This window comes from Eriocheir sinensis, chromosome 5, assembly GCF_024679095.1.
Source record: "Eriocheir sinensis breed Jianghai 21 chromosome 5, ASM2467909v1, whole genome shotgun sequence".
Lineage (NCBI taxonomy): Eukaryota > Metazoa > Arthropoda > Malacostraca > Decapoda > Varunidae > Eriocheir > Eriocheir sinensis.
In genome coordinates, this window is record NC_066513.1 from 13,191,588 (window position 1) to 13,255,209 (window position 63,622).

Sequence of the window (63,622 nt, forward strand, 5' to 3'; positions counted from 1 at the left end):
AATTTAATCTCCATAAGGTTTACACATAAATCATATGGGAGATATCCGCTGGAGAGAGAGAGAGAGAGAGAGAGAGAGTTTGTTTGTGTCTCTTACGTTTGTTAGATCCTTCCATAGACTGCGGTTCCATAAAAGTGAAGTTATTAAAATATGCAACCCCAACGTAGTAATAGTAGTGGTAGTAGTAGTGGTAATAGTAGTGGTAAAAGTAGTAATAGTTGCAGTAGTAGTAGTAATGCTCTGAAACTGATAATGGACGTGAATTCTGCTTATATTCTTCATTTCGTTTATCTTTTTTCTATCTTTTTTTTATGAAACGAATATAAAGAAGGAATTGTTAAGTGATATTGCAAAGGTATTGCTCTCTCTCTCTCTCTCTCTCTCTCTCTCTCTCTCTCTCTCTCTCTCTCTCTCTCTCTCCAGCGTCTGAGAACTCGGCAGGTGATCAAAGTACTTTTTTCTTTCTTTCTTTTCTTCGTCGCGAAATTTCTCTGTTCGTTAAAGAAAGGAGAGAAAATATCGAGTCAAAATGTAATGCCCTAATTAGATGTATATTTGCTCATGGAACTTCGATCCTTCCAAAAGCGGGAGAGGAAATGTTGTAGTACTTTGCCTGACTTTTATTTTCCTTTTTTTGTGTGTTATTTTTTTGTGTTAGCTTCGGTTTGGCTTTATTCCTCTTCCCATTCTCTGTGTTTTTCATATCATTTTCTTATGTGTTGAAGGCTTCACTTTGTCCGTCTGTGTTTCTCTCTCTCTCTCTCTCTCTCTCTCTCTCTCTCTCTCTCTCTCTCTCTCTCTCTCTCTCTCTCTCTCTCTCTCTCTCTCTCTCTCTCTCTCTCTCTCTCTCTCTCTCTCTCTCTCTCTCTCTCTCTCTCTCTCTCTCTCTCTCTCTCTCTCTCTCTCTCTCTCTCTCTCTCTCTCTCCTCCCTCACCTCGGCGTTACCTTGCCCACGTCCCTTCGCCCTCCCCTCGCTTCCTCCCCTCCCTTCCCCTCCCTTCCCCTCGCTGCTCCCCTCGTCGCCCGCATGCCCGTGAATAGAAGTAAGCGTCCGTGAATGGGTCCCATGAATTATCCCAAATCCAGGATGACTTGGACGGAAGGAGAGTCACGTCGGTAGTCTATGTGGATGAGATATTTTATTCTGGATCTTTATTACATTTGTTTTTATTATTATTATTATTTTTTTTTTTTTTTGGCGTGTGTTTAGCGACTCTCTTATCTGTCGGTCGTGTTCGTACGTCTGTTTGTTTTGTTAAGGTTTTGTTTGTGGTGGGTTCTTTCTTTTTTTCTTTTACCGTGTGTCTGTCTCTCTTGTGCTGTGTCTGTTGTTTGTTTGTTTGTGTTCTTTCGTCTGATCTCTTCGTCCGTTTGTATCTTTTTTATATTTTGATTTCTTTGCCTGTGTCTGCGAATAAGTATTTATTTTTGTTTGTATGTATGTCTATGTATGTATATGTATATGTGGTATGTCCAGCCGCCGGTGTCTAATTCTCTCTCTCTCTCTCTCTCTCTCTCTCTCTCTCTCTCTCTCTCTCTCTCTCTCTCTCTCTCTCTCTCTCTCTCTCTCTCTCTCTCTCTCGTTTATTATTTTATTTTCGTTTTGATTTGTATGTTTGGTCATCATCAGTTAATTCGCTTTATCATGCATAAAATTTAGCGAGTGTTTTAACGTGCGTTGGATAATTAATTACTGGCTTTGTGATTTTTTTATCTTATTCGTTATACTCATGGCATCGACAGCTTATATTTTTGTTGGTGGTGCAAAGAAATCTCACTATTGAAGAAACTGTGTGTGTGTGTGTGTGTGTGTGTGTGTAAGGCGTTTCCCGGCGTTCTCTACCTCCGTCGGATGTTAGTCTTCTCCATCCTGCTCCGCCCCATGCTCTAAGAATAGTCTAATTTATCTCTCCGCCTGATTCTGTCTCCCCTGCCTTTCCATACACCTTCTGGGCCACCACTCAGATACTTCGGTTTTCCATCAATGACCGCTCCAAGTTAGTTTTGTTACTCTTGATCATTAGAATATCAACTATCTACCCTTTTGTGTCCAAGTGATAATATTCTTTGCTCATCACTTCAGAGAATTTCGCTTTTACACGATGCTGAGACTATTCATAATGCAGAGGATAATGTTTTGTTTTTAGTAATGGAAATATTGGCCTCGCCGCCGGCCACCCCGGAGCGAGTGTCACGAAATTATTTGTTATCAGCGAACGTATTGCAACACAACATTTTTTTTTTCCGTGATGTATAAAAATGTATGAAAAAAAAATGTATCAAATCGGGCAGAGACTCCCTTGGTTTCATTTGGCATTTAGCAGGCCGGCGGCGGGGTATTGAAATACTCTCATTGCTCGACTCCTGTTATATTTTGGAATTCCTCTCCCCCCCTATATTTTTACAATTAGAAAAATAACACACTTTTAATATCTGCGCCTTTTTTATGGTTTAATTAATTTCGTGCATTGTAGCGAGTGCGTTGTAACTGTTTGTATTAAAATGTGTACCAGGCCGCCATATTTCACCACATGCTCATACTGTTTAATCTCTTCCCTTTTTATATTGTTGATTTCCCTGTGTGAGTTTTCCCCTTCATATGCAGTGCACGGCTATATTATTGAATGCGCTGCCCCACTCCATATACCGCGTGTGTGTATGTACGTATGTATGTATGTATATGTATGTATGTGTGTATGTAATGTATGTGGGAATATCACTAAAGTAATACATAAGTACGTTTTTAGGAATCACTTTGTTCTTTTTATAATGAGGTTTGTTATTATTATTATTATTATTATTATTATTATTATTATTATTATTATTATTATTATCATCATTATTATTATTATTATCATTCTCACTATTTTTGTTTATTGTTGTTTTTTTATGTTGCTGACGTTATTATTATCGTTGTTACCATCATTATTTGTTATTATTATTATTATTATTATTATTATTATTATTATCATTATTATTATTATTATTATTATTATTATTATTATTATTATTATTATTATTATTGTTATTATTATTATTTTCAGCAGTAGTAATAGTATCACTAATATAAGCATCGTCACCTTTTTCATCATCATTATTAAAGGCTGTGAGGAGGGTGACCAATTTGACGAACGTTCGGAGGTAAAATTGTCAAAGATTCCTTAATTTTGTTGAACGCCTGTGTTGTAGGAGTCGCTCCCTTGCCGGCCGCCTTCATGATGCGCAATAGAATAATGAGACTGTGATTTAGATACCAATGTCTTATGGATCAGCACGAAAGGAAATCAATAAATCATAAGAAAAATAACTGAAGGATGCAAGTTAGAAAATGATGGTGATGATGATAATAATAATAATAATAATAATAATAATAATAATAATAATAATAATAATAATAATAATAATAATAATAATAATAATTGAAGACGAAAACAATTTACACGTTAATAAACAAAATATTTTTATAGATAAAATATATAGATGGATATATAGATAGATCGATAGATAAATTGACAGATGGATAGATAGATTTGTGGGCGTAAGATACTGACATATCATGCATAAAATAAAGAGTAGTGAGAGTCTTCAGTATATAGTTGTAGAGTACGGAAATTATAATGCTGCTGCACTTCTACTAAGGACGTGACTTCATGGTCTGTCTGGCCAGTTCAGTGAGATTTTGTTTTCCACGTGGGAGAGAAAAGAATTACCAAACGTCTCCGAAAAAAAACGTAATATTACTAATTTAATGTTATGGATAAATATTTTGAAGCAATCAAAAATTATTGTCGCCGGGATCTTAGTGAAATAATGCAGAAACTTTTAAACATAAAGAGATAAAAATGTGTGTGTGTGTGAGAGAGAGAGAGAGAGAGAGAGAGAGAGAGAGAGAGAGAGAGAGAGAGAGAGAGAGAGAGATTTTATCTGCACGCTTTACGTCCGACTCCGGTATCTCTTGCAGTAAAATTAGTATTAGTAGTAGTGGTAGTAGTAGTAGTAATAGTAGTTGTAGTTGTAGTAGTAGTAGTAGTAGCAGTTGTTGTAGTAATTGTGATGGTAGCATTGTATTAAAACCATAATTAGCTCCATCCCTTAGTGGTAGGAAATCATATCGGTAATCCTCTTCATATCGTGGTCGTCATTATCGTTGCTCTACTTACTTATTAGCGTGGTGGCCGCCCAGCCGTCAACACCACCCATCACCACCATCACCGCCATCACCATCACCACTACTGCCGCCGCCGCCACAGACGACCACTGGCCTAAAACAGTTGACATCGTTCCGTTCTAATATACCGAAAGAAATTACTGCACTACGTTATCCCGTATAGCGAATGAGATCCCTTCATAGCGAATTAGACCGAGTCATCCGCTGGCGATTCTGCTAAATAGGCAGGTTTTTGGGCCGTGTTTTGTCCGTATCTCAAAAATATGGCGCCAACTTGACCAAGAAACGAGTGTGTGTGTGTGTGTGTGTGTGTGAGAGAGAGAGAGAGAGAGAGAGAGAGAGAGAGAGAGAGAGAGAGAGAGAGAGAGAGAGAGAGAGAGAGAGAGAGAGAGTGTGTGTGTATGTGTGTGTGTCTGATTCTGTGTGTGCGTGTGTGCATCAGCAAGTGCTTTGAAAGGTCGGAGTCGCCGCCACACCAACAGGTCCAAGAGGGAAGGGTGTGCACCGCCTAGCCCCGCCCTCACCATCGCCCCGCCCCCTCTCTCCTTCCCTTCTCCTTCTTCCCCTCCTCCCCACCCCCACCTCCCCAACCTTCCTCCACATCTCTCCCTCTCTCCCTACCCTGGCTCTGCCTGAGGTGTGATGCTAAACTCACTTACAAAGCATTTTCATCAATGGTCATGGAAACGGTTCCTTCTTAATTGTGTTTTCTAAGTCTCCTCGAAGCAGACGCATCATAATGTAATGTACTTTATATGTGAGAATATTTGTTAAATCTGGTAATGTAAGAGTAGGAAGCGCGGAAGCTGTCCTCGTACGCTTGGCACCGCGCGCCTTCCACAACTGACAGCGTGTTGTTGTCGTTATTGTCAAATTTCTGGGGCCACCAACCGCCTCGCTCTGTCATGGTGTTACTGTGTGCTCAGGGGCGTCAGGAGCATAGCCTTGGTGGTAAAGAGAGGGCATGTGCATCCTGCCATCCTGCGGTGGGCCTCACTCCTTCAAGTCGTAGGGATTATTTACCTGAAATGGAAGTAGGACAGTCTTAACCCATCGTTAGCTACATCTGAAGTTATATTATTGGGAAAATCAGTAACAACAAAATGATGAATATTTATTGACTCGTTAAGCAAATTTTTTTTTATGGCATGCACATATGGCAATGATAATGTTATAATTGTTTTAAAAATGACGGGCGTGTTGGCATTGTTTCCCTGGCCACACAAGCTGTCCCACCGGGCGGCCACCACCCACACCCTCGGGGCACCTGCTTAGCTGAGGTACAGTGGTCTTATAAATACCGACTTAGTTCAGTATATAAAGTGAAGGGCAAATTATGAATAATAGTAAAACAACAAGCTATCTATATTCTATAGCAATCATTAATGATAATAAACGCTATTAGTTTAATCTGCATTGCATAACATATATATATATATATATATATATATATATATATATATATATATATATATATATATATATATATATATATATATATATATATATTAATCGGACATTGCCGTCCGTGAGGTCGGAGACAAGAAATGCTCCCGCGCGGGGCGGCCGCTCACGTAACACTGACTCTGAGCCTGGAGCCACCGTCACCGTGCTCGCGGTGTTGTGTCCCCGGCGTGCATCACCTCCACCACACACTGCCTGCACCATGCACTCCGGCAGTGATGCACACGCACCTGTAATTTGCCCTGTTCCTGATGGCTGAAGTTTGTGTTTTGGGTAGATCCATTCACCGGTGCTTGGCTATGGTGTGGTGTCATAATGGAGTTCGTGCGGCGACGGTGTGTTGCATCAGGCGTGGGGGCGGGTCGTGTGGCGGCGGCGGCCAATGGCGCTGCCGCTGCCGCGTCCCCTACCTGAGGCTCTCCCAGCCTCCCCTCACTCCCTTAGTCATGTAGGAGACGCGAGTCTGAGAGCACGCACTTTTTCGCGCTCCTCATTTTGAAACCTCAAGGTGCTAACCTACTTAGTCACTAACATTACTTATGCTACGGTTAAGAGTAGATTTCGCCAACGGAGTCTTTTGTACTGCAGTTACTCACACGCCAACCGACAGCGACACTCCTTCGCTTCAAAGGATTTGGAATTTAACGGAGACGCTTGTGTGACTGTGATCAAGTGTAACAAGATTTTGTGTCAGTGTTGTTACCGCACCCAACAACGAACCTTCCGGACAACGGCCTCCTAGTGTTACGCCGCCAGACCGCAGAAGAAGCACACTCAGCCAGGACCACGCCGCCAGCCACCTCGTCAAAAGTGCCATATTGTTTAGCGTTGGACTTTACCCAGGACAGACCCCACCTTCCTAGGCCTTGAACCCGGCTTGTATTTCCACCTCCCGAGGACCTCAACCCGCCCTGTATTTCCACCTTCGGCCTTGAATTCGACTTGTACTTCCACCTTCCGAGGACTTGAACTCGGCCTGTATTTCCACCTTCCGAGGACTTGAACTGGGCCTGTATTTCCACCTTCCTGGGCCCTGAACTCGGCCTGTATATCCACCCACACAAGTCTCCGCGGCCCGACGGCAAGAAAGCACAAGCACACACACACATCAGCTCCGGCGGCGTGACCTGTAGTGTGTACGTAGCCTCGTGAGGGCCTGACTGGGCTGCGAGTTAAAGGTGTGGTGGCAAGAGAAAGAGAGGGACGAGGAGGAGAGCGCCGCAGGGACATGTGGTGTGTGCCCGGTAACGGTAGTGAGAAGCGGTGAGCCTGGCAAGTGGTGGTGGCAGTGGTTGGTGGTAACATCATGGCTGGCGTGAGCACCATGTATGCCCCTCCTTCCTACTCCGACTCCCTAAGAATGTGGAACTTCGCTGGTGTCTTCAACTACATGTGTGAGTCCATGGAGCTTTGTTATATTGAGCAGTAGTCCAGTTAGTGTAGCCAAATAATGTAGCCAGTAGTGAAGCCAGGTAGTATAGCCAGGTAGTGTAGCAAGGAGTGTAGCCAGGTTCCAATCGGCAGAGTTTAAATCATGGACAGGATGCGTTTGGGTTTTTGATTTGCGTATTAGCTTGTGATTGTAGTGGCTTGTATAACTCTTAACTCGTAAAACTATACTCTAATTATTAGGTTTGAATGTGTTGCCGGGTTAAGTCAGGCCTTTCACGGAAATAAATACCACAATGAATGGAGATAATGTCGCACAGGAGAGATGAATTATATACTTCGTCTTTACTGTGATGTCAAAGTATTCGTCCATGTGTTCCTTCATCTGTCAAAGGATTCGCACATAATAGTCTTGGGATGAAACTCTCCTGTAGTCATGAAAAATAGAGATCTATTTAGGGTTTCGCAATCTAGAATTCCTTCACTCTTCCTCTTGCTAACCACTGTTCATCCGAAGGCGATCACCACCAATGCTTTGAGAACGAATGAGCCGCACCTGTAAACCATCCGCTAAGGTGAAGAGCACGTATGTCAGGGTCTTGACCTTCCAGTAGAACTAGATGGAACTGGAAATGTCTGCATCGTGTGTGTGTGTGTGTGTGTGTGTATTGTATCAACGGAAACAAACAATTACAAAAAAGTCAGAACGTGATAATGTAAACAAGGCTGCATGACCTTTAAGACACCTGGCATGGATGTTTATTTTGTCAGGACTGATAACCAGCTGGGGGCGTCCAAGGCTTTGTCTGTGCTGTCGCTTGTAGGAGCCGCTCTTTCGAAGTTTTTTTGTTTGAATTTAATGTTTTGTGTATGTAGTATTATTTCTGGAAAGGCGTAGCTTAGGCAAATATATATTCTTGAAAAGGCTAGTGTATTTCGTTCTGTAGATCATCATACTTTATTGCTACAGATTAAAAGTATGCGGTACGTGAGAAATAAACTTCTCTACATCGAGACATGAAGACGAAGAGCAACTGTCTTGTTACCTAACCTCTAAACGCCTCCATTTTCATGCCACGCTCCATTACTATCACTAAATTAACACGCATTTCCTGAACAGCATCACGATGACACCTCACTCGTGGATATAAATAGCCACTCGTCGCCCGCATTAGGTAAACAACTCTTAAAGCAACATGGTTTCCAGCGCTTGGACTTGAGAGAGAGAGAGAGAGAGAGAGAGAGAGAGAGAGAGAGAGAAACACGTTGCTTTCGCCGAGGGAGCGGGCAATACAAGCACTTTAAGCCACTGGATTTGATTCTGTGCTTATTATGCTAATGCTGCATTGATTTTGGCCTAACCTGTCAACAATGCTCGTTACGGCGCCGGGCCCATGTGGTGCGGGCAAGCAGGCCGTGTTGGCGGTGGAGCTTGGAGGCGGGGAAGTTACAGCGAGGATAGGAAACTTGTAGGCTGAGGCTGTAGGCTGGCAGGTCTTGCTTTTCGGCCTGGAACTGTGTAGGGAATGGTGGGTAGTGGGTAGTAGTGTTGAGTGTGTACAGGATGTTTCATTAGATTTAGATACATGAACATTACTAGTTTTTTTCAAGATGTGATTTAACGTTGATGCAATTATTTATATTATTCTGTAACAGCTAATATTAAATTCTTATTTTTATTTAGTATTCACTTTTGATACTTTTTTTTTTTTTTTTATTCCCACCACAGTTCATTGAAGCTTCAGTTCGTAGTAATAGCATTGACGAAACACTGCTTCATGCCATTCGTCATTGCCCTACGGTGGGCAAGACATGCAAATGGCTTGAGAGCGACAGTTTGCATTTATGGATGCCTTGAACTCACGGGCGGCGGCGCTTGGCACTGGCGCCGGGATATAAAGGACGTTATGGGGGGATAGAAGAGAGGGGAAGGTCAGTCAGTGATTCCTCTGTAGTACGGTAACGTTCACTGAACTGAGCGGTGCCTGGAATGCGAGAATGCCACGCCATAGATGTTCTTTCGCAACTTTCCTGTCGAGAATTCTCCATTTTCAAGCAGACCTGTCCAACCATATTAGGAAATTGCCATGTCGAAACGGCTGACTTTTTTTTTTTTTAAAGTTTTCGACCAGTCATCTACGTAAGCATGTTATCACCGTCTAGAAATGTTTGACTTAAATTTTAGATTTAACGGCGTTTTCGACACATTCAGGACATCAGAAATAGTGCACGATGATCGGCAGAAGATGCGGCACTTTTGACAAGGTAATGGGAGGGAGTCCTGGCTGAGTGACGTGAGGTTTGAAATAGCAAAGGACGAGCGAGCGTCAGTGCCAAGCCTAATGGGCTTAAATACAGACGGCATTTAGCTCTCCCTCACACTCGTGAATGTGAGAAGTAGGACAAGAGCATCCGAGCCAGCTGTTTCTTGGGTCACCTGCTAGGAAGGGAAGGAGGGGCTGGTTTTGGAGAGGCCTCGTTATGCAAGAGAAGGAGGAGGAGGAGGAGGCGCCGCCGCCTCTGCCTGCATCATCAACTTGTCCTTTGTCCCTGAGGCGACCGAGGGCATTTGAAATTCAGAGTTCCCCTCGCTGGCGGCGGGCAGCTGCACGTGTACCATTATCATAGCTTCCCCTCTGTCCCCTCCCTCCTTCCCTCTTTCCTCCCTTACCTCAGCGTTGCCAAGGCCGCGCCACGACCCTCCCGACCCAGACAAATATTAATTACCTCGATAAATATCCGCTCCATTGTATCATAAAGCTACGGGGGTCATTGGCGAAGTGCGTGTGTGTGTGTGTGAGAGAGAGAGAGAGAGAGAGAGAGAGAGAGAGAGAGAGAGAGGGGCAAGCAGGCAGGCAGGTCAAAGGGAGTCCGAAAAAAGGCGCCATTTTGTACCTTTCCCTTTTCCCACCGTTTTCACTTCTTTCCTCGTCCCCCTTTTCTTTCACACGAGAGAGAGAGAGAGAGAGAGAGAGAGAGAGAGAGAGAGAGAGAGAGAATCCATTATCGTTCAATTCTGTAATCTGAACTGGCTGGTTAAGGAAACTTATACATTTGTACCATTTCTTTATCAACTCAAGAGGAGAATCAACTAGATAGTACCCCCCCCCCCCCCACCCCCCTTCACACACACACACACACAGCTGAGGCGCGGGATGTGTTCTGGAGTCTCTTCTCCGCCCTCCCTTTCCCCCACGCACGCGACCCTTTCCTCTTCGTCAGCCGTTTTGCCTATCCTCCTCCTCCGCCTCCTCCTCCTCCTCCACCCTGCGAAGGACAGCCAGCCTCCACCACGATCTCTTTCGATTGGCTCTTTCCTCGCGTTATCGATCGGCAGGTCAGGGTCACGGAGAGAGAGAGAGAGAGAGAGAGAGAGAGAGAGAGAGAGAGACGTTGACGAGTCGTAGTAGTTCTTTTGATACACAGGCCTACATTTGGAATCTCTCTCTCTCTCTCTCTCTCTCTCTCTCTCTCTCTCTCTCTCTCGGCGTAGGAAGTGCCGAGTCGAGAGAGAGAGAGAGAGAGAGAGAGAGAGAGAGAGATGCAACCGCTTTCTTGGTGGAGGACGGACGGGCGGTGGCCGAGTCTCCGGAAAAGATTACTGACCGAAACGATGAAGAGAAAACGCCAGTCACGCACGGTATAAAGAAAGAAGAGAGAGAGAGAGAGAGAGAGAGAGAGAGAGAGAGAGATAATGAACAAAAAAATATTTTCCGAGTCTCTTCCACCTGAATTCCCTTCCACCCCTCATCAGAACCCCCTTGTCATGTAACAGCAGACGTGATAGGGGGCTGAGGAACAAGAATGAGTATGGAGTGTGGCGGGGGCGGGGAAGGGGTGGTGGTGCATGGGGTGGGTGGCTATCCTCCCCTCCCCCCCTCCAACCCTCCCCTGCGTTACCCCACGTGCTTCATCCTGCAAAGGTTCAGTTTCCCGCGTAAATTCCCCCGCCTCTGAAGAATGAGTCATACATAATACCATCACCACTACCGTCACTGACTCGCTTCTTCCTCTTCCAACTCCTCGCTAACATACGGCCATTACAATATTATATACAGATGTAGATAAATACAGCTGATGGGCGGATATAACAGCCATCTCTCTCCAGTGTTAAATACGCCTCGTTGATATTCCAGTTTAAGTAAATATAACAATAAAATGTAACAAGCTGAGCCATAATTGCCGCAAACCCCTAAATTCTCGCTGAAAAGAATATCGATACCGAAAGAATCAATTACACGCCTGACGTTCGTATTTCCTTCTGTAGTCATTCTCTTCCATTCTTTAATGATTCCTCTATTTACGTCATTTATAACTCAAAAATATTTTTTCATCAGCTGAAAGGATGTGTGTGGAAGGAGGAAGAAAGGGAAGAGAGGGCGGGAGAGAGGCATGAGGGATGAGTAAGAGCAAGGGAGTGTGAGGGATGAGGGGGGAAGGAACGTGAGGGATGATTAAGAGCAAGGGGGTATGTGAGGAGGTGAGGAGGGAGAAGGCACGTGAGGGATGAGGGAGGGGGAACGTGAGGGACAAGAATGAGTGGAAACGGTTGGGTAAAGAAGGTAGAAAGAATTGAAAGCTCACGTGTAGGAACTGAGAGGCGGAGGATGGGGGAAGGAAATAGTAGTTTGGTAAGATTTTCGAGTCGGTAAGCGGCGGGGGAAGAGACGTGAGGGTGTGGCGGTGGTAGGCATCAGGGCGGCGCCTTGGTGTGTGGCGGCCCCGACACACACACACACACACACACGGGGAGAGAAAGAGGGGGGCGGGGGGGAGGGAAGGGAAAGACCAAGGAGGAGGATTAGGAGATAATGTGAAAGGTTAATATTGCTGGATGTTACATATGAAAATGAAGCAGTCATGTGAGATCCTTCGTATTTTATTGTTTCTATTGTCGTTGCTTTTATTACCGTTGATGCAACAATATAGCATCTGTAACTCCTCCTCCTCCTACGACTACTACTACTACTACTACTGATACTACTACTACTACTTACACCGCTGTTGTTACTACTACTACTACTACTGCTGTTTCTGCCACACCTAGAATAAAAACTTGTAGTAATAATAATGATAAGGAGAGAGAGAGAGAGAGAGAGAGAGAGAGAGAGAGAGAGAGAGAGAAACGTTCTCATCGCCTTTCCTCTTCTTTCCAGCGGGCGACAAGGGCGGGACAGAGAAGGGCGTGAGTCCCCAAACCCCTACGGACGAGGCAGCCACACCCGCTACCGCGCCCGTCAGCCCGCCCACGGACGCCCTAACGCCCACCCCAGATGCTACGATGGGCGAGGAGGGGGACTTCCTCAACGGCGCTAGCGTGGTGAGTAGCGAGAGAGAGAGAGAGAGAGAGAGAGAGAGAGAGAGAGAGAGAGAGAGTTCCTTATTCCATGATAGTTAAATAATAAAGCTAATACATAAGAAAATATTACGTAGACCACTTGTGCATCACTCATTCAAAGACGACAGTGATATCTATAAAATTCCTACACTACGCTTTAATTTCTTTGGATGCAGTTTTAGTAGTTAACATAGCTACCACATAATTCCTACTACCCCGATGTTCCAGGTAAGAACTAAATCGCTGCTAGCTTTGGTAAGAACATCAGGATTTTAAGTTAATTCATTTATTTTAAGTGCTGTTTGATATATACATCGTTTAATAAAATATCAAATGTATCGGAAAGCCTCTAGTAACTGACTACCGCCCACTTGTTGATGCATTACTGAGATCGATGTATTTTGTATCGTGACCGTCCCCACCTCGTATTCTAGGCTAGACAGAATAAATTTGATAAGGCTTCGGGAGCAGGGAAGGGCAGTAGGAGGGGCGGCATCTCGGCCAAGCTCGTATGGCATATAAATTCGCCTATGTACGCAGTGAGAGGAGAGAGGGGCAAGGAATGGCGGTGAGTGCATGGAATTATAATGACAAGAGAAAAATACGAGATAAAATAAAGAAAAAAGATACGAAATGAAAACAAAGAATACGATATATGAGAGAAGACATACGAAATAGAGAAAATTACGATAAAGAGAAGGAATACTACGGAAGAGAAAAATACGATGGAGAAAAAAAAACGTGAGCTTCCATGCGTGACGTAACGTGTCCATCTTGTTTGTTTAGTGTTACCGGTTCGTCTCTTTACCCCGTTTCCTTCTCTGCTACTCACACATGTGGTAAATTTTTCTAAGGATGTAAAAAGTAGCATTTCAAATTAGCCCGTTTCCACTTTTCACCAACTCACGAATGAATAATCACTCCCCGTTTCCTTTTCTGCTACTAACACATATGGTAATTTTTTCTTAGGAAGTAAAAAGTAACATTTCAAATTAGCCCGTTTCCACTTTTATCAACTCACGAATGAACAATCACTCCCCGTTTCCTTCTCTGGTACTCATACGTGCGGAAATTTTTTTTCTAAGGAAGTAAAAAGTAACATTTCAGATTCACCCGTTTCTGATTTTTTCCCCAGCTCGCGAATGAACATCACTGAATATCAAGACGACGAATCCAAAACCAAACCGATTATCCTTCTTAGTGTATTTTTTTTTTTTTCTCCTTAGATTTTTATCACTACCCCCGAAGAGGACGGTAACGTTTTCCTGAACTGTGTATGCGTCTGTCTGTCTCTTTGTCTGTTACAAAGATATCTAAAGAAATGGTTTGGCATTGTCACCAAAATCGTGTGAGAAGCTGGTTAACTTTTAGGAAAGATACAAATTAGAACTGACAATAATAGCAAATGAATGAGGAATTCCGAAAATGTTCTGCTGCGTTATTTTTTTATATATACTTTTTTTATTGTTTGGTTTATAGTATTTTCTTCTTGTGTGTGTGTGTGTGTGTGTGTGTGTTCTCATCCCAGCCCCCGCTTGTATTGTTAATGTTCACCCTCCACATTATCGCGCAGTGCTCAGTGGGTATGAGTGGCAAGCACATCATTGCATAATTATTATTGTAGCTTTAAACAGCAAACCAGTGTGCAGTTTTTTGCCTGAAGTTGATGTCACAAAATGCCATCAAAGTTGCCACAAAATTTGAAATAACACTTACCATTTTTGCACACTGGACACTGTCTGATAGTGTGGACCAGGCTGTTGACAGACTGTACAGACTGTAGTCTTTTTGTTCCTACTGGTGTATCAGTCTGTATAGTGTGCTTGCTGCTATTCCACTCACTAATTTACCTATATATCATTCTAATATACACTCTTCTAGATTAATTATCCAGGGTTGGGTCCAAATACAGGCGACTGTACTTGAATCCTGGATGTTTTTCAAGTACAAGTACATTCATTTTGCTATGTAAGTCCAAGTCTGAGTCATTGTACTTAAGTACAAGTACTTTATGTAGCCTAATAAAAAAGTTCCTGTCACAGATTTGTAAAGCACCAAAGTTAGTAGTTCTCATATATACACATTAATGAGACATAATAATATTACACTTCAATATCATAACACTCAATGTACGTATTTACCTAATAGTAGCATTACTAAGTTCACTAAAATCTGTATATAGTATATAACTTTTGATTAAATATAATGTACTTGTTTGTACTTGAATGTACTTGGTATTTTTTTCAAGTACTTTGGGTCTAAGTACAAGTACAATTGAATTTTTAAACTCCAACTACAAGTACATGAAAATCTGTACTAAGTCCAAGTACAAGTCCATGTACTTGGACCCAACCCTGTTTAAGCATCTCTTTCATGGCTCAGTTACCTATTACTGTGTCAACACAACCCTCCTTTTCTCAATTTTCCCTACATTGCACCCTCCCCCCTGTCCCCCTCCCTCCCAACACTCACACAGCCTTTCCCCCACCCTCACACAGTCCTGCTCGGTGTGTCACAAGAAATTTGCCAACATCCATCGTCTACAGAGACACATGATCTCCCACCAAGAGTCTGATGTCCTGCGAAGGTTCAAGTGTGACGAGTGTGGGAAAGCCTTCAAGTTTAAGCATCACCTCAAAGTAAGTTACTTTGTATCATTTCTACTATATTGCTATTACTACTGATGTTAGTGTGTGTGTGTGTATTTCCTTACCATCATTACTTCCTCTTTATATGCAGGTATCTCCATACGTCACTTACCTGAGCACTGGCATGAACCATTACTTAAGTCATGGTATTTACACTTACCCACTCTTTTAAAAACCTTAACCACCACTGAATTATGTATTTTCATCTTTAAAACTTTACCCAACCACATGAATGAAAGTAGGAATTAGTATCTGGATTTTGTATACCTCTCATTGTATATTTTAATCTTTCTTGTCATTCATGTTTGGATAGTCATTGTAGGATGGGCTGCAAGGCATTGAGTTTTTATATGTTTGGGAAGTATTTGATGGTGCTTTCCTTTTCCATGAGTAAAATTTCCTAATCATTTAGTTGTTGGATTGGTGTGATATTTTGGTACTTATCAGATATATTTTCATCTTTAAAGTGAATCTATTTATAAGCAGCACCATTTTAAAGGATTTCATGTTTGAGTAAATATTTCAAAATATTTTATATTTATTTATGAGTGGAGTGTAATTTCAAGCCTTGTTTTGCCTACAGATCATTTTCAAGGGGGAAATTCTGCTTTCCTTAAAATTTACCCTTTCATTAGTCCCATGAACAGTATGGCAGATGCAGCACCATGATTACTTACCCCAATCAATCAGTCAATCTGTACCCAAGCACATTAATTTTTACATGATCAAACCCTTACCATGCCTTATTGTCAAACAGGCCAATAAGTGTTTTATCTGGAATCATTAATTTTAATTTCTTGAGCACTATGTATTTCCTAAGTCTTTAAACTCACTTTAATCTGTCCTTGAACACTTCACTCAGGATGTTTTTTGTTTCTACTCTTTTAAAAGTAAATATATTTTATAAAGCAATCAACTAATTTCAATTGCTTTTTCATTTTCTAATTTGTATTCACTAACACCACATTGCTCTACACAGGAACACAAAAGGATTCACAGTGGAGAGAAACCCTTCGAGTGTGAGCACTGTGGAAAGAGATTCTCCCACTCTGGCTCCTATTCATCGCACATGTCCTCCAAAAAGTGCCAGGTGAGTCACCATACTTTTCTCTGTTTCCAATATTATGCTCCTGTGTTCATTTTAATGCATTTTGGACTAATTCTAAGGTGAAAATGATCCCAAGTTGACAGTTAATTATTTAAAACACCATGATATGAACATAGGTTTACTTTTGCTATAGGAGTGGAAAGGATCATTAGGAGTAAATGAGTTGTGTAGATAATAATAAATACTATATTTGTAAGAGTAATGCCCATCTATAGTTTCATAGCTAGCTTTGAGGGTGAAGGTTACTAATTCAGGCCCTGACACTATCGTTTTGGTGTATCCACAGCTTGGACGTGGCCGACCCAATGGCCTGCTGCCACGTGCATCACCCCAATTCTCTGTGCATGGCACCAAGCGGCCCACCCTCAATGGTTCATACCTGCCTATCCTGCCTAAGGACAAGTCCCCCACACCATCAGCCGACCTTGGTTATTCCTCCCCCACACGACCAGGGGACCCCGTCCTCATGTCTCCACCAAACTCAGCTTCCAGCCTGGGCAGCAGTAGCCTACTGCAGGGATTCCCACAGGGGCTGCACCAAGGTCTTCAAAGCAATATGCAAAGCTTTTCTCCTTACCCTTCACTAAGCCACTTGATCCTGGCGACACAGTTCAACCCACACCTGCTCTCCCTCACCTCATCATTCAGCCAGTCTCTCAAGGCACAGCAGGAGGCACATGGTGACAAGGACTACAGTGAAGATGCACCTCAGGAAGACCTGGATGATGACGACGGAAAGCTTGTCATTAAGGAGGAGACACGAGAGGAGGATGATGAAGAAAAGGACCACCACCACCCCCACCCCCACCACCACCATCATCATCGCCAGTCCCATGATGAAGAGGTGGTGGTCCGGCGAGAGGAGAGGCAGAAACCATTAGAGGGCATGGAGAGTGACCGAATTGGACTGAATGAGATTCTGGAAAATGTGAGCAGCCGTGTCACAATGGAACAGTTTGAGAGGAGAGTGGCCTCGGTTGCTCAGGGATCCGGCCTTTCTTCAGTTGCCATAAGTGACGATCACTCATGCAAATTATGTGGCAGTGTCTTCCGCAGCCGTGGCGAGGCATATTTGCATGTCTATTGTCAGTGCCCACGACTACCAGAAGTTGAAGATGACAAAGAGCGATATAAGGGCCAGCTAATTGAAGGGCTTGCTGTACGGCTGCATGAACTTGCAAGGAACCGTAGGCCTGCATACTATCAGCACCCTAACATGGCAACACAGTACTTTGAACGGCCCCGCTCTGGAGATGAGGATCGGGATGGGGACTCCAGCCACTTTGTCGAGGGTGAAGAAACCACAAGTGATGGCAAGAAAGTGCGTGTCCGATCGCACATAGGGGAGGAGCAGCTGGCAGTGTTACGAGCTCGCTACACTCTCAACCCAAGGCCCAAGAAGGAGGAGCTGCTGGCTATTGCTGAAAAGATCAACTTCCCAGTGAGGGTAGTACAAGTCTGGTTCCAGAATGCACGTGCTAGGGATCGCCGTGAGGGCCGCTCCATCACGCCTACTCCATCCTTATACCCACAGACTAGCTACCCACCCCCTGGTTATTCAGCCCTTGCTGGTGGCTATCCCTCACCCGGGTACACACCACCCATCTCCCAGGTCCCAGGCAAGTCCCCCAGCCTCCGCCCCCACTACCCGTCCCTGCTGCCGGGTCCTGGTCTGCTGTACCCGCTACAGTACCCACTCTCCCCTGCACCTGCTGATGGTGCTGATGACCATGCTGATGATCAGCCCCTTGACCTGTCCACTAAGAAGTCGTCCCCGTCCGCATCGCCCAAGCCAGCCTCCGTCTATTCCGACTCTGATATTGACTCCACCTCACTAGCTATCTCATACAAGTCAGAGTCCCGCACGCCCACACCCACTCCGACGCCCACTCCTACTGCCCTGAACAATAATGTTGCAGACACTAAGGAGACCAGTGGGAGTGCTCTGGCAGTGGCTGGCCTGCCGTCCATGATTGAGCACTGCAAACTTGCACAGATCCTTCACAGGGCCAAGGTGGGGATGTCACTCTACCCTGACCATGTGGAAACTGGTGAAAAAAGGCCAAGGGTGAGTATTTACTTTAGTCAGTCTAGATTTTCTCAGTTTTCTTGCTTTCCTCCATGCCACTGTCACAGGATCAGCCTCCATCCTGGCCACATGCTCACACCACCTTAAATGTGCCCCTCTTGCCTTCACCACAACTGACACTAAATAAGTTGATTGTAGCTATTATTTAGGGGGCTTTGTCCTCCTCAAATCCCCTAAGGGTCACTAAAACACAGGTGAATATAATTGTAATATCCTTACAGGAGGCATTATCAAATCAGTGCAGAATTGCTTGTAATAAAATTGTCAATTTTTCTACAAAGTGTCGCTTCAGCCTTAAAACTCTTTAAATTCACTAAGTAGATGATATATATAGCTCACATATGTAATAACAGGTGTTAGTTGCTCAGATTCATTGTCTTTAACTCCACTTTGGTCGACTGTAGTGTTCTTCTGAACTGTATTGACCCCTTCATAATTAGGGAAATATATAATGCAGTTAAATGCACACATGAAGTTTAAAGATTGATTTGTAGCCCTTTCTCATCCCACTCTTACATATTCTTTTACTTTACATATTGACCTTTTCTTGTTTCTTCCAGGATGATGATAGTGGGGACGAGAGTCGCAAGCGTCGGCGGGATGAGGAGGGTGGTGTGTTTCAGTGTGACCAGTGTGACAAGTCATTCAACAAGCAGTCATCACTAGCACGCCACAAGTATGAACACTCAGGTAAGAAGATGTGTCCTTAGTGCCACGTGATTATCGTATTGACTAATTTTTGATATATCGTGAATTGTTTGCTTTTGCATTTTGTGTTCAGATTTTTTTTAGTACTTTTTTTTTCTTCTTTTGTCAACAAAATATACAATGCACCCACGAACATTTTTAAATGGCCTTTTGTCCAAGATTTTTTCAACCTTGCTTTTCAAGAAAATGTAAGGAATTGAAGTAGTGAGATTAAGTGTGTAGATAAGTAGCTGGATGTTTTACAGGCCAACGTCCATTCAGGTGTGATCTCTGCCCCAAGGCGTTCAAGCATAAGCACCACCTAACAGAGCACAGCCGCCTTCACACCGGGGAGAAGCCCTACCAGTGCCACAAGTGTCTCAAGCGCTTCTCACACTCGGGCTCCTACTCGCAGCACATGAACCATCGCTACTCCTACTGCAAGCCTTACCACCCAGATGGCCCTGCACCGCCCCCTGCCCTCTCCGAGTCTTCCACGCCTGTTCCCTCGCCCTCTGACAGTGGCATGGGCGTGGTCACCGCTGGTGGGGGTGGTGGTGAAGCCGGCGTTTCTGTCATTGTTACTGCTACGGCCACCACTGCTGACACCCTGTCCCCAGCGCAGTCCTCTGCTCAGCCTTCCCTCTCACCTCCAGCAGAGGAGGAGGAGCATCTGGGCACAAACACCCCTTCTTCCTCCACCTCTTCCTCGTCCTTGTCCTCGTCGTCGCCGCCAGTGCCACCTGCCCCTCAGGAGAGCCTCGACCCTGTGCCCATCAAGGAGGAGGTGCTGGTGTGAGGGACCAATGAGGCAACACAAACTGAAAAAAAAAAAAAAGCAAAAATGTAAACAACAACGAACACTTAAAGGAAGAGTTCCTCTCCACAGACACACAAAATCAAAATATATTAGACATATATATATATATATATATACTAAATATATAAAAATATATATATATATACTTGAACCTATGTGCAGTGACTAGCAACGAAAATGCCTATGATTAAAAGACTTTGTGAGAAGATACAAAAAAGTGTTTTGAAAATATTGATTGTATCTGGTACTTGACATATTGTAAAAAAGAAAGGAGCATGCATGCTTGGTGTGCAATATGTCAGGTGATATTCTACGTACATTGCTAGGTTAACCTGGAACTATGCAGTGTTTCTTTGTTATTTAAAAATGGAATTATATTTACTTTTGAATAGGATTAATGTGAATTCGCATGTGCCAAACTTTTAATCTCCACTTTTGGAAGTTGTTGGGGGTGAGAGCAGTTGTCTCACGCACCCTCCACCCCACACTTCCTCCTGTATCCTCCCTCCTCTTCTCTTGATAATCATTCATCAAAACAGCTATTCTCTCTCTCTCTCTCTCTCTCTCTCTCTCTCTCTCTCTCTCTCTCTCTCTCTCCAGACTATCAGTATCTATATTGTAGTTCAGTAGTTATGATAGATAGGCATTGTAACCAAGGCGGGTTTTGGGCCTCAACACCCTGGCCAGTACCTGTCCAATACTCATGTTTTGTGCCCAGGTGTGTGCTGTGTAGAGGTGCAGTGTTGCCAAAGGAAGGATATTTATATTTTCTTGTGAAGGAGAAAACACTCATGCAACCTTTATTTATGTGATTCTTAAGTTTTGTAAGAGGAAGCCCATTGTTCTTTCTTTTTTCAGTAGATTATGCTTCATTTTATAATTAGGTTTTAGAATTGTTATGATTTCCTATCTTCTAATCTTTTGATTAAAATGTCTTTCTGCTATTGCCATAAGTTTTAGCTATTTTATCTAATAATGGTGCACTTAGGAATGCGATAAAAGATTCAGAATGGGCAACACTGCAGTCAAGCAAAAAGACGAGCAGGTATTCCACTGATAAATCCACCGTCTTCCATAAGCATACTTGGAATCATCACACGATTCCCAGCATCTAGTGGATCCTTTGTGCCTCGTGTCAGCATCCTTGTTTGTGTGGCAGGCAGCTACTCAGGATTCCCTGCCCAGAGGAAAACACTTTTTGCAGTCCATCTGCCAGTATCTCTCTAAGGGATAGTGTTAGGGTTTCCTGGTGGCTGCCGGCTTCACATTGCTAGTCCAAAGTAATTTCAATGTGCAATCTTTCTATTTTCTAGATTCCAAGGCATGCTGTGTCTGTTTTATTTTCTCTAAAGTTTCTCTGGAAAAATTGTCAACCCTGGGCTGGTGGCACTTTGTTGGGCAAGTTTGCCACCAGTCACTAAACTAGTCTAGGTAGTATTTCTGTTTCCTCAGACTTCGCACCAGATCACCTTGAAGTGTGAGAGCTTGAGAGAACTCATTTCTTCTCGCTATTTTCTATATTCCCAAAGAAATGCCAGTTTAACTTGGTTGTAAGCAACGATTGTGCCAAAACGATTACTGGAGATTTCTTATAGGATCTTGTTAGGAATGTGGATAAAACATTTAGAATTTTATTTTTATCAAGTATACATATGCAAATTTATTTTGTATAGAGACCGTACTTCACCACAATAGTGTACCAGAGTGCTTCCATATCACCCCCTGAGCCGAGACATGGCTTCAGACACTGGCGTCCATGATAGGTGACTAACTGGCAGCGTCGACCATTAAGGCTCCCAGTCAAAGTCTTTCACCTCCTCATCTCTCCTCTTAGACATCCCTTCTTTTCCTTTCCTCCTCCTCCTCCTCCTCCTCAACCCTCTTAAGAGGCACCCTGGGAAGGCCCTCTGGAGGCCTCATTGTGTAGTCTTTCACACAACTTGGGGCCTTTTCACGGTGACCCGCTACACATTATATTTCCTCACGCCCTGTCCTATTCCCCCTCCCCTTTCTGATCCCCCACCTTCACCACGTTAATCTTCCCAGCCAATAGCATTCCCAAGTATTGCCCGATCCCGTTCTGTCTTGTCTCCTGATTGGTGGCTTCACTTTGGTCTCTGAACTCTATGGGAACTCTGGAATTTTGATTGGCAAAGTGAGCACCAATGGCAAGGAGGTTTGAAGTCAATACATTCCCCTTTGCTGTTTGTTCATGCATAAACCCTTTTTTAGGAAGTAAGTACCTAGGAATTGGAAATGGTGCTGTGACTGTGGCGGCAGCAGTGGACAATAGGGCCATCAGTTAGAACGGTGTCGTGCCTTTTCATCTCTCTGTGGAATCTTGCTACATATATATATGTATATATATATATATATTATATATGTATATGTATGTATGTATGTATATGTATATATGTACATGTATATATTATTGGGCGCAAAGAATGCGTTTAAAGCTCTTTAGAAGGATAAAGCGGAAGATGTTTGCATTCTCAATAAGCATTCCAACGTAGCTGATAGAGGTGACCTTCAGTGTGTGATATAAAGAAAGATCCCTGAATGTCCATGACTGCGCAAAGAAATTTATTTTTTGTCCCCTTTGCTCTCTCAACATTTCCCTCCAAAATATGGTATTCCATTTTATTATTCCGTAGTAGCCTAATCTAGACCTAGATTTTTTCCTATTAATGTCCGATCTTGATCTACCACGGTTCTGGGGCCTGTGCAGTGTGTGCGTCTGGCTGTCTTTCTTCAGGAGTTTGCCAAGTTATTGTGCTTTTATGTATAGGAGGGAAAAATAAGACATTAAAAAGCCTAAAATTGGTATCCCAGCACAGGCCTTGAACCTCCTTTTGAAACCAGACTCGGGCTTCTGTCCTTGCTTCCTGCCCCTTGTTGTCTGCCTCTCGGTACCAATTATAAGAACTATCAACAAACAAGCTTTTGTTTAAGAATAATGTATGGAATATATAGATATATATGTATATAAAATAGGTAAATTATATGATAGGTAAAGAAAGTATATGCTACAAGAAATTGCAGTTGAAATTTAATGTAAAACCATAAAACAAATGATTGCCAAATGAAGGTGAAAACAAGGAGAAATCTTACCAATTTCAGCCCTAGGACAGAATGCCCAGCTGGCCTCTTGCCTTCCAAAGCCCCTTTTTCTCAGTGTTTCCTGCGTCACTCTCCATATTGTGTGTTCGTGTGTCTGTGTCTCAGTCCGGTTCCTTCCCTTTTGAACCTGGAACACTAACGAAAGACCTCATATAGTTCGCCCTTGTCCCTCTTCTTTATATAAGTGATAAATACACATTTGACTCTGGAACAGGATGCTTTCAAGTACAAACAACACAGAGAAGCACCCAGACTTGGATGTCTTCGATAATTAAAGTAAAAATGACAGAAATAATAGATGGCATCTTTTTCTATGTCACTAATTTCACTATATAATATATATATTAAAAAGATAAAATCCATAACGTTCCTACTACGTATATACAGTACTATATATGTTTTGGGTCTGTTCTCCAATTACAATGTGCTTCCGTCATGTATATTAGAGGAAAACAAGCCAAATTTACAGTTTCTTCAAAAATGAGTGCCGCCGTGCAATAGAAGCCACAATTTTTTCTTCTCCCTTCTCTTCCATCATATTCCAAATTAGATTTTAACTGGTGATTTGTATCTTTCTGTAGCTAGGAATATAAGGCTAAGGTTTATATGATTACCTTATTGTATATTTTCTTGTACGGATCAATAATAATTAATAAAACCAACCACTCAAAGCCACCTATTGGTTGCCCCGCCTGTTTGTCATGGCCTCCTGTGGTCACGCAGGAGGGGTTTCATGTCCTGTTTAAGGATGTATTAACTTACCACGGATTTCCATTTGTCCAATAAAGACAAAAAAGGACAAAAAGTGTACGAGTTTTTTCTTACCCAAAGCAGACTGAATATGCTTTTCGAGGGAATGGGACTGACTTGGTAATAAGAGTGGTACAAATAATTGCAGTCTGTGGTAGTATAATTATGTTTATTATACCATGGATTTATTTGGTTCAGAGTTGCACTGCTGGACTTGCATAGCAATGCTGGAGGGGTAGCTACTAAGTGAATTGACCCCTTTACATTAAGCACTCTTCAATGGATCCTACAGAACTGCAGGTTTTCCAAAGTGCAGAGTTCTTTGCACCTTATCAAAGACTTGCTGCAACACTCAAGCCTCATGTTAGGTCAAGATTTGTTTCAAGATGTAACTACATATACTGTTTCACCTTGCGAGACTTGAGTTGTGTGCCACTAAATATGCAGTGACTGTCTGAAATCAGGTAAGTGTGCTCAGCACTCTTGAGGACCTTGTAGATATGTTGGATACCGTTTACCATTACCGAGGTTTCAGGCCCCGCTCCACTGCTAGTGCAGCGCTCTGCGAGGGACGTCAACAATTACGATGTTAGCCTCAATAATAATCCTCGATTCACTTAATTCAAAATGTCATAGTGAGTGATTGAGTCTTGACTGCTTTCATGAATAGCCTACTGATGCCCTTTTAATAAACTAGGCATCATCATAGTCACTTTGCCGTGTTTAGGTTCACACTAAATTATTTCCAACTCACTAACAATTAACACACAATTTGTCTGAGTATAAACACTAATTAATAGCCATGATCAGTTATGTTACAAATTCCCTCAATTTCAGTCTGACGTACTACACAACACTGGTCATTCAGTAGCTGAGTGGCAGATTTCAGACTTCTTGTACTGTACCTCACACAATTTATGCATTTCTTCTCAGCCATGATGCACTCCTTTGATTTATGATCAACAGCACATTTGAAACATTTTGGGGCTTCTCCATTGGTCTTGGCAGTACAGTAACTGTTGGCCTCAAGATGGCCATATCTCTGACAATGGTAACATAGAATTGCATGGTATCTGTCTCTCATTGTGTATATTCCCAATTCTAATTTTAACTTGTCGTGATTCTTGTAAGTCAGCTCTTTCAGTTGGGTCACACCTCAAAATGTAGTGCATCGTGCCGCCAGCTGCAGGCTAACTAAAAATCAGCTAAATCTTATTCTCAACACTGAATTGTGCGTAAGAACTCACTGCAGTCCAAGATGGTCTCCTTTGTTTCTTCCTTGGTCTCTGGCTACCAAAATTGTGGAGAAATTGGATGAATTCAAGCAAGAATAATCTAGAGAAATATCTATATCTGTGGTTAAAGATGAGGCTGGATCAAGGACTGAGAAGGTGCACGAGGAGCTGGGATCAGCTGCTGACGCGGTTCGTGCAGACAAAGCAAATCTTAGTTGGGCTGAGGTGGTAAAGAGAGACAGGAAAATTAAGAAGAATCTAGTTGTGAAAGCTTCTACCCAGGAAAAAAAGGCAACAGATATGAAGGATGAAGTCTCCCAGGCATTGAATGGCATTCAAATAACTGATTCAAGATTCACAAATGGAGGTAATATGAACTTTGATAATGAGTGTACAGGGGCTGAGGCTGCCCCAAAATTGGAGTCTTTTGAGCAAATTAATACTACTAAGAGTGCTGGAAAGATGAAACCAAAGATCATGATATGCACCACCTCAGCCCAACTAAGATTTGCTTTGTCTGCACGAACCGCGTCAGCAGCTGATCCCAGCTCCTCGTGCACCTTCTCAGCCCTTGATTCAACCTCATCTTTAACCACAGATATAGATATTTCTTTAGATAATTCTTGCTTGAATTCATCCAATTTTTCCACAATTTTGGTACCCAGAGACACTTTATGGAGGCATGGGGTGCAAATCCAATTAATTTTAGGTATTATCCTACTTAATGCCAGACAAATGAGCACACTTCACATGACATCATTTAGGACACAAACAGCATCCAATCCACTTCTCGCCTGTGAAATCCTCACAAACGTAACACAAATCCCTCACGCCCCTGGCCCTGCCAGCCATGTCGACAAAGCACTTTCCACATGGAGCAAGACGCAACACATCCGATCACAACCATGGCCACTCACTCACTCCTTCAAACATGAAACTCCAAGCTACAAAGAAGTGCATTGGAGAATGTCCACAGTCAGAAGTTGTTTTGCTAAAAAATCTCTTCTCCAAGACTTCCTCTTAGGTGAATGCTATCCAAACAGCAGATGGTTGCCTTACGTGAAGACATATATTGACGGAGAGCCCAGTGTGCTGAGTACTGAGTACTCTTCTTAACCCAGACGGCAGCACTGCCGTCTCTTCTATTTCTAAGGCTGAACTCTTCGCTCAAACTTTCTGTAACAACTCCACTCTGGATGATTCTGGGCATATTCCTATTACTCATCCCCACTCTGACTCCTTTATGCCTGTTATTAAGATTCTTCCTAATGATGTTTTCTATGCCCTCTCTGGCCTCAACTCTCAGAAGGCTTATGGACCTGATGGAGTGCCTCCTATTGTCCTTAAAAACTGTGCTTCTGTGCTGACACCCTGCCTGGTCAAACTCTTTCGCCTCTGCCTATCAACATCTACCTTTCCTTCCTGCTGGAAGTATGCCTTCGTACAGCCTGTGCCTAAGAAGGGTGACCGTTCCAACCCCTCAAACTACCGCCCAATAGCTTTACTTTCTTGTCTATCTAAAGCTTTTGAATCAATCCTTAACCGGAAGATTCAAAAGCACCTTTCCACTTCTAACCTTCTATCTGATCACCAGTATGGGTTCCATAAGGGGCGTTCTACTGGCGATCTTCTTGCTCTCTTAACTGATTCTTGGTCATCCTCTCTTAGCCGTTTCGGTGAAACTTTCTCAGTTGCACTAGACATATCGAAAGCCTTCAATAGAGTCTGGCACAAGTCTTTGCTTTCTAAACTGCCCTCTTTCGGATTCTATCCTTCTCTCTGTTCCTTTAACTCCAGTTTCCTTTCCGGCCGTTCTATCTCTGCTGTGGTAGACGGTCACTGTTCTTCTCATAAACCTATCAACAGTGGTGTTCCACAGGGCTCTGTCCTATCACCCACTCTCTTCCTGTTATTCATCAATGATCTTCTTTCCACAACAAACTGTCCTATCCACTCATACGCTGATGACTCCACTCTGCATTATTCAACTTCTTTCAACAGAAGGCCCTCTCAACAGCAATTACATGACTCCAGGCTGGAGGCTGCAGAACACTTAACCTCAGACCTTACTATCATTTCCGATTGTGTCCTTCAATGCCTCAAAAACCCAATTTCTCCACCTATCAACTCGACACAATCTTCCAAACACCTATCCCCTATTCTTTGACAACACTCAGCTGTCACCATCTTCAACACTAAACATCCTTGGCCTATCCTTAACTCAAAATCTTAACTGGAAACTTCTCATCTCTTCTCTCACTAAATCAGCTTCCTCGAGGTTGGGCATTCTGTATCGTCTCCGCCAGTTCTTCTCCCCCGCACAGTTGCTATCCATATACAGGGACATTGTCCGCCCTCGTATGGAGTATGCATCTCACGTGTGGGGGGGCTCCACTCACACAGCTCTCTTGGACAGAGTGGAGTCTAAGGCTCTTCGTCTCATCAGCTCTCCTCCTCTTACTGATAGTCTTCTACCTCTTAATTTCCGCCGCCATGTTGCCTCTCTATCTTCTATCGATATTTTCATGCTGACTGCTCTTCTGAACTTGCTAACTACATGCCTCCCCCCCTCCCGCGGCCCCACTGCACGTGACTTTCTACTCATGCTCATCCCTATACTGTCCAAATCACTTATGCAAGAGTTAACCAGCATCTTCACTCTTTCATCCCTCACGCTGGTAAACTCTGGAACAATCTTCCTTCTTCTGTATTTCCTCCTGCCTACGACTTGAACTCTTTCAAGAGAAGGGTATCTGGACACCTCTCCTCCTGAAATTGACCTCTCTTTCGGCCACCTCTTTAGATTCTTTTTGTGAGCAGCGAGTAGTGGGCTTTTTTTTTTATTATTGTTTACTTTTTTGTGTGCCAGAGGATGCAGTTAAGAAAAGAAACTAACAAAATTTTTACTAATACCTGTAGGTATTTTCCTTCTGTTTTACTGTCGATTTAGTTGAGAATTTGATATTCAGTATCATACTGTTAAAAAAGTGTTCAATGCCACAGGGGCACCACTGCCCACATTATAAATATGTATTAAATGTATAAAATAACCCAATCTTGACTTCAGCACAACAGCAATTACTGGTTAAAGAAGCAAAGTAGTTGAAAATACCATCCCATTCTTTCCTGCACATAGCTCTCCAAGGTGTGGAGGGAAGGGTTTTCTGTTGGTCAACTGGTGATGTTTTGTGTTTTTCGTGGCTTTCTAGTTTGTTTGCTTATGAATTTTCTGACTCATGATGCATATTATTATCTGACGCAAGAGAAGGAAGAAAGAATCGCCATGAGCAGTGTTAACATTGGTGTTATTTTGGTATTAATCTTCGTTTTTAATCATTCTTGAAGGTCAGTAATGTATATTATGGTTGTTATCTATATTACTTCGTGAATCGCTTCGTGGGTTCGCCTTTGCTCAATCCTTTAATTCGTCTGCTTCATCACCAACTTGCCTTTCAATCTCATCACTTCACTACATTTTTCTCACTAGTTAGGATGCATTATACCACTCGAACTGGGGAATATTGAGATCAATGGTACTTTCCAGAGGTGGGCAAGTGCAGTACCTAGTGTGGTAGTGCAGTAGTACCGCATCACAAAAAAAGTACCGCACTACTGCAAAAATTTCTGAAAATGCCGCAGACCGCACTAAAAAATCCTGCGGTACTTTTTTGCAGTACTTTGAAAACTATCGAAGATGACATTTGCAGCGCAGCATGCTCACAGAATTTTTTTATTTTTTATTAGTGAATCAGACCCAATCAGTCAATCAGTATCAGTCATCAGAATCAGTGATTCAATCATTCTGACTTTTCAGTTATTGTTCAAAATTAAATACTAAATAGACATACTAAACTACTACACTGCGAGTCTTCTTTAACCTGCGTGGTGCCGGCCATTTCAACCCCGGACCCGTCCGTGGTGCCGGCCATTTTTTTTATGAGCTTAAAAAAGCCTAAGCAATTGTAAGCTAATGGAAAAACATGCAAAAACTGGTTTAGCAAAGTTAATTTTTTTTAAACCCACCTTATATATGTTGGTGTTGCCTCTCGTTGGGGCATATTAAATGACGGTACTCTCACTCGGTTTTACATTATTTTTATTAGTTACTGAATCATCATCAGACATGTCTGATAAGTTGATAACATATCCTCAATACCAAACGCGAATAACTACCTCTGACGATGATTGTACAAGCACTAACATGATCGCCGCTCATGTCCCGTGCATAACATACTATATCTGTTTTTTTAACTCATTGTAACTTCTCTCTCTCTCTCTCTCTCTCTCTCTCTCTCTCTCTCTCTCTCTCTCTCTCTCTCTCTCTCTCTCTCTCTCTCTTCAATGTAGCCAAGATCAATAGTTTGATTATAATAATAATAATAATAATAATTTATTATTATTATTATTATTATTATTATCTCCTCGACAACAAAGATGCAACACGAAGCATATCACACATATTTCTGTCAAACAAGCTAAACGAATCTAACCAAACTGAAACCTAACTTTGTCTAACTCATTAACATATCGGCGCCATTGTTTACCTGTGTGTATAGCCTTATGTGGAAGTTGTCTGGATTTCAATGGGCTATTTTGTAATCCTAGTGATAGTTTTACACGGCTTCTGCATCTTGAACGGGAAAAACACCTATGAAACCCGGACAATCTTCTCAGTGGCCTTATGAAAACCTGGACAATCTTCTCGGTGGCCTTATGAAAGCCCGGACAATCTTCTCAGTGGCCTTATGAAAACCCGGACAATCTTCTCAGTGGCCTTATGAAAACCCGGACAATCTTCTCAGTGGCCTTATGAAAACCCGGACAATCTTCTCAGTGGCCTTATGAAAACCCGGACAATCTTCTCGGTAGCCTTATGAAAACCCGGACAATCTTCTCAGTGGCCTTATGAAAACCCGGACAATTTCTCAGTGGCCTTATGAAAACCTGGAAAATCTTCTCAGTGGCCTTATGAAAACCTGGAAAATCTTCTCAGTGGCCTTATGAAAACCCAGACAATCTTCTCGGTGACCTTATGAAAACCCGGACAATCTTCTTGGTGGCCTTATGAAAACCCAGACAATCTTCTCAGTGGCCTTATGAAAACCCAGACAATCTTCTTGGTGGCCTTATGAAAACCTGGACAATCTTCTCAGTGGCCTTATGAAAACCTGGACAATCTTCTTGGTGGCCTTATGAAAACCTGGACAATCTTCTCAGTGGCCTTATGAAAACCCAGACAATCTTCTCAGTGGCCTTATGAAAACCCAGACAATCTTCTTGGTGGCCTTATGAAAACCTGGACAATCTTCTCAGTGGCCTTATGAAAACCCAGACAATCTTCTCAGTGGCCTTATGAAAACCCAGACAATCTTCTTGGTGACCTTATGAAAACCTGGACAATCTTCTTGGTGGCCTTATGAAAACCCGGACAATCTTCTCGGTGACCTTATGAAAACCCGGACAATCTTCTCGGTGGCCTTATGAAAACCCAGACAATCTTCTCAGTGGCCTTATGAAAACCCAGACAATCTTCTTGGTGACCTTATGAAAACCTGGACAATCTTCTTGGTGGCCTTATGAAAACCCGGACAATCTTCTCGGTGACCTTATGAAAACCCAGACAATCTTCTCAGTGGCCTTATGAAAACCCAGACAATCTTCTCAGTGGCCTTATGAAAACCCGGACAATCTTCTTGGTGGCCTTATGAAAACCTGGACAATCTTCTTGGTGGCCTTATGAAAACCCAGGCAATCTTCTCAGTGGCCTTATGAAAACCTGGACAATCTTCTCAGTGGCCTTATGAAAACCCGGACAATCTTCTCAGTGGCCTTATGAAAACCTGGACAATCTTCTCAGTGGCCTTATGAAAACCCAGACAATCTTCTTGGTGGCCTTATGAAAACCTGGAAAATCTTCTCAGTGGCCTTATGAAAACCTGGAAAATCTTCTCAGTGGCCTTATGAAAACCCAGACAATCTTCTCGGTGGCCTTATGAAAACCTGGACAATCTTCTTGGTGACCTTATGAAAACCTGGACAATCTTCTCAGTGGCCTTATGAAAACCTGGACAATCTTCTTGGTGGCCTTATGAAAACCTGGACAATCTTCTTGGTGGCCTTATGAAAACCCGGACAATCTTCTTGGTGGCCTTATGAAAACCTGGACAATCTTCTTGGTGGCCTTATGAAAACCCGGACAATCTTCTTGGTGGCCTTATGAAAACCCGGACAATCTTCTTGGTGGCCTTATGAAAACCTGGACAATCTTCTTGGTGGCCTTATGAAAACCTGGACAATCTTCTCGGTGGCCTTATGAAAACCCGGACAATCTTCTCAGTGGCCTTATGAAAACCCGGGCAATTTCTCAGTGGCCTTATGAAAACCTGGAAAATCTTCTCAGTGGCCTTATGAAAACCCAGACAATCTTCTCGGTGGCCTTATGAAAACCTGGAAAATCTTCTCAGTGGCCTTATGAAAACCCAGACAATCTTCTCGGTGGCCTTATGAAAACCTGGAAAATCTTCTCAGTGGCCTTATGAAAACCCAGACAATCTTCTCGGTGGCCTTATGAAAACCTGGAAAATCTTCTCAGTGGCCTTATGAAAACCCAGACAATCTTCTTGGTGGCCTTATGAAAACCTGGAAAATCTTCTCAGTGGCCTTATGAAAACCTGGAAAATCTTCTCAGTGGCCTTATGAAAACCTGGAAAATCTTCTCAGTGGCCTTATGAAAACCCAGACAATCTTCTCGGTGACCTTATGAAAACCTGGACAATCTTCTTGGTGGCCTTATGAAAACCTGGACAATCTTCTTGGTGGCCTTATGAAAACCTGGACAATCTTCTCGGTGACCTTATGAAAACCTGGAAAATCTTCTCAGTGGCCTAATGAAAACCTGGACAATCTTCTCGGTGACCTTATGAAAACCTGGAAAATCTTCTCAGTGGCCTTATGAAAACCCAGACAATCTTCTCGGTGACCTTATGAAAACCCAGACAATCTTCTCGGTGACCTTATGAAAACCCGGACAATCTTCTCGGTGACCTTATGAAAACCCAGACAATCTTCTCAGTGGCCTTATGAAAACCCAGACAATCTTCTCGGTGACCTTATGAAAACCCAGACAATCTTCTCGGTGACCTTATGAAAACCCGGACAATCTTCTCGGTGACCTTATGAAAACCCAGACAATCTTCTCAGTGGCCTTATGAAAACCCAGACAATCTTCTCGGTGACCTTATGAAAACCCAGACAATCTTCTCGGTGACCTTATGAAAACCCGGACAATCTTCTCGGTGACCTTATGAAACCCAGACAATCTTCTCGGTGACCTTATGAAAACCCAGACAATCTTCTCGGTGACCTTATGAAAACCCGGACAATCTTCTCGGTGACCTTATGAAAACCCAGACAATCTTCTCGGTGACCTTATGAAAACCCGGACAATCTTCTCGGTGACCTTATGAAAACCCAGACAATCTTCTCGGTGACCTTATGAAAACCCAGACAATCTTCTCGGTGACCTTATGAAAACCCGGACAATCTTCTCGGTGACCTTATGAAAACCCAGACAATCTTCTCAGTGGCCTTATGAAAACCCGGACAATCTTCTCGGTGACCTTATGAAAACCCAGACAATCTTCTCAGTGGCCTTATGAAAACCCAGACAATCTTCTCGGTGACCTTATGAAAACCCAGACAATCTTCTCGGTGACCTTATGAAAACCCGGACAATCTTCTCAGTGGCCTTATGAAAACCCAGACAATCTTCTTGGTGGCCTTATGAAAACCCGGACAATCTTCTCAGTGGCCTTATGAAAACCCAGACAATCTTCTTGGTGGCCTTATGAAAACCCGGACAATCTTCTCGGTGACCTTATGAAAACCCGGACAATCTTCTTGGTGGCCTTATGAAAACCCGGACAGTGGCCTTATGAAAACCCGGACAATCTTCTCAGTGGCCTTATGAAAACCTGGACAATCTTTTCGGTGGCCTTATGAAAACCTGGACAATCTTTTCGGTGGCCTTATGAAAACCCGGACAATCTTTTCGGTGGCCTTATGAAAACCTGGACAATCTTCTCAGTGGCCTTATGAAAACCCGGACAATCTTCTTGGTGACCTTATGAAAACCCGGACAATCTTCTCAGTGGCCTTATGAAAACCCGGACAATCTTCTTGGTGACCTTATGAAATCCCGGACAATCTTCTCAGTGGCCTTGGGTAGTAGTGGTAATGGGAGCTCAACACTGAATATGAATCTCAGAGCCAACAGTTTCAGCAGTAGGCCAATGTTAGTCAACAGTCCATACCTGAGAAATATGTCAGCCTCTCGTGTGGAAACTTCCTTCAGAAGATTGAAGACTCACCACTGCCTTCATACCCAATGTGGCCCCTCTACAATGACCTGGAGCACAGTATTCCCCGACATTAGGGGCAGAAAGGATACCACGGCAGTTCCTGTAGATGCAGCCCAACCTGAAAATCATCACAAGGTAAGTTTTTTATTTATTTTTCTACATTAAAGGAAGTATCTCAAGGGCAAAAATATATAAAAGAACAAAAAAGCCTGCTAGCACTGATCCTAAGAAAGAAGATAATGGCTGAAAGAGAGGTCAATTTCGAATGGATAGAAGGTATACTATTTATAAACACTAAATATAGCTCCTTCCCTCCCTCCCCTGCTTTCTATTCCTTTCAATAATCTTTTTTCAGTGTATACATATTTTCCACTCCCCCTCTACCTTTCCTAAGCCCACTTTGATACCACTGATGGGGTTTCAGGCCATCAACAACTACAATGTTAGCCTCAATAGTAATCCTCAGTGCACTTATTCTCAAACATCGTAGTGAGTGAGTGAGTCTTAGATTGCTTTCATGAATAGTCTACTGATGTCCTTTTAATAAACTTTGCATTATCTTAGTCACTTAGCCATGTTTAGGTTTGTACTAATACCAATATCTTTCCTTTTCATAGTATCACAAATACCCATTGGTTCAGTTTTCGTATGTCTGATGTTTTCGTTATAGTATCACAATTAAAATATCCAACAATTATTTCCAACTCACTGAACACTTATCACACACAATTCATCTTCGAGTACAAACACTAATTAATAGCCATGATCAGTTATGTTATGAATTCTCCCAATTTCAGTCTGAAGAACTACACAACACTGGTCATTCACTGAGTGGTTGATTTCAGGCTTCTTGTACTTCACACAATTTATGCATTTCTTCTCAGCCTTGGAGCAATCCTTAGATTTATGATCACCAGTGCATTTATAACATTTTGGAGCTTCTCCATTGCTCTTAGCAGTACAGTTGACCTCAAGATGGCCGTATCTCTGACAATGATAACATATAATTGCATGGTATCTGTCTCTCACTGTGTATATTCCCCATTCTAATTTTAACTTGTCATGATTCTTGTAAATCAGCCCTCTCACGGTTGGGTCGCACCTCAAAATGTAGTGCATCTTGCCACCAGCTGTAGGCTTACTAAAAATCAGCTCAGTTTTATTCTCAACACCCTGAATTGTATGTAAGAACTCATTGCAGTCTAAGATGGTCTCCTTTATTTTTTCCTTGGTCTCCTCTTTATGCACATTGCATATCATGATCTTTGGTTTTGGCTTTCCAACACTCTTAGTACTAATTTGCTCAAAAGACTCCAATTTCTGAGCAGCCTCAGCCCTTGTACTCTCATTGTCAAAGTTCATGACAATATTACCCCCATTTGTGAATCTTGAATCAGTTATTTGAATGCCATTCAATACCTGGGAGACTTCATCCTTCATATCTGTTGCCTTCTTTTCCTGGGTAGAAGCTTTCACAACTAGGAGATTCTTCTTCACTTTCTTGCCTCTCTTCGCCACCTCAGCCCAACTGGATTCAGCATGCTCAGCACGAAGCGTGTCAACAACTGATCCCAGCTCCTCTTGCACCTTCTCAGCCCTTGATTCAACCTCATCTTTAACCACAGATATTTCTTTAGATACTTCTTGCTTGAATTCATCCAATTTTTCCACAATGCTGGTAGCCAGAGATGCTTTATGGAGGCATGGGGTGCATATCCAATTTATTTTGGGTATATTATCCTGCTTGATCCCAGACAAATTAGCACACTTCACGTGACACCACCTGAGACACAAACAGCATCCAATCCACTTCTCGCCTGAGAATTCCACAAAACATAATACAAACCCCCCAGTCCCTTAGCCCTGACAACCATGTCAACACTTCTATGTGGAGCTAGACGCAACGCACATCCGCTCAGGACCACGACCACTCATGTGCACTCACTCACTTTGCTCCTCTCCCAGTATGTTAGTATTTATTTTTGTCAAGTTCTCACTAATAATCATCCCCAGTTTATATGCCTCAGTATTCATGACTGCTGTGGGTCTTCATTTTGTTGTCTTCCTTAAGTAAGCTAACAAAACCCGATACAGTCATCCCCCGCCGTTCGCGGGTATTTCGTTCCCGGACTTCGGCGCGATGCGCGAAACCGCGAACGGCGGGACTATAACCCTATGGGAAAATATGCATTTGGGGAAGTCACCTCTGACACGTCATATAAAACATGTTTTTTTCGTTCCCAAAAGTAGCCCAATTTGCGATAAGTAGCCCAATCTGGCAACACTGCAGTGTTTTTTTTAGGATAATGTTCCGTTGTTTTCTGAAAATCGTCGATATCTTGGCTGCGGCCTGTCACACACAAACGGTGTTTCGTCTGAAACTTGATGTCAAATTATTTGACGGTTTGACAAACTTCTCATCAAATTCACAGAAACGAAAGAGACGAAAGATTTGGCCATGTTCCTTTATTAAATGAATTAAGAATTAGTGAACCTGATGTTTTCAAGAACTTATGGATGGAGAATCATTTGACAAACTATTAGATCTTGTGAGACCATACATAACCAAAGAAAACACAGTTATGATATCACCATTTGAACTTGGCTACTGGTAACACATTCAAGACCTGAAATTCTGAGTGCCATTTCTCCTCAAGCCATTGGTGGTATCGTTATAGATACTTGCAACGCCATTAACACATGCTTGCGATGCTGATTTTTCCAATGCATTTTTATTAGTGAACTAAATTATGAATAACAATAATGAAATGAAATTTTATATAAACATATTCTAGAAGAATGTTAACAAACTGAAAAGATTCAGAAGAATATAGGCCTACTAAGTAAACATAAATAAATAATTCATAAATAAACAATATATATTCAAATGTACCTCATTCTGACAAAAGCAAAAAAACATTCATTACTCGTATAAGTAAATTAGTGTGAATGATAACAAAATGAAAAGATTCAGATGAATATACTAAATAAACGTAAATACATAATTCTTAAATGAACAATATATGTTCAAATGTACCTCATTCTGACAAAATATATAATGCAAAATAAAACATTCATTAATAAAGTAAATTAGTGTGAATGATAACAAAATGAATAACAAAATGAAAAGATTCAGAAGAGTAACAGAGTCTCATAACCCATTTCTTTTAAGAAATTTATTTTCCTGTTTCGATGGAGCCATGATGACGATGAGCCGTGCACGTCCTCCTCTGATTATGTCCAATCACTAACTAATTTGCTTGATGTCAAATCAAAAATATCTACTGAAATCAGATGATTAAAGATTTGACATCAAACACACGATCAAATTCATGTCAAATAATTTGACATCAAAAATTTGATAAACAAGCCAAAAAGCGTGCATGGATGCGCTCATGGTTGGCAGGCTGTTAAAAGAGCTGAGTTTAGAGGATCATGAGACTCTGAAGAATTGGATAGTGACACCTCTCACTGCCAGAAGTGACACCAGGATGAGGAAGGCTGTCACTGCAGGAAAGTCTCGGTCTTGGTCTTGGAAATGTAAACAAAGGCGGAAATTTGCAGGCGGAAACGATCCTGATCGTCTGACAAATTCATGCGATAAGTTCATGCGGAACGATGGTGACTGTAGTTACTATTGGTCTCAACTCAGAAAATTCATATATGCTTCCTTATTAACGAGACTTTCTATACAACAAAGTGAGGTCATTCTTTGTTGATTTATACCGTAAGGTGCTGGCTATCATGTGTTTGAAGATACACTAAACTTAACCTAACATAACCTAAAACCAAAACAAACATATATCTTTCTTAATTTTCAACATCCTCCAGTTTTTTTTTTATCACTGCATTGCTTAGAATGGTGAAGCATATTGCTGATTCTGCACCTTTATTCCTATACATCACTTGATTCTTCAATGTCTAATTCTTAAATTAGCCTTTTCTGTGGAGCATATGAACATTATTATTTACTGATGCACTATTTAGGCTTTTGTGTCCTTAACAAATTGCCATAAAGGCATCACACAGCTTCTTATTTTCCCCAGTTTTCCTCACTTTCAGCTCACATATGCATAACTGTCACCTAACCACTTTTCCATCACAACTGCAACATTAATTGGGATAGTCTCCCTTGTTGTATCCTAACCTATCTTTTGTTACTTCCTGCAAGTATACCTCTGATACCCTTCTCCTTGCCTTTCCTTCCTCTGCCAATTCCAAGCCATCCACCTTCCTGCCACTGCACCCTGGATATCCTACTAGTTTATCATAATTTTTCCCTTCACATTAGAGGTTAGCATTTCTGGCTAGGAATCCACGGGTCCAGAATCAAATTCTGACCCAGACAGTCGGCAGGCACCTCACCCAGTTGTTCATCATTTCTTTCAGGCTAATCAATAAGTAGGTACCTGGGAAAACCTGGGTAACAGTAGTTTTTTTTTTTTTTTTTTTTAGCAAAGGGAGAGAGTTCAAGGGCACAAAAGCAAACAAAAAAAAAAAAAAAAGCCGCTACCTCACCTAAAAAAAAATCCAAGAGGTGGCTGAAAGATAGGTGCCTCCTTCCCCCAAAAATAAGGTCTCTACCATTCATTCTATTTTCTGCTCAGGAAGGTAAACAGTAGCTAAAGATGTACCAGTACATAGTGTGCTTTGATGCTTTGCTAAGATCTGATGATATTTTTGACACTTTGCAAAGATCTAAAGTTTTTGATGCATTGATCCATTTTTGATGCTCTGAAGGCATCTATTTTTTTAATAATTTGACATCTAGTCAGCTTCAGCTTCTTGATGCACTGATAAGATCCAGCTTTTTGAGTGGTTTGAAATTATTGCCTTTTTGGCGTACTGGTAGGGCTGACACCCTTTGAATAGATTTGATGCTCTGAAGGTGTCTCCTTCATCATTACCTTAATCGTCATTAGTGAGCCTGTTTTTCATGAAGGCAGGGCAGGGTATAAAGAAAGCCATGATCTTTCTGTTGAGTATTTTCAGCAATAATAGTTAAGAGGGTTAAGTTCATAACTTTAACCTCCTGTATTGTGAGAGTCACTTCCTCTATGGATGCCTCTTATGGCAGGGTGGAATTCAGGAACACATTTGTCACAACCATGTCTCTGGGATGAGGGCATGGATACCCAAAAGGTTAAATTCCAGAACTGAAGTAAATACTAATTATAAAACATATTTATTTTTTTACACAATTTTATTACATATGCGATTTATTTACTTTTGCACATTGCAGCTTAGCTGCAACTGATTTGCCTTTACTCAACAATGCCATGTTTTCTCTCTAAGGCTTTTACTTTCTCATAAATGCTGTTGTAGTACTTGATTTTGGCCACCACCACCCTGGCTGTGTTAATGTCATTGCTGGAGAAAGCAGCGTCTGCTTCTCTGGAATGAATAGAAACAAAAAGATAATCCATTTGCATGCCATCCTGATGGACAATTTGCATGAATAATGTAAAACCAATGCTAAGACTATAAGTCTGCATTTGCCTCTATTGTGGTAAAATTGCTTCTCCTATCTTAGATTGAGGAATTTTGTAAAGCAGTGATTCCCGAACTGGTGGTGAACAATCCCTTGTGAGGTGTGCAATGAATGTTATGGATAAAGCTTAAAAGCCTTAAGTCGTGGGGAACCCTTTGCCTTTGCCTCACGTCTCAGGGGGACGTGTTGGAATGTTGGGAAAAAAAAAACTTATTCTCCTGGTGGTGTGGATGTGGTTACTTGTTGAGATTCCACTTCAATATTTATTTATTTTTTCTCTTGGATGGTTAGTTTTAATGTCTGATATTCTTAGTAAAATATTTGCCCGTTACAGTGAATAAGCAAATTGGTTGGCAATAATTTAAATCTTTTATGTCTTCTTTTTCATGAATTAATATAAAGTGGCATTTTTCTGAGCTCTAGGAACTCTGACTCAAAACCATTTTGTATTTATTCAAATTATATTTAAAATTACCAGCATTGTTGATCAGGTCTATCGTTAGGTCATCTACTTTACTCGTATTCATTTCTTTCAAAGCGTTCAGAGAGTTATCCTCGTTTACAGTAGGAGCTTCAAGTTCAGCACCTTTTTCATCTCATCATCCCAATGCCCATCCTGATTGCTGAACAATTCAGTGTAGATTGTTATGCAATTCTTACTACTTCCTCCATATTATTTATGACATCTCCAATTGTATCTTTTAAAGCAAACAAGTTATTTCTGCCCTGTTTTCATGTTTCTGCCATTTTCTAAAGGTTCTCAAATTTTAACCATATGAAATTTACAAAAATCATCAACTTTCCTGCTGCTGATAAGTTTTGTCAATTATGCCAACTCTGTATCATCCCTTCCAATACTTCTTTGTGAAATCTTTTGCATTAGTTAGTTTACTGCAGCTGTTCACAGGTGCTTTCCTCCATTTTTTAGTACTGCCTCCATTACACTCTTTAGTCAGTTTGTCATTTGCTTCCGCTATATGTCCTTCAGGCTTAATCTGGAGATTTATGAATTTGTTCTGAATTTTTTTTAGCTTTCTTCCTGACTTAAATAGCATGGGGTGTTTATTTACTTGGTGTAATACTCAGAGTAATCTGCATCTTGCCAATTAGTCATCAAAGAATACAAAGAGCTTCTTTAGCACTGTTACATCCTCTACTATGTTTAGATTTCAAGTTAAAAACAGGTTTGTTTATCATCTACTTATGAGAGCTTTTCCAAGTCCCCTTCCTGTTTGTTTGATTTTTGTGTAACGTGTATTTAGGATAGATTTAATATCCAGTCTAACATTCAAAGGAAAGACTCGTCATGTCTGGTTGTTGCACACAAATTATCTGAAACTCACACCTCCTGCTGAGTCTATATGGGTGTTATGCTTTAACACTTGACTGTTGTGTTTTAGTATAGAAACACAGCCTCTTGAGTTAGTTAAAACATTAAAAGGCATAATAAGTAGACATCAAAAGGTGTTACAAGCTACTAAAAGAGAGGAGACTGTGGAGACACATTCTCACAGTTTTATCCACATAACTATACAGTTCAATGAAGTAAACAAGTTTTCCAATATGCTTCTGTGAATAATGATTAATATTTGCAAGAGTTAAATGTGTGTTCCATTCATGGTAATTAACTCAGATCTGAGAACAACCTGAGATGCTTAACCCGTCCGCTGTGATTTGCACGGATTTGGCTTTCACTAGTAGCCTGGTAACGTATGCTTTCAGGTCTTTCTCTGCCTCTGTGGTGGATAGTGGAGTGTTTCCCATGTGGTATTGGTATGCTGGATATCCCCTTCCAAGGTGCAGGACTTTACATTTTTCTTCATTGAATTGTAGCAGCCACTTTTTATTCCATTCCTGTAGCTTGGTTATGTCTTCTTGTAGGAAATCCGCAGTCAAGAGGTTAACCAAGGCTACTCTGAATGGCATTTTTTTCAAAGAAGCTAATATCGATATTTCCTGTATCTCTTAAAACAAGTATCTAGAAGCCTCCTTCTAACATTACAGGAACTGCAGCAGAACCGTATGATGACAATTATTACTTTAAATGGGTGAGAAAGTGCATTAAATGCATTGTAACTTACTTTAATAAGCTGTCCAGAATTGTCATGTTGCGCTGGCGTATAGCTTGAATGGTGTCTTTGTCCTCTGCTTCGGCAAGCTCTTCGTTCATCTCCATTACTGCCATTAGGAACTCTAAGTTCATATCGACCTGGAAGACAATAAAACAGTCATGTGCTGGACAGCATTTCTAATATGCTCACACTGGTATTTCCATTACGAGCTCCTCTGCCACACCTAAATAACCTCCTTCAACTCATTTTAATCCCAAAATCTCTATAATAGTTTCTGATTGATGTTAATGGCTGGACAAAAGGAGCATGGTGGCCTTACTCTTCTGTACAGCATTCTGGAGTGTTCCCTGAACCTCTACCTGGCTATGCTAACTGGCTGTAAACTGCAGTGCATTACCCTGTGTAAAGCCACCATAAGTAGTGAAGAACAGGCTAAAATTATATAAGGTTTTGTCTGTCAGCTCAAGGTGTCTTGTGTAAAATCCAATCCCTTTCTGGTAGTTTAGTATATATATAGTGAAAAATGGTTGGCAATGGACAAGCACCATAACAACAAAGAATATGACCAGACATGCGAGTGATCAGCCGCTCCATCATGTATACAGACATGGTGGCTGCTAGCTGCCAGGTGGGTGTTAAAAAGAAAAGGTAATTTCTCACAAGACTATCATGTTTTCTTTTTCAAACATTTTGGTACCATTTCATGCTTTATCACCTTATAAGAAAACACCAGATAGTCTGTATTAGAAATCTACCCTGTAAACTTCTTTATTCCTTTACTAATTTCCTGTCCTTCACAGCTCTATGCTACTTCCCTTGTAAAACTAATTCACTTCGCTTATACATTTACTATTGTCAGTGCATGAGCTCTTTTCCCACCAAAAGCATTTCACTACTTCATCTGAGAGCTACAGGTAGGTTCTGTTCTTCACAGTGATAAACTTATGCTTATTCAACCTTTCATGGCAGCCACCCATTAATATTTAAACCCCTTACAGATGGCAATTACTGCCTCTTGCTACCTGGCCTTCGTGCAGAGGCTGTCCAGCTAGGTCCAGCAGGTACACTGCACGACTTACAGGGTGCAGGAGACACTGGTACGCCTTGTTGACAGCAGATGAGTGGTCATGGGCAAACTGTTGCTCTCTCTGGAGGGGGAAGTTGGAAGATTTGTTTTGTTAATGTTTTTAAGGTGCTATGGGCTATTCATTCCTTTCCTGCCACAGATGCTGCTACATGAGCCACTCATGTACACTTTCTTAAGGATTTTTCATGCTAAGATTCTGAAGGATTATGAATAATGTCAGCATTAGTAAACCATCACACAGAAGGTATAATAAAAGAAAAAACATTATTGAACAAGTGAAATTTACATAAAAATGAAAATAGAAATGCATGTATGATTCATATATGCCCTGTGATAATCCAGGGACAGGATTAAGTACGTAATGACAAACACTTACCTCAGGGTTAAGTGTGTATCTGTCAGGATGATACTGAGCCTGCAACATTCTGAACCTTTTTGCCAGAGCCTTGGTGTCAATACTAAAGTTCTTCTGGATCCCAAGAACAGTGAAGTAGTCTCTTTGTTTGTTCAGTGGCTGCAAGCTCTTGCAGCTGAGGCAGAATTCAGTATCAGTGGGAATAACTGACTGACAACTCCAGCACTGGTTTGGCCCAACACTGGAGCTGAGAGTGACTTGGCTTTGTTTGATGACAAATCTGGAAAAGAGGGAAACAATGTAAATTGATTTTAGCTTTGTGTAGGTTTAACACTAATCTTCCAGTGGTTAGCTGTGGAGATGGCTAAATGAAAAGGTCAAGAGGGACAAAGACCCCTATTTGGAGGTGGTTATCTTATTCTATTTTTTCTTATGTGCTGCCCATAGCACCAATAGGCTCTTTTGAAGGGCCTGCAGGACGATCTCTACCCTTTAGTGGTGCAGGCAACTTATTTTCAGTGGCTGGCATGGTATATGATTCTTGCTCTGCCTACGATGGCCCCTGATGCTCCTTTTGACCTGTCACTGAAGTAAGGGTTGACTGAAGATCTGAACAGCATATGGGTTATGTTCGGCCACTGGTCAACATCTAACGGAGGGACTTGAACCCGGGTTCTTGGGATCACCATGTGCAAACGGTAACCACTTGGCCATCACCTCTCCTTGGTTAGGGTTGGGAATTGTTGTTAGGTTTGGTTACATTTGTTTAGTATTTGTGTATATAAATAAGTGTGATATGCTTTGCTGGCGGTCAAGGCGGCAACTCCAGTGGTGGTAGGGTCTGCCTTGCTCATGGGCTTGTGAGGGCATAAGTACATTTTTTCCTTCATTTCTGTGTACTGTGATGATGAAACTTTTATTTCTGATGAGTTTTGAAGTGTATGCTATTTATTAGCATTATTTTGATGTGGACATCACAAAATTTTGGGAAGGGTGGAGAGTGAAGAGATATTTGAGAAACTAGTGGTTTACCAGGGAATAGTCAGTGGACTGATCAAAACCACATCAAAGCATATCAGATATAAATTATTTCATATGCGATTATGAGACAGGTGAAGTTTTAAACATTTCCCCAAGAGAGCCCAGTGGTGGTATGGGCTAAGTGTAAGACGGAAAAAAAAGGGGGGAACATGGAGATGAGGGTAGCCTTCTCCGCCACCATGGCAACAGTGGCAAAGTGTGAAGCACACATTTATCGTAAACAATTCAACTACCGTATACAAATCGAACAAAACTAAATCTAATGTAATATAACCAAACCTAACCTAACCCAACTACATATAGTAACCTAATATATCCTGATCTGGTCCCTCTGGTGCCATTACACTAGACTGCACTCATAAACATTATACATTAATATTTTGAATTTCTTTAGTTTCCTGGAAGCTCTTGGTTACTGCACTGCATTCAGAGAAATAAAATGCAACATGCCAGTATTGACCTTATGCGAGACAGCAACATTATTAACCTAGCGCGAGATGGCTACATTTAGTTCCATATTAACAATGGGCTAAGTGTAAGAAAAAGAAGAAGAAGAAGAGGAACAAGAACAAGAAGAAAACTAAGAACAAGAACAAGAGAAAGAAGAACAAAACAAAGAAATAGAAAAAGAGGAACAAGAACAAGAACGAAACTAAGAACAAGAGGAACAAGAAAGACAAGAACAAGAGCCAAGAGGAACAAGAACAATAAGAACAAGAATAAAAATAAGAAAAAAAATAAGATTAAGTTACTAAAGGATGTCCCGCACCTCCCAACACATACTTCTCAGTGGCTGGTCTCGTCCTCAAGGCTCCCATGGCAGTGTATCGCCTTGAACTTATGGCATGGTAGCTTCTGAGGACACTGGTATATCTTGGGCAAGGCAGAAGGAGGCGGGCGTGCTTGAGGTCATTAAGTGCAGCAGAGGACAGATGAGGGGTGAGCAGTCTCAGGGCCATAGCGTACCTGTGTATTTAATTGCTTATGTAATTCATCTCTCAGCACAGTGACACTTAAAGAGAAGGAAAACAGAATAAGTAGTTAAATTATATAAGTTCCCTTGTGGCTCTTCTTCACTGAGTAGATCTTGATCTTGATCTTGATGTCACAGGTGGCTCGGGATTTCTCCCCAGCCAGGCCTTTGTATCGGCAGTTCCTGTGAAAGGAAAAAAAAACATGCGGAAAGTCTATGTTCTCGGGGCAAGATATCATTCCCTACATCTTGCACGCCACATGCCCTCCAAGAACTCTTTTACTGCCTCAATCACTCGTCCACTCATCTCTCCACTGAGCCCCAGCAGCAGCACCATCATTGAGCACCATCCACTCCCTTCCTCTGATCTTGATGTCACAGGTGGCTTGAGATTTCTCCCAGCCAGGCCTTTGTATCGGCAGCTCCTGTGAAAGAAAAAACAAAACATACAGAAAATCGGTGTTCAGCTACTCGGGGCAAGATGTCATTGCCTACATCTTGCACGCCACATGCTCTCCAAGAACTCTTTCACTGCCTCAATCACTCGTCCACTCGTCTCTCCCCTGAGCCCCAGCACCAGTACCATCCACTCCCTTCCAGTCCTCCCATTCACTCCACGTCCCATCTCACTCAGACACACATGCATCATCTTCGTTCTCTCTCTGTCACACTTCTTACATTCCAGCACTACATGATGCACAGTCTCGTCCACACCCCTGTCACACATCTGGCACACTTTGCTGCGGGACTCGACCATCTATAGTTCCTTGCATTTACATCCAGACACTGCGCTCTAGCACGGAAAAGATCACCTCCCAGGCTTCCCTCATACCACACCTCACACTTTGGGGCCTCTTTCTCCCTGTACCAGTCGAGAGTCTCCTTTCACCATTGTATCTTTTTTAGTTTCATGGTGCTACCTACACATGTATTAATAGTTGTATAATCACACAGTCCTGCCTGGGGGTTGGGATGGCATGTTCCTCCCTTCTCCCTTGTTGTTTACCTGCAACAATAAACAATCAATCAATCCATTTGATCAATCCCTCATCTTTAACTGCCATATCTATCACATTCTTCCACTTTCTTACATCCCACTCAAACCCTTCTCCATTTCTGTTTGTTATTCTCCATTCAAACACATTCTGCCTATCTTCAAAGGGTCGGTATACACCCACCTACTTAGCATAACAGTCCTGTCTATCATTCGCCCACATTTATTCGCCCATTTGCCATCTCTTATATTCCACAACTATACTTTTCTTGCTAATCTTGCATCCTCTATTTGTTCCAGTCTCACTTTATATATATACCAGGTAATTAAGTTTCTTCACCTTAAACTTGATCTTGATGTTATCGGTGACTTGGGATATCTCTCTGTACTGCATCTCTTGTGTAAAGGAAAAACATACAGAACATACAGTATCGTACGTACATGGGGCACAATACTATTCCTTACAGCTTGTACGTAGTAGTAGTAGTAGTCGGTCGGTAGTTTTGCCTTTGTAACGGCACTCCCTGATATAGCTCTTTACTGTCTGGGTCCATTATTTTCCTTTTTTCTTTCGTTCTTTTTTATCTTATTGTCCAAAACTTCTGTACTGCTGCTTTTGTTTTGCCACAATTCAGAGTCCAGACTGATCTTGGTCTTGGTGCGGGAGGTGTCACTGGTCACGGTCCTCACGGAGAGCACGGGAGTGGAGGAGAGGGAGGAAAGGGGCGCTGCCGCGCTGATTCATCCCTTTGCTGACTGACACACACACACACACACACACACACACATGCAGTTCAGTAATGCAGTGGTTAGCGTGCTCTCCTTACAAGCTGGGGATCGCAAGTCCAGCACGTGGTCAGACCATGGTGAAGTACACCCCCCCAACCCCTACCCCCCCCCCCCCCACACACACACACACGCGTGCGCACTCGGTCATGCTCATAATTTTATGTGTGAGCGGCCCACACAAGCGCCCACGCCCGCGCATCTGTGTTGGTCAGGGGTTTTCGATCTTCCTCTCCTCATGACCAAGAAAAACTCCTTGGTGATTATACCTTCCAAACTAGGATCAAGATCAGGGTCAAGGAAACTGTCTAAGACTCTAAAGAATCCTTGATCAGGGCCATCAGCATCCTGACTTCTGACGTGAACCCTTTCCAGCCTCCGTTTGAAGCTCGATCGATCAGGTCAAAGTACAACGCAGGAACCCATGCGTTTCCAAAGAAAGTAAATCAAACCTTAATGTTTCCCCGTTCCATTTTCTTCCGCTTGCATACAGAGGCACAGACACAATTCTGCATCTCAAGGACATGACTTGAAGGCCCAAGATCGTGGTGACTGGGCCGCGTGTTTACCCTCGCCGCGGCCCAGCTCAATTAAAGCACGTGTGAGGGGCGGGCGTGAGCATATCAGGGGCCTCAGGGCCTCCCAGAAGCCCAGAGGACAGCAAGGAAAAGTTACAATCTTATGCAGTTAAGTGAATTTGCTCAACATACTCAATTCCATATATTACGTGAAAAAGTTTGTTTCATTTAGAATACTGTGGTATAGTTATTTTTAATACTTTATCTTACGATTGAACGAAATTTAATGATTAAAAATCACACCAACATCTGTAACTTTCATATTTTAGTTTATCTTTTCTACGTCGTCTAAGTTACCTATTCATCGACTATCCTGCACAATCGCCATCGGATAGTAGCACTGACCACCTCAAACCGAGGACCTCCCCTGCAGAGGACCATGACTCGGCGACGATGGGTGCACAGGCAACAAATAAAGCCTGAAGGAGCAGGCGTCAGTTGGGCTGTGTAATCAAGGCTCGCCGCGGCATGCCGCAGCTATCCACCTTCGTTCGGTGACTGGTCTCTGCAACACCGGGCGGCGGAGTCAGTGACGTTTGGTCGGTGTGGCGGGGAGTAGGTATCCGCGCTGCCCGTGGCAACCAGTGTGTGTGTGGGTGAGTGGGTGTGGGTGTGTTCCGTTCATGGGGCCGCAGTGAACTAGTGTTTGGACTTTCTTTTCTTTGGAAACGGAGAAGCTAATGGTGCAATGACGTGAACCATAGCGAGTTATGTGAGCGGCAGAGGAGCATTTGTGGCAAAAGTCCATTCGTAGTGCTCCTTGCACTGTGTTTGGAAGTTTCAGTTACTATCCCTGGCCGCTCCGGCGCTGCCTTGGATAACCGGGAAGCCTTTTATCGTGTGCGTCAACGATCATGGTTTATTCGGGATAAAGGAAAGTGACACCAGCGAAGATACGGAAGCGGCAGACAGGTGAGAGGACTTGGTAGGCAGGTAGCGAGTTTTTGCATGCGTCCGTTAAATTATTGTACAGCATCCTGGATGTTGTTGCCGCATGTTACCACATCTCTCTCTTTAAACACACCTCAAACCCACACTCACTCGGGAGACGGGACACAACCCCCGACTGACACCCGGTACCCATTCACTGGCGGGTGGACGGGGAACACTGATTGAAGGAGACTCCATCCGTTTCCACTCCGCTCCGGAACCTAACCCGGGACGATTAGGTTGTGAGGCGAGCGCGCTACACACTGCTCACTGTGTGGCTGTATGATTGTATTTTTTTATAAATTCATTTTTGTTGCACAAAAACACTATCACATATATCACATAATGCATTTCAGCATCAGTACCAATGTGTTACTGAAAAGGAGTGTACTCCAGTAATTTCTTATCTATTCGAGGAAGGCATTCATTACTTGTGGAATTGCATTTCATGATGTTTGTCTTGTTCTTGTAAGCGCAGCAAATTTACAACCCGTTTACGCCTTCTTTAGAGGGAAAGATATTCAGCCCTGACCTTTGCTTGCGTGCAACGTGTTTGTGCTTGTCATGTGCTATCTCCCGAGTCTCCATCTGACCGACGTCGTAAATCTCGGTTGGTTTGATAGACAGCTTTGGGGATGGTCTTCACTCAGTCGATGCTGGTGGAAAAATTGACCATGCATAGGCCGGGGCGGGGAAGAGTGAAGGTGCATGCTTCCCTTTTTACTTCCTGACCCTGTATGCGGCGAAACACACACACACACACACACACACACACACGAGAGAGAGAGAGAGAGAGAGAGAGAGAGAGAGAGAGAGAGAGAGAGAGAGAGAGAATTACATAGAATTACATAGAAAATCAGACCACACAGACCCCATGGTCCAGACTAGGTGGTCTGTCTTTAAACCTAAGTGAATCTACACTAATCAGATGGCTCCAAAACGTTGCTTTTCTACTCTAGTTAATATTAAGTTCAAGGAAGTGACGATCGAGCTTGTTTTTAAAAGAGTCAATCGTGTTACATTGGATCACTGACGGTGGGAGCTTATTCCATTCTCGCACTACAACGTTGGTGAAGAAAAATTTGGTGCAGTCTGAATTTACTTGTCTACAGTTGAGTTTTATGCCATTGTTCCTCGTTCGCAAAGTGTCATCGATCATAAACAATTTTGTTCTGTCTACATTCGTGAAACCATTAAGTATTTTAAAACATTCGATCAGTTTTCCTCGGAGGCGACGTTTCTCAAAAGAGAACATGTTAAGGATGGAAAGCCTTTCTTCGTAGGATTTGTTTCGCAAGGAAGGGATCATTTTTGTTGCCCGACGCTGAACATCTAATTTAGCAATGTCCTCTGCATAGTGAGGAGACCAAAACTGTACCGAATATTCCAAGTGGGGTCTGACTAAACTATTGTAGAGCGGAAGTATTACATCTTTATTCTTGAATAAAAAGTTTCTTTTAATGAAGCCCAACAATCTGTTCGCTTTATTTGCTGCATCGATGCATTGATATAAGAATTTGAGGTTTGACGCGATTTTGACCCCCAGGTCCTTAGCGCATTGAACGCTTGTGAGTTTAACGCCGCGCATTTCGTAATCGAACTTCTTATTTCTTGTTCTAACTTGAAGGACCTGGCACTTGTCTACGTTAAAGGGAATCTCCCATCTATCCGACCAAGCTGAAATTTTGTGCAAATCCTCTTGGAGGCTTTGCCTGTCTTCGTCAGTGAGAACCGAGTTACCAATCTTTGTGTCGTCTGCAAATTTACTAATGCCATTATTGAGTCCAACATCCATGTCGTTGATGTAAATAATGAAGAGCAATGGGCCAAGAACCGAGCCCTGAGGGACGCCACTAGTGACCGGCGCCCACTCTGAGTTAAATCCGTCAATCACTACTCTTTGTTGTCTGTTGCTCAACCAATTCGCGACCCATTGGTTTACTTGCCCGTCAATACCTATTTGCTTTAATTTATAAAGTAATTTATGATGTGGGACTTTATCAAACGCTTTCTAGAAATCAAGATAGACTACGTCCAATGATTTGGTTACATCATAAACTGAGAAGAGGTCGTTATAAAAGGTCATTAGGTTTGATAGGCAGGATCTTTTGTTACGGAAGCCATGTGAATCCCCAATTAATGAGTGGCTTTCGAGGTAACTCACAATTTTGTCTCTAATTATGCTCTCAAGTAGCTTACCTACAATTGAAGTTAGACTAATGGGTTGGTAGTTACCTGGTGTTTTTTTGTCTCCTTTCTTAAAAATCAGTGTCACGTTAGCCTTTTTCCAATCCGAAAGGACGATGCCTTGTCGCAAGGACATATTGAATACGTTTGTGAGGGAGGAGACTATTTCGCTCTTTGTTTCTTTAAGCAGTATATGATATACTTTATCGGGTCCGGGACTTTTATTTGTTTTAAGTGAATGAATAGCTTTAAGGACTTCATCGGTTGTTATTTCAAAATTAGGCAATGCATGCTCGAGATTTACATTAGTACTGGTGCTGGTGGTAGTGGGAGGAAGACTGTTAGTATTAAACACCGAGGGAAAGTAACTGTTTAAGAGGTTTGCAGTGTGTTGGCTGTCAGTCACTAGTGCACCGTCGTTGTTTGTTAAAGGTCCAATTCCACTTCTGATCGCCTTTCTGTTGTTTATGTAACTGAAGAAAGATTTCGGATTATTTTTACAGAGAGAGAGAAAGTCTTTAGATTGCCGCGTGAGTAGAGAAACTACCTTAGAGTAAGCGTTGGCTAACTGACCTTTGCTAATGAAAGAAAAAAAGGGGTTAGAAGTTTTACACACACACACACACACACACACACACACACACACACACACACACACACACACACACACACACAAACACACACACACACACACACACACACACACACACACACACACACACACATACACACACACAGAGTTCAACCGGTACTAACGAACTCTCTCCTATAATCTTCATGATGGCCATTAATGTAATGTCTTTGAATCTATCTAGCTACCTATCTGTCTATCTCTATCGACTTTATTTTTGTATCTTTTTGTACTAGAAGCCTGTGGCCAGAGAGAGAGAGAGAGAGAGAGAGAGAGAGAGAGAGAGAGAGAGAGAGAGAGAGAGAGAGCATGAGCACTAGCAGATAAGAACAAAAGGAGTCTGTAAAAGGCCAGTTGACCTACACAGGGCAGCCCCTGTAAATCTGACACCACCGCCCACCACTAGTCCTCCCTTCCTTTACTACACGGCCTCAGACCTTTCCTGCTCTTTTACCTGCAGAACCTTACTGATATCGCCCTTATTGAATCTCTTCATCCTATATAAACTTCATTTAAGTCCCTCGCACCCTTCCCTTCTGTAGAGAAAGCAAATTTGAACGGTGAAGCCTATCAATATATGGCAAGTTCAAGGTTTTCAACTCATGAATAACATTTGTCATTCACTACTGCACGTATTCTAACTTGCTGATATCCATTCTGTAAAAGGAACACTAGAACTGCACTGCATAATTGATATGAGGTTTAACTAATGCTAAATATAACGAGGATGACTTCAAGGCTGATATTGTTGACGCCTCTCAATGAAATCCAGTGGCCTATGTGCACAATTCTTCAACTGATTGCTCTCGTTCTTTGGGCGTAGATATATATAGATAAATAGGCAGACAGACAGATAGATAGATAGGTACAGACATATATAGAGGCTACTAAGGCTTTGTTACATATAAAACTATGGAAATGACTACGATATACATTTTTATTTCACTCCCGTAAGTCTCTAAGCGTCTGTTGTGTGTTGTGGGAGAACTACATTTACTTGTGAGCGAAGCAGTCGTGCCTCTCACCGCCGCAGGGGAAGGGTGACCGGTCTGGCGGGTGGCGGAGGAAAGGGAGAGTGAGCAGCAGGCTTAGGGGTTGAAATCGGAGGAGAGGAAGGGGGAAGGAGCGATGAGTTCAGAATAATGGCTGGGAATATCGGTCGGCGGGTGAGGATTTTATGAAGACTGCCGGAATGAGGAAGGCATTAAGGGAGGATAAACGTCGTGTATGTTTGTCGATAAGATGTATTGGAACTCGCATAACTTCTTCTGTGTGTGTATGTGTGTGTGTGTGTGTGTGTGTGATAGTACAAGTATTCAAGTTTTAGCTGTTACCAAGTGCGATTCCATCCCAATCTAATCGAACTGAATCCAATAGAGACTAAAAGGATGCGTATTAGTCGGTCTCTTCCTATTCCCTGCTCCTGGCTCGCTATTTCTAGACGGGTGAGTATTAAGTGTATTTAAGAAGGTGACGGTTCTCGATCTAATTATTTCTCGGTTTTATTATTAGGAGGTGACGCTTCTCGGTCTTATTATTTCTTCACGGTATGGCATTAGATTTATCTGAGGAGGTGACGATTCTCGGTCTTATTTTCGATTCAAATTTAACGTTTGAATGTCGCAGTCGTTTATTTGTGTCTTCTGCCACTCACAGCTTGGATTAGTAATTAGAATGGCATTTAAAGTTTTTGTAGACTCAGTTTGTCAGTTCTTTGCGGTGTCTAGCCTAATATTAATGTCCTTGACTACTGGTGCCAATCTGATGTCCTGCTGCCGGGTGTCACTTGGCACTAATCGATAAGGTTTTCCGGGCCGCTATTTTTCTCTGTGATGGAAATGTATTATGTGAACTTAAAGATCGCCGTGCTGTCAGTGCTCTTTGCATATAACTAAAAAAAATCAGCCTGATGCATCTCGTCCTCTGCTTTACAGCGTTACTAATTTATGTGCATCGTGCAGGGCAACTAGGCACATCTTAGCAGAATATTTGTTATCTCTTCATCCAGTAAGATGTTTTTTTTTCCAAGAGCCGTTTGTGACTGTAACTCAATGTCTTCTGAAACATGCTCTCTTACAATAATCTGAATCTAAGTGAGACATTTTATTTTCCCTTACTGATCCTTATGCTTGATGCTCCCAGTTTGCCGGACCTTACTTACTCTGTCTATCCTCTAATATATTTACTTTATCCTTAGTTATTTGTGTTTCGGGTGCGCCGGTGTCATGTACTTTGTAACATGTAGTATTAGTACTCCTCCGGTGCTAACTATTGCGCTGTGTATAATAAAGTGGTCTTCAGGGCCCGTCCTGCGTCTAAGGGTCTCAGGATGCGTCTCAGTGTTCCTGTGAGGGGAGTGGGAAGCGGCAGTGGAGTACTTTGTATTCCATGACACTTCCATTTGTTTACGTTGTGTTGTTTCCGAAAATTATAAAGAAAACATTCTCTCCTCTTGGACTTAAAGAACACAGCATGAAGTTACAGAAGAGACACTTAAGAACGTGACGAACAGCAGAAACTCAAAAGAACTTCGTAAGATATCCCTCTTGTTCTTTTTCTTGTTGTTGTTCTTTTTCTTCTTGTTCTTCTTGTTCTTGTTTTTCTTCTTGTTCTTGCTCTACTTCATTTTCTTTTTCTTGTTCTTCTTGTTCTTGTTCTTCTTGTTCTTCTTCTTCTTCATCATCTCCTCCTCTTTCTTGGCTTCTTCTCTTCTCCCTCCTCCTCCTCCTCCACCACCACCACTTCATGTAAGGCGGGCTATAGGGGTGCATCTCATATCGTTGCCAAGGGAAGAACATGTGAAATGGCTCTTTGATTCACACAGTCGATAGATATATTTTTACGCATGTCTCTTTTTGAATATTAATATTAATTACCCCGTGTAATTGCATTCTGTTCCTCTTGCTTTGAAGATATGATAATTTATATGACAATTTATTCATGTTCTATGGCTGTCTTTTCGTGTGCTTATGGGGAAGAGAGAGAGAGAGAGAGAGAGAGAGAGAGAGAGAGAGAGAGAGAGAGAGAGAGAATAACGACAGGTAACAAACACACCTACAGACAACCACGTAGAAATCGGGAGAAACACGGAAAATGGAAACGCGCGTCGAGTGCGTTACTGGAGGATGGAAAGAGGAGGCATTGTCCGAATCAGTGGAGTAGAGACGTGGAGTCAGTGTGCACCCGGTGTCAGAAGAAGGTAAACGCTCTCGGCCGCCGCTCCGACTTCACAGCCTCTCGCTCCCTCTCTGCTCCCATTGCCCCGTGTCGAGTCAAAAGCCCCTGTATCTCAGCACCTCATCCCGCCTGTTTGAAAAGCCTCTCGTGGAAGTTGCTGGGGTTTCCATGGACTGTTTCGTGATCCTAGTGAGAGTTCGACACGACTTCTGCTGCTGTACCTTGAACGGAAAAATTATATACCCATGAAAACCACCCGGTCATTAATCTTCGCTGTTGTAACCGTGGGAAATAGTTCGTAATGGGAGTTCGATACGTTTTAAGACTATGGACCTTTTAAATATTTGTAACATCCTTCACTTCCCTTTAAATCTCGAGTTCGATACGTTTAATAAGAATACATACCTTTTAAATATTCATAACATCTCTCACTTCCCTTTAAATCTCACCCTTTCCATTTTGACATGAGTATTTGGTTGCCACGTTGATATTCATATGTATCTTGTGAATTTCGATTATGAGTGAAAAAAAAAATTAAACGTTATTTGCTGAACAAGTGACTGATCCGACAGCTTGTTTGTAGTGACGCCGTTCAGACAGTGCGTGTGGCGGATGTCGGTGCCTGTCGTGGCGGGAGTTCTGTGTGTGGCGAGCAATGAGTGTCGTGGTGAATGTGCTCTCCGGGGTGACTCCTCCTCGCCGTAGTTATGAGATCGATTCGCCCTAGCGTGTTGGTGTATTCATGTGAGTACCGGTATTAATGTTATTACTGCTGGTACTACTACTACTACTGATGATGATTATGATGTAACTACTCTTTCTCCTTATCCTTTTCTTCCTGTTCCTTCTCTCCTAACTACTCCTACTACTGCTACCACTACCACTACAACTACTGCTACCACTACTGATGATGCAACTACTCTTTTTCTCTTCCCTTTCCTCCTGTTCCTCTTTCTGCTCCTCCTCCCTCTTCTCCTAGGTTCTACTACTACTACTACTACTACTACTACTACTGCTACTAGTACTACTATTATATGCCAGAGTTGAAATTTACTATCTGTTTGCATAGGAAACAAAATAATTCGGCTAATATTCCGAGTAAATGGTTTTCCTGAAAGTATAATTCAAATGCGATTGAAAGTAAACGCACTTCGATGTAAAGGGAATGATTGGGTTAGGACTGATGGCCGTGAAGGGACTGGAGAGAGTGGGAAGGAGAGGAAATACTAAATGATTACTGAAGAGTTGATCATTTTTTATTCTAACGGGTCAGAGGAGGAGGAGGAGGTAAATTTGTTTTGCACTGAATCTAAAGAGTTGATCATTTTTTATTCTAACGGGTCAGAGGAGGAGGAGGAGGAGGTAAATTTGTTTTGCACTGAATCTATAGGACTTCATTGTGATACGTAAAGAAGTCTCAAAATCTGGGCTCTCCGTTACTCTGTCTGTCTCTCATAATTTCTACGGATGATATAATTTGCCTAGCCTAAGTTAAAAATGTTTCTCCCACTGTCTGCGTTGGTACTCCGTTACTCTGGCTCTCAATCTGTCATAAGTTCTACGGATGATATGAATTGCCTAGCCTAGTCTCTCCACTATCTAGGCTGCCAATCCGTTACTCTGGTTGTCAATTGTATCAGTTCTACGGATGATATGGTTCTCCCAAGTCCATTTCTAGTGTTTAATTGCCATTCGAATACCTTCACAAATTATCCATGATGCTCGCTACCAATGTCTTCTTATAACTAACCTTTTTCTCGCTATTACCTTTTGCGCTGTTGCTTCTGAGGACACTGGCAATTAGTTATCAGCAAAATCATGAAACCTTGGCACGTGAACAGGCAAGATGGATGACATTAAAGTCCGCCCTTATTTCTTATAGGCACCGCCACTAACCTTTAGCGTCTTTCATTGCTACACGATCGTGGGTGACCTGACATTTTCTGCTTGTGAGACGAAAGGAGGAGGAGGAGGAGGACGAGGACGAGAAGGAGGAAGCAGGTAGAAGTTTATTACCATCATTACGATCAGCTGGTCCGTTTCGATTGGTGCACGTGCAGAAATTTAAATATTCAAGTACGTACCGTTATTTTGTGTGATGTCAGTTGCTATTATTCTCTACCCGTTGCCTCCCTCCGTTTATTTCTTGTTCCCTCTCCCCCTCCCTCCCTCCTAAGCTTCCTCCCGCCCCCTCTCTCACTCTCTCCGTCCATCATTGTTCTATTGTTTCCTCCGCCCACCTTCCGTATTCGTCTTAACTTGCATCCATTTCTTTGGCTTATCCGTGGCTCTTTTTTTGGTTAGATCCTCATTGAAATTTATATATACAACGCAGTTGCGTATTACAGAGAGAGAGAGAGAGAGAGAGAGAGAGAGAGAGAGAGAGAGAGAGAGAGAGAGAGAGAGAGAGAGAGAGACTTCCTCATATCGTATACTCTGAGCCATTTTCTTAAACATTTCGACGCCCAAGCACGCACACACATTTGACAAGGCTTTCGTACGTAGGAGTTGTGGGCATTTACAGGGGTACTTTTTTGACCCTGGTGGTGGTGTGACCCTTCTTCTGTACCTTGAACCTATAAAAAACACTAATTAGTACCTGATTGATTTCCTTTTTGGACTTTGGAAACAGTTGATGTGAGGCGGAAGCGTCTGAGAACATCGACCTCTGCCTCCATCCAAGTCCTTAGGAAACCTCATTCTTTGGACGATCGTCGCCACCTCATGGGCATCATTGTACCTTCCTCATGACAAGCCGCGCGTGGAATTAGAATTTTCAACTTCAGGTTTGTCAGACATTGTGGGCCGCCATAGCAACGTACCCACACTTCGAGCCGCCTCTGCCACCCTCAGCGCTGTTTTCCCCCGAGAAGAGAGTAGTACCTATCGAGACACCTCTCCACCCGGAATTGACCTCTTTTTTTGACCTCTCCGTTTTTTCCTTTGCCGGAGCAACGTCTAGCGGGCTTTTTTTTGTGTGTGTTTACGTGTTTGGTTTTTGCCCTTGAGCTGCCTCCCTTGCTGTAAAAAAAGAAAAAAAAATCCATTCCAACATGTTCCGTGGAATGAAATCTACATGCAAATAAAAAGATTTTGGTTCACATTCTGGAGTCCTGCCTCGGCAAATTCACCAGCAGAACGCACGCACTGGGCCTGCAATATCCCCTGCAACATGGTGCGGCGCCGCCAGCCCCTCGTGACTGCTGTGTTCCCCGCCCTACAAGGCTCCATACAACGCCTCCGCCTCGGCTTCCTTTGTGCCATAGAAATCCGACCTGCCACACAGAGACCCTTTTCAAACACTGCCACGAAAACTCCCTTCTTCACCCCTGCCCTGCCTCCTCGAATGTGAAGCCATATCCTGCTTGCGTGAGGGGGGTCCTAGAATCCTTGGGAGACTCCTCTATAATCCTTGGGCTTGCACGACCGTCCACGAAGCCGCCGCTGTCTTGGCAAGACACGCGCCCCGCCACACCCTGATCACCTCCTCTGCACGACCCACCCACGCGACAGTCATCACCGCACGCGTCACACCGACTCTGGGGTGCTCTAGGTAAAGTTGCAGGCACACGGTGTAGCGGCGCATGGCCTCGGTGCTCATATCTGTTTCATTTGCACTTTGAGCCTGTGGTGGGTAAGAACTTCTCCCCCCTGGACACATGGCATCCGGGTAGCCATATTTTACCTTTCCCAGATTTCCCAAGGTGCCCATTGATCGACCAATCCGATAGGGAGAATGCACTGATGGGTGACTGCGCTCCGCTTGCACAGGCCGGGATTCGAACTCGGGTTCCCGGTCCTTAGCCAAGCGTTCTAGCCAGATAAAACTGAGAAAAAGATCAACGCACACACACACACACACACACACACACACAGAGAGAGAGAGAGAGAGAGAGAGAGAGAGAGAGAGAGAGAGAGTACGTGAATTTTCTCTCTGTTGCCATCTTTCCATTTCCTCCTCTACATTTTTCCCGATTGTTGACGTGTTGGGCTTCCCGCGGCGGCGTGTAAATTAATTAGTTTTTGCTGCTCCGGAGAGGGACACTGTTTTGCTCTCCATTAAAGAAAAATGTATTAGTCACCAGGAGAAAATGCGAGTTAGGTGTAAAGTGACCTCGTACAAAAGGTTGTGTTCGTCTGTCTGTCTGATTATCTGTGACTGTCAGTCTGTCTCTCTGTCTCTGTCTTTGTCTCCAATGGTTATGACCTTCGTCAAAGATAACTAACAAAGAATTCAATAGTGGTTTAAGTCATTGGAGGATCATGTGAAAAAGTAGTTTATCTAAGGAACTTCCGCGTAACGAGTTTCATAATAAAAGGTGTCTCGATAAGGTACTGACCTGTATATTTGTGTTACCTATCACCTGTAAATCATAGACACTAGTACCTGTTTTGGATACGAACTCGCACTTCGCTGACATGTGCTCTCACTTCTTGAAAAACGGGAAGGGGAAATACGAAGCCGTGTTCTGAGTTCGTGATATACGGTAGTTAGTATTAATGCTTATTGGACGAGTGGCTGCTGCATTTTTGTTGTTGTTAATTAAAAGCTGCTTGGAGGGAGATAACGTCTTCCGGTTCTTCTTTGCTCTTTTACTTCCTTTTCTTCATTTACTTCTTTCCTTCATGTTTTTGTTCTTCTTGCTCTACTTTTTCAGGTTCTCATCATCATATCATCATTATCATCATCATCATCATCCCTCACATTAATATTGGAAGCATTGTAGTTTCGCAGCTGAACAAAGGCAAAACATTGGTGCAAAAGTTATTCAGACGAGAACAAAGTTTTCAACACATCAAAGGCGTGGAACATTATATAGTATTGTAATGTGGTGGTAGAGGAACACAGAGAAGAGGAAGGAATGGTGGAGGAAGGAAAGAAGGAAGGGAAATGGGAGGAGGAGGAGGAGGAGGGGAGACTCGAGGAACAAGACTCCCCTATCAAGTCTCCTCTGGACGATCCCTCGCAGCTGGCCGTTCCTCCTTCCTTCCTTCCCTTCTAAGGAGAGTATAGAACCTCCTTAGTCCCCATTCGCTGAACTCTCTCTCTCTCTCTCTCTCTCTCTCTCTCTCTCTCTCTCTCTCTCTCTCTCTCTCTCTCTCTCTCTCTCTCTCTCTCTTTCTTCCAACCCCCCTTCATAATTACATAACTCCTAACGTCTCTACCACTTACCTAGTACTTATCTACTTACCCTTAAACCTTGTCTAACTACTTTATACCATACCTATCTACTTGCTTGCTAACTATAGGTACGTATGGATTATCTTTCTCTATACATATCTACAACACTATCTACTTCCCTATTTACTATACTTCAACCTGCCAAGTTCCAACCCCTAAATACCTCTGTTATTATCCTCACACAAATGTTCTACTTAATATCTGTCTCCTTATACAAACTACGTCCTTGTTTTCCCTGTCTTCCCATCTGTCTTTCTATCCATATCTACCCTCGTACCTACTTGTCTGTTTACTATACTCCTACCTTCCTACCACTAAATTTCTTCTAACGTACTCAGCTAAATGCCTAAATACGTATCTGTCTCCCCTTATGCCTACCTACGTCCTTGTTTTCTTATCTTCCTATCTATCTTTCTTTACATGCTTATCCCAGTACCGACGTGCCTATTTACTATATTTATAACTGCCTACCACTAAACACCTATTCCTGCCCATTCCCTTCCTCATCTAAGCGTCCAAATACCTGTCTTTCTCTCTATATACCTACCTACGTCCTTGTTTTCTTATCTTCCTATCAATCTTTCTTTACATGCTTACCCCAGTACCTGCATGCCTAATTGCTATACTTCTAACTGCCTACCACTAAACACCTATCCCTGCCCATTCCCTTCCTCATCTAAGCGTCCAACTACCTGTCTTTCTCTCTCTATACCTACTTACGTCCTTATTTTCTATATATTTTAACCCTATCGTCCTGCCTCTAAATATTTCCGCTCACGCTCTCACCTGTGTCCAACTACCTGTCCTTCCTCCCCATTAATCCTACCTGTGCCTTTGTCCTCCACTCCACCTGTGTCAGCCTACCTGTGACTTCGCCCACCTGCCGAGTGTCCCCGAACTTCGGTGCCAATAATAGCGTTGAAAGACATGGAGCAGCGGCGCCTCGTGTCCCTCCCCTTTCTGATGACCAAATTAGAAGCACTTTGACGCGAATGACTTCCTAATTCCCTCTCGCTCGTCGCTAATGAGCACCAGAAATGAGGGACGGTGGAGTGCAGAGAGAGAGAGAGAGAGAGAGAGAGAGAGAGAGAACAAAGGCTAGGAAGAGATGGAAGCGAGGAAAGATAAAAACAGAGAGAGAGAGAGAGAGAGAGAGAGCCAAGGCTAGGAAGAGATGGAAGGGAGGACAGATAAGAACAGAGAGAGAGAGAGAGAGAGAGAGAGAGAGAGAGAGAGAGAGAGAGAGAGAGAGAGAGAGAGAGCAAAGGCTAGGAAGAGATGGAAGGGCGGAAAGATAAGAACAGAGAGAGTAAAGGCTATGAAGAGATGGAACGGAGAAAAGATAGGAACACACACACACACACACACACACACACACAGAGAGAGAGAGAGAGAGAGAGAGAGAGAGAGAGAGAGAGAGAGAGAGAGAGAGAGAGAGAGTAAAGGCTATGAAGAGATGGAAGGGAGAAAAGATAGGAACACACACACACACACACACACACACACACAGAGAGAGAGAGAGTAACGGTTAGGAAGAGAGAGAGAGAGAGAGAGAGAGAGAGAGAGAGAGAGAGGGAGAGAGAGAGCGGTAACATTGGAAAGCGGAAGTGTGTGTGTGTGTGTGTGTGTGTGTGTGTGTGTGTGTGTGACCTTGAACGTGGCCAGCGGGGCGAGAATGCAAAGTTGAGTGTATAGCAACGTCAGGCTTTGTGTCCCCCCTCTCCCCCCTCTCCTCCCCCCGCTCTCTCTCTCGCTCTCTCTCTCTCTCTCTCTCTCTCTCTCTGAAAACGACAATATCTATGCTTTCTCTTCACATCACTTCTAAATATAAACACAAACTCTCATTTAGGCAACACGTAAGGAAGGTACTGTGCGGCGTGTCACTTCATTTCGTTCTTCACAATTTCATTTCGTCGCTCTTTCCTCCTTTACTACTCTCCCTTTCCTCCTCTTTCCCCCTTTTCCATGTCTTCTTTCCATCCATGTTATCTTCTCCTTCGTCTTCTCCATCCCATTTTTTTTTGTTCTTGTATATTCTTGCATTTGCCTCTCTTATCTAACGACCACACTCCTTCCTTTTTCTTCCTTCCTCTCTTCCTCCTTCGCTTCCTGTCATACCTAACGTTCACATTTCTCGCACATTTTTACAGATATCTCCGTTCCCTGCCATCTCTACCTTCTTTTTCTTCCTTGGTCTCCCCCAGTTTCGTGCGTACTATACCTTCATACATTACTTTCCTTTCTTTTCTCCCTTTTTAAATTTTTTCGATCTCCTTTCTTCCCTTCCACTCCGTTTTCTCTTCTTCCCATCCTTTCTTCTATCTATCCTCTGTTCCGTTACTATTTTTCTTGTATTCCTCTTTTCCATCCATCCCATCTCCCTTTCTTGCCACTCTGCTCTCCTTCCCTTCCTCTCTCTTTTCCTCCCTCCCGTTACTTTGATTTTTTTTCTTTTCGTATTTTCCATTCTCTTTTTTTATCCCTCTTATCTCTCTTTCCTTCCTCTCAGTTTTCTCTTCTTCCTTTCCTTTCATCTTTCGTTCACCTCGTTAGTGTTTGACCTTAATTTCCTTCTGTTCCTCTCTTCCCTTTTTCCTTCTCACTTCTTCCTGTATCTTCTTCCATTTTTCACACATTTCCCTTCCTTATTTCCCTTCAGACCTTCACTCACTCTCCCCTGTCTCATTCTTTTCCTCTTCCCCTCCCTCCTTCTTTATATTTGTCCTCTTTCCTCTGCTTTCTCTTGCATTTTCTCTACACTGCCTCGCATTCTCTTCCTCTCTGTCTCTCCCTTCGTCCTCTTTCTTTGCTTCTTCTTACTTTTTCTATACATCTCTCTTTCTTTTCCTTCTTTGTATTTGTCCTCTTTCTTTGCTTTTTCTTACTCTTTCTCTACATTTACCCAGCTCTTCCTTGTCAGATTTCCACCCCTCCCTCCCTTTCATTTTTCGAGATTTCTGACTTTTTCTTCCTCCACTCCTCCTCCGCTTTCTATCTTTGGACTGATAATATTTTCATCAGGGAGAGCAACATGCTGTGACCTAATAATATTTGCACGCACGTAAATGGTGAGAGGGAAATATTATGGCTTTCCGTAATCTCAGAAATGGATAGAAAAAATGTTGACATATGGCTTTTATGGCGAAGAGACAGGAGGGGAGAGGAAAGGAAGAAGAGAGGCTGGAGGGGAGACGTGTGGGAAGAAGAGAGGGGAGAGATATAGGAGGAAGGTAGAGGAGGAAGAGGGGAGGTATAGGAGAAACGTAGAGACTGGAGAGAGGTAGAGGAGGAAGGGAGATAAAGGCTGGAGGGAAGAGGTATGGGAGGAAAGGAAAGGCTGTAGGGGAGAAGTAAAGGGAGGGGAGAGGGAAAAGAGAAAGGTAGAGGGTGAAGGGGAGAGGTATGGGAAGAAGGTAGATGATGGAGGGGAGAAGTAAAGGGAGGGGAGAGGGATAAGAGGAAGGTAGAGGATGAAGGGGGGTGATATAGGAGGAAGGGAGAGGAGAGGTAAAGAAGAATGTATAAGGGTGGAGAGGGGAGAGATATGGGTAGAAGATAGATGATGGAGGGGAGATGGATAAGAGGAAGGAGAGGATGTAGGGGAGAGAAGTATAGGAAGGGGAGAGGTAGAGGAAGGCAGAGGCTGGAAGGGCAAAGGTACATATGAAGAAATAGGAAGGTGTTATATTATCCTGAAGGTAAAAGTGGCCTCGTTATAGGTATTGATATTTGGCTATGATTTTGTCTTTTGTTCTGCCTTCCATTCTTTATCACGTATTTTCTCTTATTTTTATTTTTCCACCAACAATAATGTGTGTAAATTCATGCACTGTGGGGAACCAGATGAAGTATTTGTATATAGTTTTGTCTTAATTTTTCCGCTATTCATTCCTTATTTTGTCTTATTCCTTTTCATTTATCTCATTCTTTATTTATCAATATTCTTTTTATTTGTCCACCAACATTCATGCACTTGAGGATCAGATAAGGTATTTCTTTATATAGTTTTGTCTTTCTTGTCTGCCTCTCATTCCTTATCACTTTTTTTTTTTACCGTTTCATCCATTTTGTCTCTCCACCAACATTGTCGTGTGTAAAGTCATGCGCCCAGGGAACATTTAAGGTATTTCTTTAAAATTTTGTTTTACGTACTAATCTGCCCGTCATTCTTTATCGCCTTTTTCTTACCGTTTCATCCTTCTCATTTCTCCATCAACATCAACGTGTCTAAATTCATGCACTTTGGGGCCAGATATAGTATAGTAGTTTTACGCCCATCATGCAAGGGAAGCCGCTGCCAGCCCTCAAGTAAGAATCAGATCGCGGCGTCATTTCTTGTGCCAAACGACCTAAACCATTCGAGGCGATTCAAGCGTGTCAGCAGGAAAGCGACCACGACACGTCTGCAAGCGGGAAAGTTTCGTTTATGGCGCCCGTGGTGGTGTTTTCCTTGTACGATTCGTTTTTGTGGCTTCATCTTGAAAACGCGGCGAGGCTTCAATGAGTCCCCTAATTTTCACCACACTGCTACTCTCGAGGAATCAGAAACGAGATACAAAACCATTATCGTCTATGGCCCATAATTCGTAGACACTTCAGGACTTACGCACCCACATTTCATAAAGCTTTCGTAGAGGTTGTGGGTTCTTTCAATGGTATTTTTATGAGCCTAGAGATAGTCTGACAAAGCTTCTGGAACATGAATGCGAGAAACGCTCACGAGAATCCGACTGTCCTCTTTTGTGGCCTTTTGAAATATCTGTTGTGAGCCGAAAGCGTCTGAGATCATGATCCGCATAATTAAAGACTCAACCATTTTATTTTATTTTATTTTCCCTTGAAACATGAGAACTGTGAAGGGATATGATACAGGTTTTCATGTACATAATAGAGTGGAAAATAATAAATCAGGCCAATCTTCAAGTCAAGGCATAACCAAGATCTGCCATTATCCATAACCT

The 63,622-nt window shown here is 42.6% G+C and overlaps 2 protein-coding genes and 1 long non-coding RNA gene across 12 annotated transcripts; 1 reads left to right on the forward strand and 2 right to left on the reverse strand.

Moving 5' to 3' along the window:
- The first annotated feature begins 6,057 nt into the window (after window positions 1-6,057).
- Window positions 6,058-23,638, forward strand: LOC126984430 (zinc finger protein 1-like). Of its 3 annotated transcripts, none has more exons than XM_050838057.1 (7): window positions 6,058-7,027; window positions 12,179-12,342; window positions 14,859-14,999; window positions 15,988-16,098; window positions 16,403-18,184; window positions 18,766-18,895; window positions 19,175-19,357. In XM_050838057.1, exons 1-7 carry the CDS (start codon window positions 6,940-6,942, stop codon window positions 19,216-19,218), a joined length of 2,460 nt encoding a protein of 819 aa, XP_050694014.1. In that variant the 5' UTR covers window positions 6,058-6,939; the 3' UTR covers window positions 19,219-19,357. The 3 variants fall into 3 exon arrangements, with proteins under 3 accessions (XP_050694014.1, XP_050694023.1, XP_050694006.1); XM_050838066.1 differs by having other exon boundaries at window positions 19,194-19,343; XM_050838049.1 differs by having other exon boundaries at window positions 6,059-7,027; window positions 19,159-23,638.
- Window positions 19,571-44,556, reverse strand: LOC126984441 (co-chaperone protein HscB-like). Of its 7 annotated transcripts, none has more exons than XM_050838073.1 (7): window positions 44,443-44,556; window positions 44,007-44,189; window positions 42,204-42,462; window positions 41,763-41,888; window positions 40,750-40,877; window positions 33,130-33,295; window positions 19,571-19,713 (listed from the first exon to the last, which is right to left on the reverse strand). In XM_050838073.1, coding segments are annotated over exons 1-6 (852 nt in total). In that variant the 5' UTR covers window positions 44,445-44,556; the 3' UTR covers window positions 19,571-19,713; window positions 33,130-33,141. The 7 variants fall into 7 exon arrangements, with proteins under 7 accessions (XP_050694030.1, XP_050694040.1, XP_050694084.1 ...); XM_050838083.1 differs by having other exon boundaries at window positions 19,583-19,713; window positions 33,187-33,295; XM_050838127.1 differs by lacking the exon at window positions 19,571-19,713 and having other exon boundaries at window positions 32,940-33,295; window positions 41,820-41,888.
- Window positions 30,365-31,874, reverse strand: LOC126984448 (uncharacterized). Of its 2 annotated transcripts, XR_007736749.1 has the most exons (4): window positions 31,574-31,874; window positions 30,818-30,934; window positions 30,594-30,657; window positions 30,365-30,529 (listed from the first exon to the last, which is right to left on the reverse strand). It is a non-coding gene; the product is annotated as an uncharacterized LOC126984448 (long non-coding RNA). The 2 variants fall into 2 exon arrangements; XR_007736747.1 differs by lacking the exon at window positions 30,365-30,529 and having other exon boundaries at window positions 30,571-30,646; window positions 30,839-30,966.
- Window positions 44,557-63,622: the final 19,066 nt, after the last annotated feature.

Bases quoted from the DNA above. Each gene is read 5' to 3' on its own strand.
- LOC126984441 (XM_050838073.1), bottom strand. The intron at 41,889-42,203 runs GTAAGTGTTTGT...TTCCCCCTCCAG, and splicing joins GATACACACTTAACCCTGAG to AGAGAGCAACAGTTTGCCCA. The intron at 33,296-40,749 runs GTAAGTTACAAT...GATGATTTTCAG, and splicing joins ATTCTGGACAGCTTATTAAA to GTTGGGCTGCATCTACAGGA.
- LOC126984430 (XM_050838049.1), top strand. From the start codon at position 6,940: ATGGCTGGCGTGAGCACCATGTATGCCCCTCCTTCCTACTCCGACTCC. The intron at 15,000-15,987 runs GTAAGTTACTTT...TGCTCTACACAG, and splicing joins AGTTTAAGCATCACCTCAAA to GAACACAAAAGGATTCACAG. The intron at 18,896-19,158 runs GTAAGAAGATGT...GATGTTTTACAG, and splicing joins CCACAAGTATGAACACTCAG to GCCAACGTCCATTCAGGTGT.